The following is a 62,680-nucleotide window of genomic DNA, read 5'->3' as shown; positions in this document are numbered from 1 at the left end:
TTTTAAGGATGGTTTTGTCTTTGCAGACAAGATGAAACATTTCAGCTTACACAAACCCTGAACTTGAGCTCACGTTACATCTGTCTGCATGCTAGCTGATTTTCTAACTGATAATTTTGTACTTATAGGGCATATTAAGCCAACTTTTATAACCTAGTGGTCATCAGTAGTCATCAAAACCAGGAAAAAAACATAATTCGTATTCTTAGCTCTCCTATCCTTTTGAAACGACTTGTTCTGGAGACTAAGTTAAGCTAATTTGCACTCTTCCTCCTCCATCTCTTTATTCTGAGATCACTGGCAATGTGCAAGTTATCAGCTTACATTGCCTACAGTGGATGTGTCAATAAACTAAAATTCAGCTTCGTGTTCCTGGACACCCTCTGTAGACTTCCATGCCAGCATAAAGAAAATTAACAACTAGGTTTGTTAGGTATTCACAAAATATTATGGAATCCTGGTTCTTTTTTAACTGGGTCTATAAATAAAAAATAGTTGTCCAGAAATCTAAAGCTAGAGACAAGGTGATCAGAGAGATGTGATACAGTTCCAGGGCATACTCCGAGGAGAGGGGAAATGGTTCATTTTTCATCAGTTCAGATTCTAGGACCAGCTTCTATGTGAACACTGAGTTACTGCTGTTCAAGAACTGATCCTGCTGAGACCTTGCATCTACCTGCCACAATGTGGAACATCAATACTCTGATCGTGCACATTTCTCTGTTAGGTCTGGTATGTTGGTTGTGGAATTCCAGTTCTAAATGAGATAAAGGCTTATATTCATCTACCTATATTTTTGTTACATACATGATACACCCAGACTTGGAGATACTATGTAAATGTCATTTCCATGTGTCATGCCTCAGTATTTCTGCTTTTGCTGGAGTATGCTTGGGCTATACCTTTTTTCAGATGAGCAATGTAAACATGTACAGAACATCTGCTGTCAGCTGAAATATATTCTTCTGAGCTGCAAGCAACTTGTGAGCAAAACCTCAGCTTTGATTAGATGATAAATGTACCTGAGGCTTGCATGCTCAGCTTGTTCTATCTTTATGTGTGAAAACTGATGACAGATGGAAGACTAAAGGAGTAATACTAAAACAGTTTCACCTAGAAGCCCATTATTTTGGTTTGGAGAAGTGGGGAACTCTAAAGTCAGAGGAAAAAACAAACTGTGGGGAAGAAGAGGCATTCAGAGAGCTGTAGTGTCCAGGAAGAGGTTTTGGTTTGAGAGAGATTCTGATAGTCAAAGCTGGGGCAGAGTGCTAAAGCAAATGGCAGGGAAAGTTGCTAGTTAGGGAGATCTGATTTTGTCTAGCATTTTTATAACTATCTATCTCACTGGAATGTGGTGATGGTGGTTATCAAAACATTGTAAGAGGAATGGTGAGGAATAATGGTAAGGAAGACAGTTGATGTTTTGCCATGTTTGGCTTAAGCTCTAAGGAGATACCAGAACACAATCAGAAGTAGCTAATTTGTGAATCAAGCACCAGATGTGGCCAAACGTGACCATGGAGATTCAAGAAACTGAACAGAGCAAGAGAGGGGCTAGTTGCGTGTGGGGGGGGGGAGGGTAAGACAGGATAAGAATCTGTACTGAGAAAACACCTGTACAAAACAAACTGGTAATAGGAGTGGGTTGGAGGTAGGTCTATAGCAGAGACTTCAGCTGGTGTATCAGTTATGAACTGATGGTTGATGGCAAATGTGGAATAGGGCCTCTCAGACACGCCAGAAATGGAGGTAACGAAGGGGGCTTAGCACTCTGGAGAAAGTTGATGGGGAGGTCGGTGGAGGGAAGAAACTGAAGCTGACTGCAAACACACTTTTGGAATATGGGAACTGGTGCAATGACACAGGAGAGGCCAGCCCTGCTGCGCCAGCCCTGCCATTCTGGGAGAAAAGGGGGAGTAAGGGTAGGAGGAAAAGGGGCAGATAGCCACAGATGTGAATGGACAGAAATAGAAAACAAACTTCAACAGTGAGAGTATTCTTGGTAGTCTTGCCAAAAAAGGCAGTGGCTTTCCCAACTGATGTAGGAAAGATGGGAAGTCAGCTGAAACTGGTGTGAGTTAAACTGAAAATTAAGCATGTTGTTCCTGCAGGGATGCAGCACCCATCTTCTATTGTAGTGGTGCATGAAGTAAATCAACCTGCTTTCAGCTAAGCTGCTGAATGCAAGACTGTATTTTAAAAGCCTTGCTAATAAAAAGTATATTTAGTTTATATATTGTGTGCATCTCCTTCCTATGAGCAGTGTGAACAAAGATAATGCATGCTATAAAAAAAAGCAATCCTAACAAACCCTCAAACAGAAAAATGCAAGAAACAAGATCTGAATATAAGTTTCTGCTTGGATTTATTTTTAGATGAAGAGCAGCATTTTGTCAAAAAGGTGGGTGTGCTTGCAGATTGTGGTTTGAGGCAGATGAGAGAAACCTTAGATGTTGTGTCTGAGTTACTGAACTTTTTTTAACCTTCTAAAGAAAATCAACACCACACATTCTCTCAGAAAACTGGTGAACTGGATGTTGAAACCCTAGGGCACAAGCTCCACAGGATAAAAATGGAGCATGTAGCAATAGTTCTGAACTGCAGAATGCAAAGTTAATTGCCCCTGCTTATGCTCACAGCTTTTGCTTTACTTGTAAAACTGTCTTCATCTCAACCCATAAGTTTTCCCACTCTTACCCTTCCGATTCTCTCTTCCCCCATCCTGCTGGGGGGGGAAGCAAGTGAGTGGCTGCATGGGGCTTAGCTGCCTACTGGGGTTAGGCCACAACAGTACCTTTTATAAAATAAATGAAACATCGGGTCAAGTTAATGTCATAGTTCCAGGGGTAAGGGAAATACTGATGTAATTTATTGGATGTTCAGGCTCCCAAGACTTAGATCATGTAATCATGTCCTTTATCATCTACCTCAGAAACTTCAGTAACAGAAGGCCCAAACCAGTAAGCCAACAAGCATGTTTTCTCTAATGTCTGGAGCTGAAAATAATGACAAAGTTATGCTAAAATGGAAGAAAAGGTTCAGTATTACAAATAGGATTTGTTACATGAATTTGGAATTACAATTCAAGCCATGGTAAGGGGTAGAGGTTTAGATGTCTAAGCTTCTCTTAATGCAAGAGTAACTTCATGTTGAAATAGCAAAAGGCTCAGGTTCACTAATCTACAGGCTTCTCATCAACTAGACAACAGATGCAACTGAATGAGAAACCGAATTATCGCCTATTAGGCACCCTCAAGTTGGACCCAAAACAGGAACGTACACTGGGTGTCTATTTAGCCAAGTGCTGATCCTAACTTTTTTTTCTTAGCACTACTGTGGAAATCCCCTCAATGTCTTCATCTCTTGAGAGCACACAGCTGCCTGGTGAAAGACTGCAAAGAAATCTGAAGATGATGTTGGCAGTGTTGATACAGAGAAGACATCTCAAACAAGATCTATAAAGACATCTCCAAGTGTTTGTCTGGGTATTCCCCCAGTCACATGGTGGGCGAGTCCATCAGCTCTAGGACACTAAATAACAACAAAAAAAAAAGTATCAAAGCTGCCAAATTCAACTGTCTGAAGAACTGGATTTGAAGAGGCCTAAGTCATATAATGTGACTAGAAGAGTGGTCTCAGATGTGCCACCAGGGTTGCTTGAACCCTAGCAGACTGCAGTCTGAGCAGCAAAGGACTTTGCCTTTAACTTTCTTGTAGAAGGCTCCCCGTACATTATATCTTTTGAGGATTTATAAGATGAAATAACAAGTTCTGTTTTTTACAACTGTAAACACAACCTTTCTGAAGGATCTTGTCCACTGATACTCTGCTATCCAAGCTATTTGCTTGAATTTAGTAACAATCAAAAAGGTCATCCTCAACAGTCTACAAGAGCTGCCCCATTGGACCAGTGGGTCTTCAACAGGAAAACCTGGAGATTCTCAATTGTGACCATAGAAAAATTCACCTGAGGGTACAACAAACAGCAGTCAGTACATCTCCAGGAAATGTTTCAACTGCTGAAGAACAGTCTTTTTAAAGGTATTTAGTGGACAAGATCTGATGTACCCTGATGCAAGTTACAATACCAAAACACTCTCATGGCTATTGCTGAACTCGGAGACACTGGTCTTGCACTTCATGTATCACTCTGGACAGCCCTCACCAAGTGATCAAGATGCCAAAATAGACCAGAGGAAAGACTGGTTTTTGAAGACTAAGTATTTTCTGAGACCATGCAACCATGCTTACTTCAGCCTATCTGCTATCTTGATATACACAGATCTCAGGATGCTGTTCCTCAGATGTGATACACAGCAGAGTGGCTTGAAACAGCTTGCATGTTCTGAGCTCTCACCAGAGGAAGTAGCTTTCTTACTGAGTACTTGAATTCAGTTACATCAACCAAATTACTTCCTCACATAAGGAAGGAGATCCTACCATCCTGCCTCTTGAAACAGGATGCGATGGGGCTACCGTCCATCTTGATCTGTATGTGATGGCTTCATCCAGCTGAGCAGAAAATCTGGAAGGCTTTTCTCACTGTACTTCCAGGAAAATCCTTCAAATTCCAAATTCTCAGATGAGCTATCCTAACCCAAAAACAGGTAGCTCTTTCGTAGTTTTCACTGTCAATATAGATGATGGAATTCTTTTGAAGGGCAGATTTTTTACACAGTGATTGAAAAAAGTGAAGGCATGGATAATGGACATTATTTCCAATAGCAAGGGGATTATTTGGCTTCTCTGCCACTCCCTGATCTGGAGCTTTCAAGTTTGTTTTTTTTTTTTTCATTTTCTAGGGAAACTCCCCCCACCCCCCAAACAGTTTCTATTTTTAAGTCTTATTTTTGGGGTGTTCCCCTCCCCCCCCATTACTCCTGGAAACTATCAAATTCAGTCTTCTCCCCCTCTAACTTGAGTCTCATTACAAATAAAAACAGAATATGAGACATCATTATATCAGAATTTACAGTTCTGAGGAATGTGCAAGGTTATTTCTCATTTAATACTACAGGAAAGTACACAGACTCTCATGATCTGATGGTTCTCATCATGCAGCTTTTGGGCTTTCCGTATACATCTTTTGTTCTTAAAAAGCCATTTTCAAACACAGCGCTCTCCTATTTGCAAAGGAAAGGAAATATGCAGAAAAATAAATGGCACTTGCCTCTCTCTCCCTTCCCAAGAAACCAAAATTAAACTGCTTGTTGCTGCTGCAAAATTTTTTGGTATCTTTTTCTGAGTTTATAAGAGTGTTTCTAGTCTGTAGGCTGTTCAAACAAATATTGAAGATTTGAAGACATAATAGGGCAAAAACCACTGAATTTTACAATTTAAACATTTGTTTCAAATCTGCCATCACACAAAATTGGTGGCTGGCTACAAACAATTTGATGTCACCACCATCAAAAACAGGAAGAAGCTTGACCTTATCAGTATTAAATACTTTTTGTTTACTCAGATATAAGTAAGTTAGACCAAACTTTAAGTTTGTGAAGTCTTCAAAAACCTCCACTTCAAGACAAAATTGACACAATATAAAAATCTAATTAACAAATCTAATTAACAAAGCCTTTCTGAAAAGAAAAAAGCCTGATGCTAACTTCCTTTTTTTTTCCCCAAAACAGTACTGACAAGCAAACATTAGAAATAAACAGCCTAAAATGAAATCCTAAGTATCTATGGTATTTTACTGATCATTACTCTGAAGCAAATAATGAGGTCTTCAAAACGTGCAATCCAAAAGTACCAAGCAGTGAAAGAAACTTTTCTTTTTCTTTAATAAAAGCGAGACTTAAAAACAAGCCTTACAATAATAGATAGCTGAAATGGTCATACGTAGGTATAATTTGCACACTGTAACCAGCAAACCTAAGGAACAGAAAGCAGATTTTGCTAGAGAATCACTAAATTCAGATCAGTTTATCTTCTCCTTTTCACATTAGGATCATATCTGCAACAAAAAAGACAATTTGTCACAAATAAGTAAAACAATGATATTCAAAGTTAACAATGTGATGTAAATAGCTTTATGATTTATTAATAACAAGGAAGTGGTCAGTGTTCAGTCCTTTCCCTGATGGCACTTCTATAACTACAGTTGCTACAATTTGACTGAAGGATGCATAAGCTAGAACCTCTGCGTGAACTAGAGATAACCTTTACTTAAAATCTTCAAATCTGATGCATGATCAAGCTTCTCCAAGCCTTTAAATGTCCCAACATTAAGTTCCTCACTTAAAAAAAAGGGGGGGGGGCGGAAGGGGTACTGTATATTCACAGCAATGTACAACATTTGGTCACAACTGGATTTGGCTGGATCGATGGGCTGGGGCCCATCATAGGAGGTTCAACAAAGCTAAGTGCAAGGTCCTGCACTTGGGTCACAACAACCCCATGCAACGCTACAGGCTTGGGGAAGAGTGGCTGGAAAGCTGCCTGGCAGAGAAGGACCTGGGAGCGTTGGTTGACAGCCGCCTGAATATGAGCCGGCAGTGTGCCCAGGTGGCCAAGAAAGCCAATAACATCCTGGTTTGTATCAAAAACCATGTGGCCAGCAGGACTAGCGAAGTGCTTGTCCCCCTGTACTCGGCACTGGTGAGGCTGCACCTCGAATACTGTGTTCAGTTTTGGGCCCCTCCCTGCAAGAGAGACACTGAGGTGCTGGAGTGTGCCCAGAGAAGGGCAACGAAGCTGGTGAAGGGTCCAGAGCTTATGAGGAGCGGCTGAGGGAACTGGGGTTGTATAGACTGGAGAAAAGGAGGCTGAGGGGAGACCTTCTCGCTCTCCACAGCTACCTGAAAGGAGGTTGTAGAGAGGTGGGGGTCAGTCTCTTCTCCCAGGTAACAAGTGACAGGACAAGAGGAAATGGCCTCAAGTTGTGCCAGGGGAGGTTTAGACTGGATATTAGGAAATTTTACTTCACTGAAAGGGTTATGAAGCATTGGAACAGGCTGCTCAGTGAAGTGGTTGAGTAGCCATCCCTGGAGGTATTTAAAAGACATTTGGATGAGGTGCTTAGGGACATGGTATAGTGGTGGTCTTGGTAGTGTTAGGTTTATGGTTGGACTTGATGATCTTAAAGGTCTTTTCCAACCTATATGATTCTGTGATTCTATAACTCATTCAGACAAAACCCTTCTGCTGCTTCCTACTCCCACATAAAGCAGTTCCTTGCCTTACCTTCCCCTTTACATAGCTTCCGACTGATTTTTAGTAACTTATATCTACTTTCTGGATATACTAAATAGTTACCCAATTTACTGCAATATGCTTATAGTTTGCCTCTGCTTGACACTGCTATCATCCCTTGGCCTTCTCTTTCTCTCCATTTGTGCTTCATCTCCCAAAATCCTGTGTCACTTCTTTGAAATTCTGATGTGTTTTGTATTCATGCATGAATAACTTATGGGCACAACTGAATGATCAGGCAGTTTTACTTCCACTAATTCTGTTCTCATTCATCAAGACATTTTTTGCTTAGACAGGAAAATGTGACAACTTGTGAGCCAAATTACATCACCACATAACTAGAAAGGTATTAGAAGTCACTGCTGTTGCTAAACAATTCAGACTTCTGGCAAAAATGAAATGTGTACCCTTTGAAATAAATGCTTAATTAACAGCACAAGCTGTTCATGCAGCAAGATTTTCTGAATGGTTCTTACACATGTTGATAGATGGTATCATGTTTCTTTGATAGTGATTTGGACAAAAACATCCTTCTTTACCATACACATTTTTCTACCTAAATGCACAAATTTTAGTGTTAGTCAAACGCATGGCAGGTGAGAAGTCAAACAGTGGTTGCTTGTTTCTTCACATAAAAAACTAAGAAAATAATGAAATCTTTGCTAAACAAAATTATATTAAATCTCAAAGCATTTCTTTGAATTTATTGCTGTAGCATTGTAACACATCAGTTCTAACATTTAAATGTGTCCTGGACACCAAATCCTCTTTTGGGGGGTGGGGGAGGGAAAGGGCAGGGGGGGTGTGAAGATAAGCAGATAGGACAAGGGGATGATACATGATGGAAACCTGCCATCAGGACACCAACAGCTTCAACACTGTCTGTGACTGTCTGTGGAGATGCTGACACTGACAGTCATGAACATCTTTTTATGTAATCTCCCCCACCTCACCTCCAGCCATTTTCCATGTTAAATGAAGCCTGGATGATGTTTTCCAGACAGAAAGAAACCAAACCACATTATCAGAGAAAGGAAACTGTACAGTGCCTGTGGCCTGAAATGGAAATAGGACTACAGAGATTCCACTGCTGTGAGTGAATGCACAAAGAAACAAAAGACCTTGCTGGGAACAGGGAGTGAAGGATACAAAGGGCTATTACTGAACATAATCCATTTATCTGTAGTCTTAGCAGATAGTATGATATGCTTTCCCTTCCTCCTCTATCTCAGTATGTACTCAGCAGCAGTTGAGGGTACAGCTTTTCTTTCTAGCTCACCTTTATCTTGGAGCACTGCATGACTTTTTCTAATGGCATCTTCAAATGCAATTTTCATGGGAAATTGCAGCTGTTAACATTAGCATCATGCCAAGTAGTTTTACTCCGGATTAGGGACAAAATTAGAAGTAGGTTACAAACTTCTGAACATTAAATTGCGAGTTTTTAATATTTTTGACTGTGGAAACTTCTGTAAGTACAACCATCCTAAATAAACTGGAGTTGAGGTAAAAACTTTTCTAAGCATGAATGCATGCAAGTTATTGAAGTTTCCACTGCTGTGTTTTGAAAGGCTAAAATTAATCAAGGTATTTTGGACCAGTTAATATTCCAGCACAACAACCAAGCTGCACCATGTTTCTATAAATGTCTTCATAATTGACATATATTTAAAGGCTGTATTGCAGATGTAAAAACTGGATAAAATGGCAAATTTGGCTTAGAACATTTTTAATTAGAAAGTGGTTATAAATCATTAAATTAGGATTACAGTTGAAAGAAACTGGACAGGAAATCAACTGAATAGGATGATTCTCTCTTTCAAGAGAGATTAGGGAAAGTGGTAGACAACTGAAGAAAACTGGGTTATTGAAGAAAACTGCTGAAAAATACTGTATTTTAGAGGCAAACGTAATGAGTTATGGCAAACAGCCAAGGTGAACCTGGACCTACCAATGAAATCTCTCAAACTCCTGTGACATAAGCACTGATGAAGACAGAATTAATGACTCTACTACACTGTCAGGAGCATAGAATGATCGGTGTAAAAATGCCTCCTCTTCCCAGTCTGAAAACTGGAACAATGGTAAGGCATTCAGGGAGATTCTAACAAGTTAAAAAAGGTAGGAGCTCTTTCATTGTGAATGGGTTTGAAAGCAGCTTAAGGTGTCAAAGATAAGGGACAAAGAGGGGCCACACTGAAGGATTTACTTATTTTTTTTTAATTTTTGTTTTAAATTCTGGGAATTATTACTTCAAATATTAAAAAAAAAAAAAGGAAAGCAGTCCTGCCAATCACTTTTTCACAGAATTAGTATTCTGTTGCTTTAAGCTCCCTCAAGTGACTCAAGCTCAACAGGGTCTTCTTTCCAGCTGATTTCACCAAGCCCGTTCCCTTGGCTGTGGTTTCACTGGATAGCCAGAATGAAAAAGTGGCAGACCCCATCACTTTTTCTTGGGAGTTCAGATGACTGACTTAATTGTGAGATCAAAACACTTCATTAGGCTCTAGCAACCAGTAATGGCAGAAAGCCTCACCCCAGAATCTCTTCCAGCATTTGTGAACAATCAAGCTTGTGCATATGAGACAGGAAATAGCAACATTTTTGTTTGCGAATGTTCTTATTAAAAAATTGTACCAAGTCTGAATTAAATTGAAAGTTTAAGGCATAAAAAAAATTGAGAGAAGCTGATGAGTCATTTGGGGTATATTCCATACATAGGAATACATAGAATTTTCAAAAGAATAGTCAAAGTCATCTTTTACAAAATTGGGATTTGTCCAAAAAAAGATGTGATGCAAGTTACACACATTTTTTTAAGTACAAACATAAAACTCTTACCTAAAGAGATCATCAGCAAGTGATTCTTCTCTTGCATGTCGGTTCTGTTCCTGAGAAAATAAGTTTATTCAATATTTGATATTAAGGGTGAAGCTAATGAACAATACAGAAGAACAATATATCCCTGCACTAACACAGTTTTTCCTGAAGACATAAGTTTTCTTTAAGTACTCCACTCAGTGCATATTCACATTAGATAATATATTGCACTACTCAAGTTTGGCTACTGCTCCCAACTAATGCAATGGATTAGTTTGTGCAAGGTATCAATTTTGGTCAGGAATATGTTTTTCATTTTTTAAGCATCATTATAGAAACAGGGACATTTTAATCTGATTATTGGTGTATAAAAGGAATTTTAATTTGCATTATCTATACCCAGGGACAAAAAAAAAAAAGAGAGATAAAAAAATGTTGATGTAAGGATCTCAATCAGGCTGTGGAAACAGAATATGGCTCATCAGCAAGCATTTTTAAAGAAACTACTGGAAAGTGAAAGTGCTAGAGAACAGCTATGATAAAACAGTATTTTTCAGAACTTTTACATACAAAGGCGAAGATTTTTATAATAGAAAATATATTGAATTTATTCTTACTGTATCTCTTCAGTCTACTGCAACAGAACTTTACTCAGGTATTTTCTGTTCTGTTCAAGAGTAGAATATCAATTCTACTGTATAACAATTTGAACACAGATTACCATATAGAAGTTCTTCCTAGTTCTGTCACATTTTTCGAAGTCACAAGTGTCCATAATGCTTCTTTTGCTTATTAAAAATGATCATTCTCTTTTAGGTTACTGATTTAAACAAAATCAATTTTTCCAATTACATGAATGTTGCATGTAAAATAAATAATCAGCAAAAAAAATGAGCCTTACCACTGACCTCTGAATTCCAGTAACTTTACTAATGTGTATGTTCCTATGAGCATGTATGGATAGCTAATTGGCTGAGGTTTTATTTCAAAAATAAAATTCTGAAGTATTTCAGAAATGGCCACAAGTTGGTACGACCACTTACAGGAGTCAAGTTTTTGTTTGCTCATCTTTGAGAAAGAATTCCTTACCTCCATTTCTTGCCTTAACCAGTCTTCTAGCTCTGAATTCTTTTTAGCATGATGAGCAATCAAATCTGATCCTCCAATAATATACTGAAGTTGTCCTGCCCCTGGATAAGCTACCTGTCAGACAATAAATTCTTACAGTTACAATACAAGGCAAGCACACTGCAAATAAAAGGTCTGTCTTAACAAATTCAGAAAGTCTATTCAGATATCACAGAAGAAAGTCAGTCTTTGTTTGAATAACATTTATCAGAGATCATATTTAAAAGAGGTTGAAGTGAAATAAGCATTTATGGAAAGCTATTAACACCTTCCTTTTACCAAAGGAAACAAAAAAAAATAGCTGACAAGTTACATATGCTAAACAAATCTGATAGTACATTAAATGGAGTTTGAAAACATTATAAACTGATTTTTACTGATAGATTCTATTTTATCATCAGAATGCATAAGAATCTATTACAAAACAGTGGAAAAGAAAATACTATCAGAAATTTAAAATGTTATCTAAAAATGAGCGCATACTCCCAGAAAGCTGGAAGCTGCATTATGTGACTCACATTCTCTACGTAATATTTTACTGAAATGCATTCCTAGTAATCTTATACCATATTTTTATTTTTAATATAAGCTGAAGTGGTATTTTTACATTGAACACTAAGAATCTTCTTGAAATTATCTTCAGGACCCAAGCTAGCAATCATCTTACTTTTGTAAGATACTAGATTTAGTTCTATTTAGAAACCCAAGATTTATTAGATAAAATGCAATTCTGAATCAGCATATGCTGACTATTATGCATATGCGTAGGTCTCTGGAGAAGTCAAATTGCTAGCGTTTGGAGGTACAACCGGAAGTTATGGTAGGCATCACTGAACGACTTATTCCAATGAACAGCTTGGAATAGAGAGTACAAGTATCTAAATAATCTAGCATGAGGTAAGCCTTCATCAGCCTGGTACTTATTTAGTCAACTAGAAAAATATTTGTTAACAGTACAATATGGTATTTTTTTCTTTCTGTAGTTACTATCAATTTTAAAAAATCTTTCGTAGCATATTTCTACAATCTTAAGGCGATACATTTTAGTATTTTTAAACAGTGCCATCTTGCGACCATTTCAAATACACACTAACCTTTTTGAACATTTTGAAATTTTTCTTTCCCCGGTAGCTGGTATTTCCAGTAAACTGACTGTTCTGTCTTGAATGGCTGACAACCAATGATCTAAACTCAGTCAACAGAAGTCTGCTAGGAAGATTGCTGGAGTCATCTTGAAGTTTGTTGTGGTTCTTATGTGGGAAGTAAAAGGAAGGAGCACTTCAAGTGTATAAACAGACACACAGCATATTCTAACAGTATAAACTTTAGAGAGAGAACTATCATGTGCATAGCTGAGGCAAAAGTTAGGATTACAAAAAGGCGAGGGGAAGCAGCAGCAGGGCCAGAAGCCAAGAAGATGGACGTACTTCTCGGCCTCCTTATATACTACCAATACAGCTGGGAGCTCAGTAAATTTATTTCTCTCATATTTGCATCTGTTGAAAAGACAGGATCATTAAGAACTGCAGTAATAATAATGAAGTCAGTGTACCTCCTTTCACTAGGATTTTACTTCATGATAAAACTTCAAGTAAAAAAAAAAAATAATTTTTTTTTTTTTTCAATTTAGCTAGCATCTAAGAATTACTTCTCTCCTCCCCTCCACCTTGCCTCTTACCTGAACTAACTTAATCAAGTATGCTTACTAATGGAAATTCCAGCTAAATCCAAGGAAGACAAAGTTGAACATCTTCAGCTCAATTCTAGCCTACAGATTTAGCATTTAGGCCAACTTTAGGGCTGTAAGCTGGATCTGATCCCGGAAGCAACTTTTTCTTGGACATGAGAATGCTCATATGTCAGCAAGTTTGCATGCACACTTTGCTGCTTGGGGCTAGACCTATGTGGATTAAAAAGGAAGTCTGGGTGCACGACAAGTTCGCAAGTAACGTTAAACCATCTTCATAGACAGCTCCAGCCCAGATGCAGTACAGCATTCCCTCTTCTTGGACTGTTTTCTGTACATATGTGAAAAGGTTTTATCCTGCCCCTTGTTGACTGGCTACACTCTCCTTTATCTCTTCAGAATCTTTCCATTTCAGTTTCATTTAGCCTTGTCTCCTTTCCTCTGCCTCACTGCTATTCCCAGCAATTCTCCCCTCCTTCATCTCGCCTATAACGAAGTTAGCACCCTATTTACTGTTAATCAGTGTATGTTACGTCTATTTTCTCAATGGTCCATATCTTCCATTCTAGTTGTGATCTCCTTAGAGCAGACAAGGAGATTACGTTCTTGTCTGGTCTTTAAGCAGTAACCTAACAAAAATATCAGTACAAGTATTAACCACATTGAAGGGTTAGTACAATTACATTAGGTTTCTGTAGTTTACGTATCTTAAGTAGCCATCCAAATACCATTACAAAAGCATGCAGATGAACCACAGTTCCGTCTTTTCACAGTCAGTAAGTTGGACTGTACTATTCAAAATTATACGTGATTATTTTAAGGAGTACAATCTTCAGAACCTCCTTTACTCTGAGAAGCATTAAGAAAATGCATCAAAATTTCGCTTTTAAGAACATAGTATTTGTGGATCCTATTTCAAAGTTTGCTGTTCAAACTGACAATTAACCGGTTTCTTACCAAGACTGGCAACTCTTTCCTGATCTCACTTTTCATTTCTGAAGTTAGAAGTGATCCAGGTTCCTCTTCTTTCTATTTGATTAAAAATTATTTAAAATGTAACACTGAAATTAAATGCAAATTTAATTACATAAAATTGTTTTCTGCTCTTTACAGTGGAATAAGCATTTTCAAATCAATATAAGTATTTAGAAAAGGAACTGCACTGTACTTTTAAATTTATATGATTTTATGCGATCACACGATTATATGATCAGATCAGCTTTATGCACCCTATAGATTGAGTCAATTACATTCTCTGTCTTGCCAGATACACAAGGTGCATCTATACTTAAAGAAAATAGGTAATATAAATATGCCTGTGGAACTTTATCATGAATTCTCCTTCCCACTGTTTTCCTATATTTCCTATATTGGAAATATAATTTATGTGAATAAAATAGGTCATTATTAATTACACTATCAGAAGACTTTTTGTCAGCAAAAATCTTTAAATGCTTATCTGATAAAATAACAGTTTAATTTTTTATATAAGACTTTGTTTTCCTTTGTGATCCTGAGAAGTTAGACTAGCAAAACTTCCCAGGCCATAACAAAATTCGAAAGACTATTCCAAGCAGCCATTTTAGTCTCTCAGTATGGTTAGACCCGATAGACAGTACCTCCTCTCTGATAGCATGAAGAGCAAGAAACAAAGATTCTCTAAAATTGTAAGACTTGTCTTTTAAAACTTGCCTAACACACACAAAAAAAACCAATTACAACAAAGTTCAAAATTCGCATTTTGCCAGAAGCAAGCTCCAGTAAAGGATCAAGAGAAGAGTGTTCAGCTGGTCTGAGCTAAGGATGCACAGACAATTACCAACTCTCATCTGATCCAAGGTATCTTGCAAATTCCAGTTAGTCAATCATACATTCAAACTTTATTATTACAGCATTTAAACACTGCCCACACTGTATAAGAATTGACAGGACAGTAAGCTTTAACATATATATTTTTAAAATAAACAAAAATTAAACCTTTTCCTTCTCTCTTATTCCCCTCTGTATTGTTAATAGTCTACTTTGCTAGAGCTCTTGACATTGTTTTCCTCTACAAACTTGCTTTCGGTTTTTTTCAATGAAGTGTCTACTGTTAACTCAAAAATCCACTGTTTCCTTCATTTCTCATAGAAAATTGCCTTATTCTCAAAAACAGAGAAATAATCAAGAAAACTAATCACAAGCTATGGGGGTTTTGGTGGTTTTTTGAGTTTTTGTGTTTGTTTGTTTGTTTTGTTTTATGAGGACATTAGTGATTTGAATTGCCTCATACAAGAATTTTAATCATCTTTCACATGACATCTAGAGATTCTGACTTGAAAGACATTGGACACGACTGTGGTATTCAACAGAAACTAAAGGTTTCTTCAGAAAATGTATTACATACAGATAATATAACCGAGTATTATTTTAGTATAAATATCAACATTATAATTAACACAACAACATACAATATGAGAAGTTTTTCTTGGACCAGGGATATATTCTGCTGTTCTACCTACAGTACTTCAAGCAAGAAGAGAGGAAAACTTTCAGAATACAAGCAGCTTTCAATTCACAAAAAAACAATGTCCTGAAGAATGAAAAAACATTTAGGTAGGTGTAACACTGCAATGTTCACATGTAATAGATACATGTCAATTTTTAGTTTAGAATGATTTGAGAGGTTTAAGCAAACAACTTTACAAAGCCACTTTATGTATGCAGGCAGCCTCATCCTTAAAGAAGCAATCTGGATCCTTCTAATACAGTTGTAAATTTCAAGATTAGGCACATGAGAAGATATAACTTACCAATATTTGATTCTCCTCTCTCTGCTTTACATTTACTTCTTGAATCCAGCTTCCTTTGGCTTCCAAACATCTTTTTTTTTGTGTATTTCCTTGAGCTTCCTGGTTATGATCTGCCATTTGATCTTCGCAGTCTAGGTCTCTGCTTCCAAACACAATTTCTAGAGCCTCTGTATCTTCAGATAAATCATCTAACTCCTTTCTCTTCTTTGGTGCATGATTTTCACTAGAAGTAATTTTAGTGTCTGTTTTATCACTTGCTAGTTTGCCACTTTCCCTCATAAGCTTTACACCTGTGTCTTCCAATGCAAAATTTGGGTTTGGGTCCAGGATGTCCTTTTCCTTTTGATACTGTTCTGCTTCACTGTTCCACACTGATGAAGCTGTGGGTTCAGCGCCCTTGGAAACAGGTGATGACCTTTCCTCCAGTTTTGCTAGTTTGGGTACAGATGTTTCTTCTCCTTCTTCAGCTCTCTCCCTTTGCCAGAAAGTAATTACAAAAGAAATTACAAAAGCATTTTTTAATACGACTAGCTGCATCTGCAACATAACAGCTTCCTGGGGTTTTAGTGACTGCATTGTGAAACTGAATGTTAAGTACCCTTGAGAAGAGCTGGCCATTCTAGGAAACAGATCTAAAAATTACCTTTTTAAGTATGTTTTGAATTAAATGTACATCCCTTGAGTTAAAATTATTTTCCAGAAACAGCACCAACATAACAATAAGGGAAATAACGTCAAAAACATTTCAACATACCTTTTTCTAGCTACCTGGAAGTAATTCATAATTGAGTTAGACTGGGGACGTGAAGCGCACTCATTAGGTTTACCAGCTTCTGAAATTTTAGATGGTGAGACAGGATGACTTTTTTGACTAAACCCAGATGTTCTGTTCACTCTAGATATTGATGCTCCTGCATTTACATTGCCACTTGTGCTAGGGTTTTTCTTTACAGTGGTTATATCCTGGAAAGCCATTTTCCCTCTTTTGTCCATCTGGGGAGTATTCTCTATCTCCATACTACATTAGAGAGAAAAAATATTAAGTGAACACACAAGAAGTTACCACAGAGATACACTGTAGAATACCACTTTTAAAAAAAGCTGTATCTGTACTTTGAACATACTTATAAACAACCCAGGTGTGCTACAAACAAATTGTAAAATCCGCTATGACAAATATATTTTTATAACTGTGAAATGGCTTGAAAATTTTTAACAGTTAAGACAGTCAAATCAGATACGCAGTATCTACATTTGTATCTGAAACAGTCATAAGTCCTATGTGATGTTTTCTGTTATCTACCCCTCAAAAAGCAGAAATTACCTCACTGCAGACAAGTGACAGCAGTTTAGCCAAAGTGTCATTTCAAACACTGTGTATCTTTGTCCATGGCAATGATACAGTTCCTCTGCCACAAAAGATTGCTTTATTTACAATTATTAGCTTAGAAATTATGTTCATGAATACTTTACCATGTCTGCTCTTCTATTTCTGTATCAGCTACATATACTGTGCTGTTATCTGCAGCAGTTAGCATTATGGTTTCATCCATAGCCAAACTATGAGAAATGGCTTGCCCTACAACAGCTGATGCAGGAGTACTTTTAGTTACAGCTGCAAGATCAACACAAGAGAAGAATTAAAAGGTTAATATCAAATCTGTGTTTCTTTGCATGTGTTATCACACATCGGTAACTGACCAGGTGAGATTTTTGTAAAATGTCTTAATACAATTTTAATCAAAAAATTAAGCAGATTTATGAATTAAAAAGAGCTGAAAGAAACAGTTCTAAAAGACAATATTCTGGGATTCAGTTTTACTTAAATATTCCACTAAATTAAATAATGGAATTTTGCTTAAATAAAAATGAAGCATAATGGGAAATCATATATTAATATGGACATAATGTAACTAATAAATCATGCAATAGATATTTTATGCAACTGTCAGAGCACAAAATTCCTTACATTTACTGCTTTATGATGATCTCTAACATGTGATTATTATATTTGGGATTATTTCTATTCATACAGAACCAATATTTGCTATTAAAAAAAACAACAACTTAGAATAAATGTCTTCTACAGCCGATTTCTCATAATCCCTGTAGTGAGGGGACTGCCTTAGAACACTGCTTGCTGCTCTCTATTTAGTTAGTTACATTTTTTCTCTGTAAAACAGAAAGAAGAGCATATACAACATCTTTTATATTGTCTGCCCTTCACTTGTCCTTGTCTTCGTATACTGTCTTCTCCAAGTCAAAGGATACTAACATTTACTATTTTAACATGTCTCATCGTGCTTCTAGATAAGTTTTCTTTTTCAATTACTACTCATCTCTCAGCCCTTTACATTATTCCTGAATCTTGTTTAGATTGAGACTATGACGACAGTATTATCCTTTCAGATAACCCCTTCTTCATACAGTCATTCATTAATTTTTTCCTACCACTGTAACCTATAGGGACACCTAGGCCTCCTCCTGGAGCAACTACATGTTATATATATTTCTATTCATTGTTCTGAGCTAAGATCAGAGGAAGAAGTCTTGTTTACAATCCCTTTGATTTGCAACACATACATGGAAGTTTTTTATAACTCCCAAACAATAGCATTTGTTCCCTCTTAGCAAACTGTAAACATAGCTACCTTTGAAAGCCCGATATACAGTCCTTTTACGCAATTCAATCAGACAATTTAATTTTTATCCAATTGAATCATTTAGACTGGAAACAAGAATCAGCATTTCTGATTTATCCAGATGTCTGCAGGGTCAGTATCTTTAAATTTAATCTGAGAATCAATTTATTTTGTAAACGAACTGAATAGACAACAGATCACATACAAGTTATTCATACAAGTCATACCAGTCAACCAAAATATTTTTTCAGAGCTCTGCCAGTACTGCATGTGTATCTTACTTATTCAAAAATGTATTTTGAAGAGAGAAATGTTCCTATATGCAAAGACAAAGTTATGGGATTTTTGTTTGATTTTTAAAAAAATTGTAGGATTTGCTACTCAACACAACACTTTAGAACAGAATAGAACTTAGAACAGAACTTTAGAACAGAATAGAACCTAAAATTATGCACATAACTGACAATTTTATAGAAACAAAATTTAGACTAACAATTTTGGAAGAAGCATGAAAAGAGAATTAGACAAACAAAAACTCTTCCTGTCTCTCAAAGATATTTATTACTACTGTAGTAGCAAATACAAGTTAAGTTTCAAGTTGAGACTCGGAATGTTCACCCCCAAACTATTACTTTAGCAAATGTGGCAATCATGTCTCCTTGTTTTCACTTGTTACATCAAGATTCTCTTTGATTATGGATGGGGCATGGGGTGGTTGAATATCCCTAAAGCAAATTCCTTCTTATGCAAAAAAAAAAAAAAAGGGCAAGCCTTTACAAATTAATTCCGTTCTTATTCTCTCCATTTCTAACATTCACCTTTTACCTCCTTATTACCCCAGTCTCTTAATAAAGATAGAATAGCATGGAATTCAAACTACCATATACATATTAATTCAGTGGCCACGAAAAACGTGAACTTCAGAAGATTGGTTTAAAGTACCTTTCCTTTAAAGATCGATGTACTATGTGTCTGCTTTTTACACTAATTTTAGATCTGCTACTTTTTTATTTACATCTAAGAGTCACATAATTTTCATTGCAGTTTATTGCAAGACCATTAAAAAATAATTACCTCTTCAGACTTGTATACATTTTTCATACAGTGTCATTCTGCCTTAGTGGTCTTACAAAACAAAACACAAGAACATTAGCCATTGATGCTCCTGTACAAGAAGAAATACTGCCTCTTTAATGCTGTTAACTTATTACTACCCTTCTCCCAATTACCTTTGTTACCAGGCTGCTTTTGAGGGTTGCAGTATTTTTCTGTAGACACAAAGATAACTGCCAATCCAATTTCTGCCTCGGGAATAGCCCTGAGATCCTTGCTGTTAATATACAATAAAATAAAGACAGAAAAAGATGTTTCTCAATACAGATTCAAAGATGAATAGGCACATGGGCACAGATATGACAAAGTACAAAATGTTCCAGTCCTCCTTTCAAAAAACATCAGTCTACACTACAGTTTTTCACAACACGGTAAGTGAGCATAATTATCCATCATTATACCCATGTCCCATATGTATGAACTTCCATGTTTCCTGCTGCTGTAGCCACTGTCTATAGTCCCAGTCATCTGGCAAATGCACCTCTGCTTACCCGATTTCTGGGCATTTAACTAACTGTGCTCTACCTCTGATTGAAAAATGTGTGTGAATGGAAAAGTGACTTGAAAAATTTGAGCACTTCTTACAAGTCAGTTAGGCACACACACAACTCTTCTGTATTACAGCCATGAGAAGAGCTTGAGTACAGTTTTCTCTATTTAGCAGGAAAATTCAGAGGAACTAGGTTTAGGTATAAGGTTAAGGGTTGTGATTTTGTTTTCTTTCATTATTTTAATAAAATAGCACCATGAAAATCCTAACATCTATAAAAATATGCAGTCTGACCTCTCAAACCAAAAAATCCCACCATCAAAACAAAAACTGATTTTTATTAAACAGAAGCTGCTCTTCAGAGACATTGTATGCAAGTTAGATGGCAATGAACCACATGACCTTAAGGTGCCATCTCAACTGTTCTCCATTAAATACGTATATTTATTGAAAAATTATAATGATCTATTTTCCATTCTTAGAATATATTCATTTTTAACTTATTTTAAATAGTAGAAGAAAAACCACTTGCTGTCTGTAATTTCAAAGCAGCTTCATTACAATGCATTTTTGCAAATTGGATCCGGAGGCAGGAAGAAAAACCTCACCAAATCCTCACAGATCAGCCAAGTCCTTTCTTTCCCACTTCAATAAATTTTAGTTACTATGCTAAACACTTAAAGCAATGAAGAAAATACCTTCTTTATAAGCACCCTACTGCTTAAATATGTATGCAAAACCATGACTAATTCTCTGCAGAAATTCTGAAATTAGCATACCACTGTACAAGAGAACAACACTGCACCTTTGCAAGACAGTCAGAATGGAATCAGTCCAGTTTCTCACGGAGTCAGATCCTGGGATCTGAGCATTTGTCAACCCCACATCAACAACACATACTTCAGGAGAAAGCAGTAAAGATGTTTCTTTTCTTCCCTCCGTCATCAATTTTGCTTCCCCTCCTCCAAGAATAATTGCTGGACTCAGTTTCTTGTGCTAAAAAGAGAATGCAAATAATAATTTAAAAAATCTTAAAATACAGTCAGTTTAGAAGTATCAGCATAATGAACTATCAGCATAATGCTTATCACTGATGCACTAATACAGATGTCATGTATTCTGTTTCTCCCCCTATATTTCATCTTGCTTAGGCCATTGTATTGCATGAAGATAAATAAACAGAAATTGTTCTTTCCTGATGAATCCAGAATGAGTGTGAATTCACAGAGAGCAGAATCTGTGCTTAGCTACCCCTGCAACATTTTTGCAATGTAAAGCCTAATTACCTGCTTGGCAGTTAGAAATACAAAAGTTTTTCCACTGAATATTTTTTTCCTTTCATGACGCTCACATAAATCCAGTTTTCCAATGCCAATGGAAGGCTCATCAACTGGAGGATAGAAGCTGCAAAAACAGAAAATTAAAGTTACAAAATTCAGATTTGCCTATCAGTACTGACTCATAGTCCTTTCTGTTTTAGAGTAAAGCTCTGAAGTGAAAATACTGTATCGCTCTCTTAAAACTATATATATAAATTTTTTTTCAAGATATTGTTAAGAAGAAACAGAGCCTCTAATTTCTCAACCTCTAAGCTAAGATCAAGACTTTTTACTTCAGTAATTAAGAGCACAACACTTTTAGGAATGTACTCAACCTATCCACTTTAAGCATCTGCTGTACATGTATCTACATTCTCCACTAACAATACTGACAAATGAGCCTACAATCTCATTCTGCACTTACTCTAGCTAATAGTAAAACTCCACACCAAACTAACCACCTTGCTTCCTCTACCCCTCAGGTGGGGACAGCCACCCCTCCTTCTCTTCTATTGGATCAAGTAGTTGTGTACCACCACACTAGATGAGAGCAAATAAGTACACTTTTCTTGCCGGTGGGCTAGAGAACTGAACTGATTCACCCTGCAGATTCTCAATTGTTTTGTCCAATACAAGAAAAGGGACCAGGAGTTCAGCTGGTGAACAGATTAGGCAGAAGTGAAATTCTATCCTGAAGCTCTAATTTTTGTCACGGCCTCTGATGTCAGCTCTAGTTAATGAGAGCATGTCCACATCAAAAAAAGCCTCTAGAATTAAGACAAGCATCTAACTGATAATTTCAGGATAGTATTTACAGAATATTTAGCCACATATTAACTACTACAGCAGTTCTGACAGAGCAAGGTGAAGGCACACACTAGAAAGGAGGGAAACTATAGGTTGATTTCAACTGTGCTATACTTCATCTGTACCTAAACAGCAGTTTATGTATGTACTCTGGCTGAACACAGAACTATTTATCTTTATTTTGACTGCTGATTATACATCCTTCTCATACTACTATGCAGGAAAAAAAAGATGCTGAAACACACTCCCAAAATCTGGTTTAACAGCCCCATAAATTACATATATACACGGACATGTTTTTAATTGTTTTTTCCTCATTTATGCAAAGATTAGCAGATTCTAAGGAAGAAACACACTCCATGAAATGCTGAAATATTTAAGTTTCTGAAAAAAATGCTTTTATTACACAGGTAATTTCATTATCTGTAAACATACAAACATTCTTCAGACACTGTGAATATTCACATACTTACAGCTGAACACAAAAATAAGCATGTACATTTTCTACTGCATCCAAATATGTAATTCAATTATGACAGGCTAAAATGTACTATATACATTTATGTACTATATACATTACTGTAACTATATCACAGTTAATTTTAAATAATCTTTGTTCTTTTGTGTTCTTCACAATCAGTTCCTGAAGCTTTATGTACACAATGGAAGTTAACCAGCATAAAACCATCAGGTTTCAAAAAATGAGTATTTGGTAAGTTTCAGCAACCTGTTTGAATCTGTTTACAAAAATACTGTTCCATTGAGGTTGAAATAGGTATGATAAATTCTACTAATTTTAAGAAATAGGGCAACTCAGATTTTAGTTACCAAGCCAGAAGACTTCTGATACCGAGCCCCACAGAGACAGTTATTAACTTAAGATAAATACAGGGGACAAAGTTATTTTTAAAAACCAAAGGATGAGTAAAAAGGGAGAAACATCAGTTTCCATTACTTCAGAACTGGACTATAGTTTCTCGAGAAACACAATTCAAACCTCTTGTTTTTTAATTTCAGCAGGAACCTTCAACTGATCATTTCCTCCTCAAAGAAACCTTTGATTTTCCTTTGAAACTCCTATCCAATCCTGATGTTGCTCAAAGGCAACATAGTCTTCTTCTGTCTTGAGATTCTGAAGCGCTCTTTGTACTCTCTCCTCATAGGCTTTGAACAGTAACACCATTATCCAGAGAAGACCCCCTACAGTCTTGAATCTTTCAATAAATAGATTTTTATTCTTGATGAGTTTCTGTTAAAGGCTCAGTTACTTTCCCACTTTTTCAAAGCCCTGCACTATTTACACTGGACCACTGTAATAAAACATGTTATTTCATATAGGGCTGCACTTATGCAGCTATTAGGGAAATCTTCAGTTATTTTTCTTCCTTCCATAGGTTATCAGAGAGTATCAGAGGATTGGGGCAATACACTTCACCATAAAAAGCCTCAAGTAAGAAGCCACATTCATGACGTGAACTGCAGGTTTGTAATTCTATGACATCTTAGTATAAACAAAAAGAAGTTTTAATTTTTTTGAACTTTAAGATTTTATTTCCCTAAGATTTTTTTTTTTAATCAGATCTACAGTAGTAATCAAGATTTAATTAACAGTGTCACCCTGTATTACCACATCAATATGCCTTTCTTATTTCATATCCAAACTTATTTCATATCCAAGTTGTTTAGTGTCCTGCAGAGGTACCAGCTCAGGTCAGCTCTAGCTACAGTGCACAATGTAGATTCCCTGTGAAAGTTAAAACATTTTTTGGAAACTGAATGCAAACAGTTGCTAAGTGAATTTTCAATATCTTCCCACAAGCTTCATCTTAAAAATATCACCTATTTAAGATATTGTAATTATTTTAAATATAGATCTGTGTATTACACCACTGTCTCATTTAGCTTGATGCAGAACTCTCTCTGTGAAAGCTAAATAATGGATATACTGCTAGTGTCAATCACATTTAGTGAACTCAATTCCTCTGAGGGTCTGAAAAGTTAACAAAAATGTTAAAAAAAGGAAAACATATCCATCTGATTCTACTTTAGGGAGCACTGAACAGCTCAATTACATTGCCACTTCTCTATTAAAGGAATGGCTATCATACACCTCGGTTTCAAGAGCCCAAACCACTGTCAGCTTGTTAGTGTAAGAGACAGTAACAGCAGCCTTACAGCTAGGTAACATTAGACCAAGCAAATTTCAGATTGCGCAACCAACTACTAGCTTTTGATGGCTTGTACTACCTGTACTAAAAAAAAAAAAATCTGCCAGAAAACCTTATGTCCAATATTTCAGAGAGGACTCTAAACAGTTTGTTTAGTTTTCTCACGTCCTTACAAAACAATGTAGAACCGTAAGTAGAAGGAAAAGTTATAATTCATGAAGTTTCCCCTTTTCCTTTGAGACTGAAGACCAAATGAGCTTTAAACTGCTCACAGATGGCTAATTTGACATATTACATAAACCCCTGCAAACGTAAAACAGCATCCAGAAACTAAAGAGTATTTGCTACCAATTGCTCCAGATTAGCACCCGTATTGTTCTAACAAGGTACTGCCACATTCTGTGAAACATATTTTAACACATAGCAAGTGCAGCTTATTGTGAGTCCTCTGCAGCTTTGCTTCCATTACCATATGTGCACCACTGAAGTTTGTTTAGCTGCCCTTTTTCCCCCCCTGTTCTTCAAACTGTTCTACCACTGGCTATCAGACCCACTAAAAGAAAATAAATTAAATTGCTATGTCCTAACACATAATGTATGAATGTATATCCATACATATGTAAAAGCAACAAAGTGACTTCTCTTCTTCACCACTTATTTCCCCTCAATTCAAATGTCTGGTGTCCAGCATCCACCTGGTTAAAACAATACATCCAGAAAAATCATAATGCCTTGAATGCATTTAAAGTAATTTCACAATTTTTTCTCCCTGTTAACCGACATTAAATGTTCAACATGTTATTTTTCAAATGCCAAGTATTCTTACAATTTCCATTCATTATGTATTTCATTTCACAGTATCTTCCAAAGCATACAAAGAGTAGAAGCGATAAGAAAACAAATGCCCATGCAGTTTACCTTCTAAAAATACACAATGGAAATTTCTCACCTGCATAAATCATGTGTTCATAAAAAAACCCAAACAATACACAACTGTCTCCCTTTTCAAGGTAAGAATAGTAGCAACACAGGCTCAGATTAAATTCTCTCATACAGTAACAGGATTATTTTACACTTTCCTACATGGAGAAAATAACTGAAAGGGCTATTCTACAGTACTTATTTATTCCAAAGTAAGAATTTCCTTTTCATGTTAATTTAACCATGAAAACAATGAGTATTTTATTCTCATATAGTGAAGACCAACACACATTAGTCTCACTTCATCTCTTAACAGATAATTAAAACTCCCTGCTATTTCAGGGAATTCAATGGTCAGGCTAACTCTGTTTTGACCAAAGTTTACAGTAAACTCAGTAACTAACTGCATACTGGGAAAATATGTCTACAAAATGAAATATGTTTGATATAATTTATTTTATAAAAAATATAATTTTATTTTAATTTATCAACTCCCAAAAGAGTTTAAATGTCACTTCAAACATATCAACAAAACAAGTTCCTACTTAGAGCTAGTAACATCTCTAAGCATATAGTCAACTTCAAGAGCTCATTTTATAACTCTAGGGATGAGAGCAAGAAAATTGCCTGAATATTAAAGTGTGTCATATTAAGCATTCTTCCACAAATAAAGTTACTGTAATTCACATATTCTGATCAAATATATCAGATAAATGTGTGGTTATTTGATAATCTAACTTCCATAAATTTAATTGTGACATTGAAAACATGATACTTACCTTTCATGATTTGGCAACTGTTGCCTGGACTGAATAGCTTTGATTAATTCAACAAAAAACTCTGGTTTTATAATTGGTCGACCACAAATCAAAGCACATATAGTCTGAAAAGACAGAAAATATGTATTTACTGTATGGAAAAAGTTGAGCTAGAATATGGTTCAACTGACATTAGCTTTTTAAGAGCTTAGATGTGGAAGAAGTCACACAAACAAATAGAACAATACTGAATTTTGCTACTGAAAAACAGGATAGTTTTGCTTCTAACAGCCTAGCTTTTAATTGCTGTCTTGACCAAAGTTATGAAAATGTACAAGGCAACTGATATATACAACTGATCAGTAACAGTCTTCAAAACTGGCTTTTTTCATTTTCTTTCGCTCCAACTCCCATCAACATACATCTCTTTCTACACTTGGAAAAAGGAAGAGTTGACTTCATTGCTTTCTAGAGCAAAATCTTGAGCAGGTCTAGAATTTAATTTGCATTTGTGGGAAAACTGCAAAGAAACGCCATCAATATGCAAAAGCTCAACATACCTTAACAGTAACTTTTACTGATACCATTACAAGGTGAGTACACTCTTTTGTCCATTCATTCACTACAAGGCCTCCAAGCTGCTGGATGGCTTGATTTAAAGCAGTTTTCTGAGCAACATCTAAACATGAGGAGCAGACAACCAAAGGTTCATACTCTACTCTGAAAAGAACAAGTAAAAGACAATTGCTTTAGTTATTTCACCCAATCATTATGATGAACAGAGGTGACTTAACTATCTTGTTTGTGCCTCGGGGAAATGGGGGGGGACGACACGACGAGACCCATAACTCTTACTCAAAGACTGTGCTTTAAAATTTCCTGAAGGAAATAAATACTGATTTTTATTCAGAAAAATTAACAACATATTGACTTGATGTCTGAAATATTTCTAAGACTTTTGGGTCTTTCACAGACATCCCATAGAATTAGTGCTTCAACAATACTGCAAGGTCAGGGAATATCAGAAGAAACTGAGCGTGTGCTTCCAAAGGCAAAAGTATGCTCAATAGAACAGTCCACAAACAGATTAATATTTAAAAAATATAAGTGTCGTAGAATGCAAGCTCAAGTAAATTTTTTTCCTAACACTGCCATTACCCTTGACCATAAGCCTATTTATATTTGTAGATCTCCCATATGGAATTACAGTGTATCAAATTCCATTATTTGATTTGGTTTAGTCTACGAAGCAGAAAGAAATTTAAATAATCTTCCTGGTACAACAGTCATGATGTATCTGGTCTCACGGCATGATTTCTGTACAACATTTCAGGTATGTTCATCTAAAACATCAAAAATAATTTAATGTAGTAAGTGGAAGAGAATGCCATTTTTTCTATCAAATAACACCAGCAGCAGTGACAAAACAGAGTCAAATTTTAAGGAACAAAGCCAACTTCTAGTTGCTTTAATGTTGATTTGAATGGTCATTAGAATTTGTTCTATTTACCTGCCACTTTACTTCAAGGAGTGCTTCATATATTCAAACAGATAGCACTGGCATGTTAAATTTGAAAAATTAGCAAGTTGGGTTCACTAAAGAGAATGCAGGCATACAGCACAGCAACAAGCATTCAATGGCTAGTGCTGCATAAAGCATCCTCCAGGTACCTCAGTTCTTTTCTTGTTACATGATCAAAGGCTAACAAGGGCTCAGACAAGCTCTCTCCCTACCCGAAACCTTCCTCCCTTCTTTAGAACCATTTATGTTCTAGGATTTTGTTCTTTGCCTAAGATAGCCTGAAAACACTGCACATGATACAACATCTTCTAAAATGCCAATGCTTTACTATGAACGATTTTAATCTCTTAGTGTCAAAATAAATTATATTATAAAAATATGTAATGGAAAACTATTGCAGAACCAGGTATGGAACACAGGCAAAACATTACTCACCTCCTTTGCTTCCTAAAAACTCATCATTGCTGTATCGCTTGCCAAGTTGTATGATGTGCAAAAATACTCTTTTCAAAACCCGCAGTTTTCTACTTGATATTTCATAATCAAAGCACTTACCTAAACTTGCTCTGAAAGACTCCGAAGTTGATTCTGTCACCAGACTGCAAAGACACTGAAGTGCCATCAAGTTTTGATCCATTAACAAAGGTACCATATTTAGATGTATCTGTTACTGTTAATACAGGGACTGAGAGAGACTGGCTCTGAAAATAAACATAAATAAGCCATTATAGTTTATCAGAATTAGACAGTTTTATCAGAAACAGGTTACTACTGTTATGGATCAAAGCAGTAGATAAATAAGAAAAAGCCCACAAAATACCATCCCAAATAAAGACTTTGGACAATGAGGCTGGCTACATGTAATTACTCATCTTCTGGTTTTCACTGTGAAGGAATGAGAGAAAACATACATATTTTTAGCTTCAGAACTTTTGTGCTTCTTACATTCAGTCTTTCTGGAGGCTGTGCAAGGCAATCATTCACTGGCCCAAAGCCTCTGCTATTGTGATTTAGCAAGGCTCCAAGATTTCTTATTGATGGTTTCACCTACCATTCAGCCCCAGCATAGGTGCCCAAGTCACTTTCCCTTGCTTCCTTCCACAAGAACTGCTAGTCTTCCACAAGCTGTAGGGCATGGTGACACCAGCGTGTCTTGAGAAGAGGTTAGACACTGTCATATTTCCCAAATGGTTCACAAGCCAATGAGAACAGTCAGCCTGTTTTTATGAAATTTTGCCACGTAGTTATACACTATTTGCAGTATTAAAAGGGCAAATAAATTTTATGTATTTCATTTCAAACTCCATATACAGTTACAGAAATGAAATTCTTGCTGACTGGCTTCAAAATGTCCGTAAACATTGCAACACATAAGCGACAGTAAATTGCTGCTTGCTAATTCTCCTTTGGACATTTTTATTTTCAGTCCCCTAAGCAAATACAGAATTAATGACGTGGAATGAAACACAAACTAAGCCTTCAGTAAGACAACTGAAATACTTTCCAGAACCAAGACCTAAAACTTGTCTATGTAATGAAATTTAATTGCGTAATTTTGCTGCTGTGATTATTTTAATACAAATTCCTAGTGAATCTTCACTCTGGGATAAAAGGAATGCTCAAATGGGAGCTTGGACCAGTAGAATTATGCCACTAAATTTCTCAGCACAGGCAAGCAACCCAGAGAAAAAAAATAAGTCAAGATGAAGAAAAGACAGGTGATCAATGGTTCTACTCCAGGCATAAAACACCAGTGAGAGCGAAATGAGAGTATGTATGGTCATGTTAATCATCCACATGGCGTATTGATAACGTAGTAAAATGCTGGCTACTTACAGGGGTTGTTTCAGGATGACTTATTGTCAGAACTGCATGACTTCGACTGATGGACTGATCATCCTGAATTAAAATTGCGCAGTTTTTGCGTCCAACAACATATTCTGTACCACTTAAAAGCCGATAGAGCTCTCCTGAAAATAAACAAGACACAGAAAAATAGCAATTTACCAAAAACTCCAAAACACTCAAAGCACTTAGGAAACATTCAGAAGTTTGTGGTGTATCTGAAACTCAACTTTGTCATGCATCATTTACTACACTGACTAGAATTATGCACTTAGTTTATAGACAAAATCTCTTTGTTCCCCTTTTCCTTGCTTTGCCCATTATAAAAGGATACATTTTATGATAAACAAAGCAGTTACAAAAGTGGCAGCACACTTTTTTCAAGGACAATATATTTTTACTAATACTTTGCTTCTTAACTTTTCTCTTGTATTACTTCTTGAAGATTGTTACATATAGAAGGAAAAAAAAAAGATTACTATGTAAGATAGCTTTTCCAAAACACAAGCTTTAAGAGTACACAATTTTTTGAGGTACATAATTTATTTACATAACTTATGAAGACGTTCAGAGGAAAACGTCCTCCTAATGAATATGGGAAGATCTACAATGTAAATCAAACTGGTACTTAGTAAGTTCAGTCTCTGACCTATGCTTCAGCTCATTCTTGGTATCTGTCATCTAGACCACACAGTGAATGGCTTGACTACATCCAAAAGGTGCGTGTTACCTACTGGTCAACAAAACTAGAAATGTTTCTTGATGAAAATGCATGAATAATTACAGATTAAATTCTAGTTATCAACCCTGGGCAAATACTGCGCAGAAACGATCATCTTGAATACGACGACAATATCAGTGTTTTGGCTCTTGCTCAAGAGTTTTCCAGGCAGTAAGAGATAACTCAGTTCACTTCAACAGGATTAGGTACTGTCACCACCAGGAGATAAACCAAACATCCAAAATTAATTCCCAATGAATCAGGAAATAAAGAGCAGCTGCAGTTGTGATAGCACTGCTCGTTATACACAAGAGAAAACATTTAAGTCAAGAAGAAATTTGTATGTTATATGATACCTATTATCAAAGTTATCAATGTATCAAAGCTTCTGTAGATAAGGAAACTAATGAAGAAAGGTACAATGGCAATTCATTTTCAAAACTCTGCATCCAAGAAACAACGGGATGTCTTAAATTCAACACTTGGTCCTTGAAACATCAACATAATATTTAGACACGTTTGCTGAAAGGAGAGACTCCTGAGGTTAACTTCTGCATCTGGGCTCAATTCTTCAGGTATTTTTAAGCAGCACTCTGCGACCTGCTTCACTGGCTGCGACAGCACCTGAAGACGTCCAGATGTATAAAACAGCAAAGCAAAAAGCCCTATTAAATTTAACAGGGGCTGTGGTCTGCAGTGCTCGAGGAAAAACGGAGGCTCAGCCGTGGACGAGCGCCCAGACGGACGAGGACTTCTGTCACCGCTTGTCCACTCCGGAGCAACGCAGCTTTGCCCGGGAACGCAAAGCCCACCTGGAGACCCCAGCGGAAGCCGAAACGCCGGCTGCTGGCGCCGGCACACCTCGGCATCCGAAGGTAACGGCCGGCCCGGCACGTTCCGGCCTCACTGGCCGCAGGCGGTCCCGGGCTGCCGCGTGAGGCGAGCCCGAGGCCCGGCCCCCGCGCCGGGGGCTCCGCGCAGGCGCAGGCTGGGGCAGGGCCGGGGCCCGCGGTGGCCGGGCCCAGCCCATCCGAGCGGCGGCCGGGTCTGGCGCTCCCTCACCTTTTTCTGCGGCGGGCACCAGCTTCCACATCCTGGAGGGCGGCGAGGGCCGCCTCAGCGCAGGGGGCCGGCTCTGCCCAGCGCCCCCCGGCGAGCTAGGCGCAAGGCTGGGAAGGGAAGAGAAACCCCCCTCGCTCGCTCGCTGCTGCCGCCGGGGCCGCCGCGTCCCCGCGAGACCCGGGCCGAGGCTGCGGCCGCGCCGTGGGGTGGGAGGGGAGGGCCGGGCCCGCTACCGGGGGCGGGAAGCCAGTGCAGCTGGTGCGCAGCGCGCAAGCGCGGCTGGGAGGGGCGTGCCCACGCGCGTGCCCGGCCTCGGAGCGGTGCCTGGTCTCCCATCCGCCCTGCTTGCCGCCTCCCCCGCTCCCCTGCCCTCCGCCCGGGGCCCTGTTTCAGCCCCCCGGGAGCCGCCGGTCCCCCCTGCCCCGTGGCAGCTTTGGCCGGGACTGACAGCCCCGGGCTGAACTGAGGCGGGGCTCCTGGGCCGAGGGGTAGGGTGCAGGTGGGGGCCCCAGGTGAGGCTGGGCACCGCCGGCAAGGCCTGAGGAGCCCCCCACCTCGGCAGTTGTGTCCCTCTGTCCCGCCCTTCGTAGTGCGCTAATATCCCTAACAAAATCCATTGCATGCGGAACAGGAAATACTACAGAGGTTCATCTCTTTAACTGAAAGCAACTTTTGGATAAAAAGAAGAAATAAACTTACTAGAATTTTAAGTAAAAGAAAAAAATGCTTGGAAGTTTGAAGGCCATTTGGCAGGTTACCAAAGACTTGCTACTCTGTTATGCTGAATTTTCTGGAAAGGAACAGCAGAGGACAGGTATGGAGAAGCCATACGTGCATGACTCCAGTCACACACGGTTGAGGTATGGCTCAAAATACCCATTTCTCTTTGTGCTATGCAGCTCACAAGGAGCAGGGTGTCAAATTCCTTATGTCCATAATCGTATCGGCCAGCAGCTGGGGGGCAAATTTATTCCTGCTGGGCAATTGGCTTGCTTCTCAGGTAATGAATATTGGTAATTATTTGCCCTTTATCTTTGCAAAACAGCAAAAGCTTTTGGAGTTACATCCATAGTTCGTTAAGAAGTTTTAGCATCAGAAAACCTGTGGAGTTCAAAAGGAGTGGGGGAAACTCAGGACATTTTTCTAATAGGAGAAGATTAATTTAAAACATACAGAAATGTAAATGTGAGCTGTCAGTCAAAAATGTTTCTGTAGAATCCTAATCTGTTTAATCTCCATGTGTTATGACTTTAAATATCCTTCGTCCTTAAATGTTCACTTAGATACCTTTTTATATTTTCCCTCCTGCACTTCTAAGATAAATGATCCCAATGTCCTTAATCTCTTTTCTTGGAAGTTTTTATCTTCTTTGCTTGTTTTTTTAGTCCCTCATAATTTCGCAATTTCAGTTCTGAGCTAGGCTGACCAGAAATACAGAGCATATCCTAAATGAGACTATTTCTCAGCTTTATATAACTGTACTTAAATATTCTGTGTATTGTTGTCATTACTCTATGTCTTATTTATCTTATTGGCTTGACTTTTGTGATCACATCTCACGACAAATCATCATCATAAGAAACTGTATGAATCCTGTAAACCCCATTATAATGTTTATACTTTCAATTTCCCTGGATTTATCAAATTTTATTTTATTTTATGGTACCTTGTTTTCCTATTCATTTACCTTCTAGACTTCTTGAGTTCTTGCTGTCTCTCTGATCCTGATTGACCTAACTGCCCAATTTTTGTTGGTTTTCTACTTGTTCCTTTTTCAGTTCATAAATAAATGATTCAGCAGAGTCCCAAACTCAGAGACTATCAGAGCAGAAAGAGGCATTTCAGATATTCATATGGACTACAGGCTTAACTTGCATATAACTGGTGAAATAGTACCACAGTTGAATAACCCCTGCAAAACAATATCTAAACAGAATACTGAAGTTATCTATCATTAAACTTTTGCCCTTAACAGAGATGTAGGTCTGCGTTATGTCCATGTTGATATTTTATCCCTGACCTAGAATTTTTTTTTTCTTAGTAGCCTTTTGTGTCAAAAGTCTCTTGGACTATTTTTAGACTTTATCATCAGGTGCTATGCATTTCTTTCGACAAGGTAGTTTGAATGGCAGAAACAGCATAGGCATGCAAGTTTACAATGAGGACTCAGGTTTCTGCTGACCTCTATGTTAGGCCACTTGGCCAAACCCTTGAAAGTCTAAATTATGCCTGCCAGCTCTTATATACTCACTACCTCTTAGACATTTCTATAAGAGATTATTGAGACATAAAAATCTTAACAGAAGACTAGTGCTAGTTAGACGCTTTCAGATCATAAGACCTTTTCTAGGTGTTACAGTTTTTAATTACTTTTTCCCCTACAGATATTAGATTTACAGTCTTGTACTTTCTCATGTTACCCTACAAGATTTTTTAAAAAACATGTATTTTCTACACTGTAAACCTCCTGACTTACTTTAAATCAGACATTGGATGCTTTAATATTTCAGTTAAGCTATTCTTAAACTCTTCCTTAAACTTAAGGAAGTTAAGTTCCTTAAACTTAAGTTCCTTAAACTCTTCTTTAAACTTGTAAATAAGCATCACCCAAACTGAAGTAGGACTTTATAAAGTGGAGTAATAGCCTATTAGGCCAATTTATTTTCCTTGTAAAATGCAGGCAGTCTGTCTTCAATTGTATTTTTAGATCGTGAGACATCAAAGTGTTATTGCAGTTTTTTAAATTTGTCTGCTTAGTCTTGGAGTTAGTCTTGGAAACCACTTTCTTCTTATTACCAAAACATAACAGGTCTGGTATAGGAATTGCACCTCATCAATGAATGTTGCTGAAAAACATTTTCTGAAATTTAGTTTGGTCATATCTTCTTGTTCACTTTTATCACGACAATACAGTGATTCTTTCAGAGGTAGCTGTTTGGCACATTTGTTATCTTCCAACGCATAAAAGGCTTGCTTTTGTAGTTTGTTTCCTCTTACTTGTTAGCTTCATTCCAGTGCAGCTTTCTAAATTCTGTAGTATTTGTTCATTTTAAAACATCTCTTGAACTATATTCAAGAGATACTCCTGTTCTCCAACTTTTCCTTTTTTTGTTCAGTGAATACAAATCTCTTGAGACTCAGTGTGTTTTTAATTAACTGATTTGAATGAAATATTACTATCCAAACCTTACAGTGACTCTTTAACACCTTCCAGATATTTGGCATATGGCTTTAATGATACCGTGCCAACTACTGTTTAGTGGTGTGGCACTATTGCTTCAGTGGCTGCTGGATGGTATGCAGGACCAATAATTATCTTACATGTTCTAGAACTTACTGTATCAACAAACAAGAGCATCAACAATATTTTTCTCTAAAATTTGAACATTGAGCTCTGACCATTTTTATACAGGATGCTGATGACTAAGCCTTAGGATTTTAATTTTTGTGCCCCTGAACTCCCATAGCAGTGTGTATTCAGTTTGCCCTAAATTCTTAATTCAAAAATTGATAGTATAGGCCTACTGATAGGTTTGTTGTCTTTCATGCTGAGTTTTGTAACTGCGTAGATTCATCGGTGTGGTAACTTCTCCTCAGAATTTGCAGTTTTCTTGAACCCATAGGTTCTTATAGCTACCGTGCTACCCCCCACCCCCTTACCCTGCCATTCCTTATGGTCAGATATTACTCCGCAGGCTTCTCCGCCTTATTACCCAGGCTGTGCAAAAGGGTGGGTATCAGTCAGTCATTACCTTTCCAATCAGCCAGTCTATGTGCTCAACACAGATAAATCAAATGTCTTTTTATCTCCACATATAATCCCCTGTAGATTAACATGGTTTAATGTTCACAGACTGCTCAGGCCTTTGTTGAACTCCATTGACAGTGCTGAATTTGAAATGAGGAACCTTGGTCTTTCTGGTAAACCTCCTTTCACAGCAGTCACCGAGGTGAAAGGTGGGGTGCGTGCAGTGGAGCCAGTGCGGAGCCTCTGTGCTGCTGCTGTCCGTCCGGGGTGCTGTTGTGACTGCGCTCAGCACACTACTGCCCCAAATCAGGCTGTGAGGTACCCACCCCATTTGAGAATCCCAATTAGGAGACCGCTGTGCCACCACTTTTCTCATACTTCTTAAATAAACAACCCCTCTTCCCCCAAAAACACATGCCAAGCACTGGCAAGACTGCTTGACAGGAGCCATGCTAAGGGTACAGAGGGCACATTCCCACAGATCCCACAGGGAAAAAAAAACCACGTTATTTAGTGTCCTTCAATAGTTATTTTGTGTCCACAATTCCTGGTTTTAGATCCCACAGGGAAAAAAAAAAAGTTATTTAGTGTCTTCAAACAGCATTGAATAAATCATTTGCAATAAAAAAAACCCAACCCCGTGATGCATGTAAGCTGAACGGAACACAATCTGTCTCCCGCAGGTGGAACTCGCGGCTCCGGGGGGGTGGCAGGGGCCGGGCGAGGCGCCTCTGGGGCGGGGGCGGCCGGCGGGGCCGAGCCCCTGAGGCTGGCGGGCCCCGAGTTTGTGCTGCAGCGGCGGCCTCGCTGGTTTCCCGACTGCAGTCGCTCAGGCAGGAGAGGCGGCAGCGCACCGCCACCGACAGCGCACCCCTGCCCGCCCGAGGACCGGGCGGAGGCCCAGCGGCCGGACCGCCTCCCACCCCCGGGTGGGCGCTGGCCCCGCCACGAAGCAGGCGCACAGCCCGGCGCTCAGGCACCCCCGACCTCCCGGTAGGGAATGATGGCGGCGGTGGTGTGGCTGCGACGGCGTCGCGTCTGTAGCGCTACCGCGGCTTGCTTCTCTGGCAGCGGGCGGGTAAGACGCTCCCTGCTCTGGTGGGGCCCAGGGCAGTCGGCCGGCGCCTCGGGGGGGCTCCGCGACCTCCTCCCCCGCTCCCCCGGGGCTGCCCGGGCGCCCTTGTCCCGTCAGAGGACACGGCGAGTTTCCGCGGACGGCGCTGCCCGCCGACCCGGAGCTTTCGCAGAGGTGCGGCCCCCGGACAGGGCCCCCTGCCCCATCGCAGGGCAGTTAGCGTTTCTTTCCCGTTTCGGTACAGACTGTGGAGGCATCGGTATCGCCCTTTGATCCCGTAGCAAAGTTACGCAGTGCGATTTAGGTGAAGCGGTTTGAATGTTGCCGTCCGAGCCGAGCAGTGGCATGGCTGATTTGTGCGAGTGTTGCTGGCGGCCATTTCTCGTGAGCTCTGCCCAGGCGCAGTGCTCTTACCAGTGGCTGCTTGTGTGCTTCCAAGAGGGCTTTCTGCAGTAGTTTCATGATTCACTTCCACCGCCTGGGTGAGGGTTGTTTTTTGGTTTGTTGATGTTTTGGTTTGGGTTTTTTTTTTTTTTAATGCTGTTTCCTGGCTTCTTTATATCTCTCTTTACACCTGGGGTTTAATTTAAAACCTTGACTTTAAATGGTGGAATGATTAAATTGAGTGAATCCTGTCACAGAAGCCCCTTGTGCAAGCGAGTAATGAGACGATAGCAGTCTCATGGGAAGGTTGCTGAGTGATACCAACTTCACTGGCCGCTTGCATTCCAGTACTTCATTAGTCTTAGTGCAGTCTTCCTCCCTGCCCGTGCTGTGGCCTGCTCCCTCATCTTCCTCCCCCGAGCAGGAGGAAAGCTGCTTGCCCGGTTTCTCTAGTGGTGAGCAAGAGGAGCGGGCTGTGTCCGTCGCTAGCAGAGCACCTGATCAGGGAGGCTCAGTACGGCGTGGGGGTTTCCTCCGGTTGTCTCCTTATACTGGAGGGAGTACAAATGCCGTCTTGATTTGCAGTCTCTGCCATGAGCTGAAGTTCTCCTCTCTCTCTGCATGCCTGAAAAGAGATGCGATGAGTAGGGGACTACTAAGAAAGACCCGAAAGAATTTTCACACTCCGCTTTCCTGGAGGCTTAATAGTATTCTGGTACTCCGTGAAAATATGCAAATTTTATTTTCATTGAGAGAATTAAAAAAAAAATCGTTAGTATTTTACAGACATTTGGTGGCAGATGTGATTTGTAGAATTTTGTTATTTCAGAAAAATGTTGTGACCTTCTTTGGATTTTCCATGTGGTCTGCTTGTGTTCCTTAGAACCACCTTTGGTTTATTTTTTCCTTTGTGAGAAGCTGTTGCACCTAGCTGAAGAGTCCAAGTTCCAGAAAGAATCCCTAAAGTACACATTTAATATAAGTGCTGTAGGGCTTGCTGCACTGCTTTACTTTTGTGATAACTCTATCTTTAGTTTGAGCTTTACTTTAATTTTGTTCTACATAGTGTCCACAACTCTTCTTCACTCTTAGTTTTTGTTTCATCATTTCTTTGGAACATGAGCTCCATTAAATTGGCAGCGTAGTTCTGTGTTTATTCTGTCCTTTTTCACCTGTGTTACTCAGGCAAATGTATTATCACACAGAAAGATTCACATGCACACTTTCTCGGGCCAACTTTAAGGTCTGTGAAACCCCCGTCTGTGTGCATTATAGATGTGGCATGTACAGATTATTCAGCTACCACTAAAAATGTTGTCTCTTAATTTTAGTGTTGAAAATATGAGTTAGTCAATAGAACAATAAGTGGTAATATTTTTACTATTTTAAAATAACCTTTCCACTTTGTGTCAACCTATTGAACAATTGCATGTTTTTATTAACAACACCATAAAAGAGTAACCATTCAGTTGTCTTTCCTAAAATTATGCTAGAATTTTTTCTATTCAAATAAACACATTAAACACTCAAGTACAAATTAGTATTAGAGAAAATAAATATAACTTATATTCTAATTTTTTGCACATCAAAAATAAAAATAGTCCATTTTTGTCATACTTGGAAGTATTTGCAGCTTCGGGTTAAGGTACCTTCTGTATTCTAAATCATTTGGGAATTTCTGAATTATTACTGTAATGCTGCTGTCCCAAAGCATTTAATTCAGTATTTAGTTTAGGGCTTGAGTTTAGTGTTTTAGGATGCTAGAAATATCCTCTTGGCTATTTTTGCTACGACTGTCTGGGTAACATCACAAATTTCTCATTGCATTAATGGTCTGTTTTCTTATTAACATGTATCACTAGATGTAATACTGAATTTTCTTCTCTTTTCATGTATGTTTTTAAACACGTACCAACCATGTGTCTTTTTGTAAGGACCAGTTCATCGAGGGCTAATTTGCTGTAAATGGTATTTTTGCTGGGACAGAGTATAATGCTGGTAACCAAACCTTGCACAATCTTGTCTGGGAGATGGCATTGTTTTGCTTAGCAGCTCTAGTAATGACTGGGACAGGTTTCATGGAGTGTGATTCTGCCCCATTCTCCAGTAAAGAAGAATGTTTCATCGACTACAGTAGTAAAGGGTCAAAGCCTTGAAGCTACTACTGAAGCTTTTGAGTTTGTAAATATATACACACGTAATCTCAAAATCACATATGGCTAAACTCCTTATGCATAAAGTACAATACATATATGAACCTGAAACGGAAATCCTGCTGGGAGTCTATAATGGGTTGGTAATGGTTTTCTACACACTTTCGTAAAAGTGACAGACATAAGAATAACTAACTTTCAAAATAACAAAAATCATTATTAAAATATTTTTTTCAATAGTTCACTAGTTGGAATGGAACATCTAAAAATAGCTCGGGTTCTTTCCTAGTCTAGTATTAGCATTTATGTGAAGGTCCGTGTGTTTTAATATAATACAATCTAATCATTCTTGCATTCAGTTTATAGTAAGGCAGTTATGGTTGTTACTTCCACTGTCATAAGAAAATCTAATCTTGCGTAAGTCCTGTACACTGAAATGAGAAAAACTAACTTTCGTCTTTTTTTCTTTCAGTTTTTCAGTCGTGGGCCAAATGTGCTACATCAAGACAGCAATGTGCCACAAGCTGCATTCTTTTCACCTCTTCAAAAAGTGATGTTGCCACCAAATACCTTTCAAGGGAAAGTGGCCTTTATAACTGGTGGAGGTACTGGGATTGGCAAAGGGATGACAACAACTTTGTCCAGTTTAGGTGCCAAGTGTGTTATAGCAAGCCGGTAAATATTAATGAAGATGTTTTAGAGCTTTCATTTAGGACTGAATGCTGAATGGATCTGTTTTCTGCTTCGTAATGGATCTTGCTTTCTTCTTCATAAACTGGATAAATTTATTCTATTTACTCTGTTTCAGTACACTTTTAAATTATAATGTCATATTGTAAATACCAGAAATTTGCAGATCCATCTATAAATGTCTAATGGTGTAACCAGCAGTAGGAAGAAGTAAACTAAACGCATTTCCATGAAATGCAGCAGCAAAATAAACAACCCAGAATTAGACATAAATTCAACTAAAGCCTAAAAGAGAACAAAAAATTGAAATGGCCATTATTTAACATTTTGACTATATTATTGGAGGTGTTCCTGATACAGATTTGAATTGCAATAAAGAATTAAAGCCATTCTTCTTAATTCTTATGACTTTCAAAACAGCCCTGATTTTCCTTAATGAAGATGATCTTTCTACAGTTCTCTTAAGTAGTGCTACAGTAAAGACTAGAAAAACAATCTCATTTTTAATCAAAATAAACAAGTGTTGTGACAATCATCCAAACAGTGGTTTAGATATTTAGTTTTAAATCTGAATGTGCAAGTCCCTTCTAAAATCCTAGTAGAGTAGTAGCTAAACCTGTTTGTTATGATTACGTACTCACAATGAAAATATTTTTTCTAGCTTATCACGTTTGATTAGCTTAAGATAGTTTCTTACTGTAATCACTTCTGAGTTGCTTTGAAGTAGCACTAACCAGAAATTACTTAGACTTAAAGTTTTCTTTCAGAAAGTTAGTGACTTTTATCTTAAAGCTCAATTTTCATGAAAATCAGCAACATGCGCATGCACACACACATATTTTAAGTCTTAGCTCATATTTGCTCAGAAAAAATAATCAGATTTTATTAATCTGAATTGTAATTGCATTTAATTGAAATTTAGTGATGTGTACTTATTTCTAGGAAGCTTGATGTTTTGAAAGGAGCGGCAGAAGAAATTTCTTCTAAAACAGGGAACAAGGTAAATTTTTACAGAATTGTGAATGTGTTAGTTATACTTTAAATGGCTGTAGGATTTTTATGCATTTATGTGCTTCTGTGGGCTTGTTTAATTTATGAGTGATATAGTTTTGAAGTCTTACAGCTGCCTTTCCATTATTATATAGGTTCATGCCATCCAGTGTGATGTGAGAGATCCAGTTTCAGTTAAGAATGCTGTTGCCGAAACAATCCAAGTGGCAGGACATCCTAATGTAAGTGTTCTAGTGAAAGGAAAGAACTTCAGTCTTCATTAACTCTGCATAGTAGGTATGAAGAAAATGACTGATAGGAAGTTAATGGAATCTAAAGAGACACCAGACAAAAAGTGGCAGTACTTCAAGATAAAGCTAACATTCACAGTCAGACTGGTTATTTCTGTGGTTCTTAAAATACTTAGTGACCAAATAGACAGAACGTTGTTGTCCTTACTCTAAGGACTAATATTTTCTTTGTAAACGGCAGGACAATTATGATGGGATTCTTTGAATTAATTAAGTGAACAGAATATTGCCCTTAAATCCTCCTGAAAAGTGACTTACCTGTGTTGGTACCGAATTACACCTGTTGCTTATTAACAGACTGTCTCACAAATTAGAAATGGAAGTAATCATAAATGTCTTCTTTGGTCCTTGCTTAGCTTATTAAAATACACAAAGAAGGTTCTAACTTGAAAACTAAGTTCTCATAAAATCAAGAAAAAAATCTGCAGTCAAGCTAAGCACCTGTTTTTTAATAGTTTGGCACAAAACACAGAGCTCTTTACATCAGACTGTTGCTTTGAGAAGGGTGGTCTGGTGGAGTCTGAACAATGATAGGCGCCAAATTCTGATTTGATGGTGAGAGAAACAGTTCAGATTCTGCTAGCTGGTAGAAAGTGTGAGGAGGATGTTAACATCGATGTAAAGGATAGTCAATGAGATTTAAAACTGTTTACTGTAGATTTAAAACTGTCATATGTATATTGTAGACACTTTGCATTCGCCAATAGCTTCCTATAGACATGGAAGAGAACCTACTGAATTCTAAATGTGGTAAGAAGTGGAGAAACTTTCTCACAGCTGGATGCTACAACAGTGCTATAAAATAAGGCAATTCACTGTCCTGATTTGTAGACAAGATACTCTGGATATTATTTTGACTACTAGTTACTGCACTTTTTGGCCAAAGCACATCACGATCTCCAGGTTTTAAGTGTGTGCAGAGAGGGAGGAGACTTCTTCCTCTATATTACATTTTTAGTACCCCAGTAATTTTCTGAATAAATAATTCCCATGACTTATTCTTTACAAGCATTTCCTTTCTCTTTAATATTTCATATATTCTGTGTTTATAGAGACTGCGGAGTAAACTGAATATTCAGTTCTTTTTGTCTAGTTTTTCTCTTAGTGACAGACATGACGTATATTTATGAATACTGGAAGCCTGGGTATCACTGCCACTGTGCATGTGAGGTGAGATCTCAAAGATAGAAGTTAATGGCAGTATCATATTCCTTCTAGCTTTGTTTTGCTCATTCCATCCCCAAGACTGTTACTCCCAGTTAGAAAGCAATCATTCTTTTGTCATATGGATTGTTTTTGCAGTCATGTATCTACATACTTCAAAGATCATATCATGCAGTCCTTAGTTTACTAGTTTTATTAGTCAGTGATTCAAGTAACCTCCTCAGTATCTTGAGGCATTTGGGTTTTATTTTTTTACTTCAAACTGTAGGGAGGCCTTTAAATTGTATTTTCCATCTACATGTATAATTTATGGCTGTTGTATTATATTTGTTTTATATTCATGCAATATGTGCTGTGCTCTGTTTTGTTACTCAAAATTCTGATGTCTTAATTTAGCCCAGAAGTTCTTCAGGACAAAGACTTTGTTTTATGTGCAAATCTACATGAATCTAAGTGCCATTCCAAAAGTAATACACCATTTTATTGCTTCAGCACATTGTATTATTATTAAATACACAAGATCTGGCCACATAAGTTTTGGTTTAAAAACTGGTAATGTGATTCTTAGTCCCCTTAAAAAAATATATCTAACTTGCTAGCTTGAAGGGCTAAGCAGATGATATATCGAAAGTATCCTCTGCCTAATTATTGTTTGTAGAAAGGCAACAAGTGACGGATATAAGTGTGTTCGAAAAAAGTTTTGTAGTAGTTGCTTGCAGTTCACTAAATCATAATATTCTCTTTGTCATGACTGATTAGACTTCCTGTTATGCAACAGTCAGCTAATCCAGACTTCAGTCATCAGGTTACCTGAACTTCTTTTGCTTTTATTCCCATGCATCCATTATGTTAAATATGATATGTGACCTTGGAACTTGGTGGGGACAAACTTTTCTGTTAGGATGCACTTGAGACACTATGGAAAATAGTGACTTAAGTCACCCTCTACACTTACAGTTCCTCAGTACTAGACTAGTAACTACAGCAGTTTGGAAATACAGCTCATTTTCTGTTACTGATACATATCTATGCTGCAGATGTTAAAATTTCTGATGGATTATTTTCTCCCCCCCCCGATGAGGTTACTGTTACTTTTCTACCTGGAAACACTAAGAAGTTCCTTCTAAATTCTTTGCTTTTCTCTCAGGAAGAGTTATTTTTAGTTAACTCTTAGGTTTTCCTTCATATGTTTCAGGTTGTGATAAACAATGCAGCTGGAAACTTTATTTCCCCTTCTGAACGACTTTCTGCTAATGCATGGAAGACGATAACTGATATTGTGCTTAATGGTACTGCTTTTGTAACTCTGGAAATCGGAAAGGAGCTCATTAAAGTACAAAAAGGTATCCTAACCTTAAGGTAAATGGTAACTAAGCATTGTGACATAATATTTTTACTTGCTTTCCTTCCCTTACTACTATTATAGCCAGTTTTGAGAGTTTGAAAAGAAACACAATTTTTAACATTCTACATCTTTTTTAGAAGGAAACTTCATTTTGAGTAAAGCTGTACTTAAATATCACACGGTAGAACTGGCTAGCAATTACTCCATTGTAGTATCTGCCATTCAAGTTGGACCCAGAGGCTATGAGGTTGAATATAAAAATCTGATTGCAGAGTTTGTACTAGTTGTAAAATGTTTTTAAAATTTAAAAAATAAGGCTTTGTTTAAAACATATGCTGTTATTTCTTTTGAGTCTTCTATACCTGTGTTGGTTTCATTGAGCAACTGAACATGTGGCATTTATTTAAATGAACAGGAAGGCAGGATATCACTTTGAATTTTCCTCCTACACTTAATAAATAAAATTCACAGCTGTGGTATTTGCCTAATAGCACTAGAGAATATTACCTTTGAGATAATTTGAAAAAGAAATTAAAAATTGAAATCAGTATTAGGTTTTATTTTCCCAGGTATAATTCTTAGTTCTAGACTACCTAGGAGTTTAATCCAATATTTTGGCTTTACCTTAAAAATGTGATAGTTCTTTGATATACTATTTAGCCAAAGATTTACTTAACCGGATTATTGTCTTTAAGGGAAAGATACTGTATGCCCTTCTATGTTATATCATAGATTATATACAAAGAACTGCTTTCATTTTCCATTGTCTTCTAGTTGTGAATTGAAAAACATTGAGCTTATTTTTTGATCAGAATGATATAATCTCAACTAGCATTTAAAAGCAGTGAGTTATATGATGGTTTTCCATGTGCCCTCACTTCTGAATCCTGTTTTCTAGGTCCTTTTGTATTTGCACAGTATTTCTCTAACTCCTGAATTAGTTGAATTTCTTCAAAACTCCTCTCCAAAAAGTACTTGGTGGGTTTATACTATTTAATGATAACGATATGAACTTAATGTTGTTTCAGTAAGTCCGTAACAGTTTTGGTCAGTTGACAAGGTATTTCCCACATATATTTTAGCAGCACATTAAAAAATCATTTCCACCATTCTAGTGCTAATATCCCCACGTTAAAAACCTGTCCCCAACTCTTACTATATCATTATAGCAAACTATTGTAATAGTTTGCTTTATGGCCTTCCAGTTGCATGCAGTGTCTCCCTATAGTAATGTGAAATACTGCTTTAAAAATGCGCTTGTCTCTGCTGCTGTTGAGTGAAAAACAACTTTCCCTACTTCCACCTTCGCATTTGGCAAAATCCAGAAGTCATTCACCTTCATGTTGTCTCTCTTCCTTTCACTTCTAAGCTTCCAAAACAGGTGAATTTCTTTTGCTATTACTTGCATGCCTTCTTTCTAGGGTATTCCGTCTGTATGTAAGCCTTCTTATTTAAGGCTTTCTTTAAGACATGTTTTTGCAAGTAAATCAAGTGTACCTGTTTGTCCTCTCATTCTCCACCTTCATTTTCTTTTTACTTCCTTGGTTTTTTAAGTTTGAGCAGAGACCTTAGTTTCTGAAGTGATGGAGATGCTACCCAATGCAAATATTTTAGAACAGTCTGTGAGGATGCTATACATCTGACAGTTACTAGAACACTGGCACATCATTTAGGTCTGCAGCACGACCTACATTAAACCTAATTTAGTAAATAATAAAAGTGTTCTGCTTTTAGACTCTTAAGTTTCTACTGGTATTTAAAAGGGATTTGTAATCTGCTAGTGCGTTATTTATGCACTAAAATTTCAGAAAATGAGAGGAGTTAATTGGTTAGATATTGTCCATTTTATGAATATGGGCTTTAGAAATAAAAATTGTGCATGAACTGAAGTGTACTTTAAACGTCAGAGCTGTAAATTTATCAGTCATTCTTGATTCTGTGTTAGGTTCATCCAACATACCGCTATTTAACCTGTATTTTAAAAATTCTATGGTTTAATTCTGCAAAACATGTAATTAACAATCAACTCTAGATAACTTCAAAGTTGTTATGTGGTTTTTGCCTCTTGATTTTTATTTTTGAAGTCTCTCACTGTAGACTGCTCTTTTATAAATAGGGTCCATGGTTTCTGGATATCTGCTAGCATTTCTGTCATTGCTTGTTTATGGTTCTCTTTAGTTTCTCTTGTGTAACATTACTGTAATTTTTTAACTGAGTCTCTACTTCATCGTGACGTACATTCTATCAGTAACGTATATTGTTTTAGAAATATCCCTTGGGTAGCTATTATAATTAAATTATTTTTAAAATACAGTAAGTAGAACAGTTATTTTAGTTACTGTGGCGTAAGTAGTGAACTGTTGTTCCTTGTCCTCCATTTCCCAGTTACAGTAAGTTCATGCTAGTCATTGATCAGACAATGAGAATTTGCAGGCTTCTGTAAAAGAAAGATTAAATAAACAGTTGCAGTTCTGTTATTTTCCATAATGTTTTTGCTAAATCTGTTGTAAAATATAACATACAAAAGAAGGTGGTCTTTTTATAATACAGTTCGTTGTGATAATAATGGGGAAAAAGTTATGCAGGTTACCTTTGTCATCAGGCTGAAAATTTCTTAAAAACACTCTTTTTTTTTTTTTTTCTGCATGAACTTTAACTCAAGCCCCGAACTGTGTCATTTTAAGATTATGCCAAACCTAATTGTTAATGCTGATTCCCCCCCCCCCCCCGCCCCCCAGACAGAAATTGATGAAATTAGGGCAAATTACCTGGTTAGTGACTACTAGGTTAGGGCAGCTTCTAAAAAGACACTGTAAGATCTTAGGCCTTCACTCCCATTAGACTGATTGGCACATGTAAATTCATTATCAGTAGAAGTCTGAGGGTTTAGACCTTTGGAGCCTAATCGATAGCTATTTACACTTACGTGGAACAACCCTTAACATTCATGGAAAAGAGGCAACTGAAATAAAAAGGCTTGAAAGCAAAGCTTCCAAGATTGGATTTTTAAAATGTCTTTTTACAATCCAGAGTAAAATGGCATCCCTAACACTTGAGATGCAAACTCCTGTACCACTGAGGTTGCTTTTTACCTTAAGTTCAGAGTTTGATCTTCATGCATTTTTTTGTTTGGTTGGTGTGAGAGGTTTTTTTAAATGTTTTTGCAACTTCCAGGAGCAGCATTCCTAGCAATTACAACAATTTATGCAGAGAGTGGTTCAGGATTTGTGTTGCCGAGCGCCTCTGCCAAAGCTGGTGTAGAAGCAATGAGCAAGTGAGTAATACAGCAAATGTGTTTTCTACTTTTCACATCCTTGAGATAGGGTAATTGGTCTATGAAAATGGAGCTAGTTGGTATAGTCCTGCTGTTCCATTGTATCATAAGAGAACCTTCCAGCCTCCAGTATCCTAGAAAGAAATAGTATGCTGACAGCTTCTTACAGAAGGAAGTATTAACTGCTATTATTGTGATGATTTTTATCACAAGGACGAGTGGATGATTTTTATCACAAGGATGAGATAAGGACAAGTGGAACTACTTCTTTTGGCAATAGCAAGTTCTAAAGTTTCAATTACAGAGTTTTGATAATCAGATTCTCTTGCATTCTCATAGGGGAACCAGCACTTAAAGACAGTTATTAGGGGAACTGTTCGAAGTGCTTTCCACTTTCTCTTGTCTCAGGAAAAGATGTGCTTTTATTTGTGTGGAGTATACTGTTGCTATACTATCTAGTTTCATAAAGAAATGTGTTTTCTATCACTATTTTAAATTAAGGTCTGTGGTTATACTTAATTCAGAACAGTATCGTGTGATGTATCCATGTTACTCAGCAAACAAAAGGATTTCTATCATTATTAACGGTAGGGCAGTCCTTCATAGTAAATAGATCCTCCTCTGCACTTCAGCAGAAGGAATTGAATAGTTTGGCAGCCTTTTAGTAACTGGAATTCTTTATCCAGGAAAAAATGAGGGAATGAGTGATGGTCTTGATTTCTGTTCTGTAGAGCTGTAACTAAAGTGTGTACTTTTCAGAGACCTTATGACCCAGCTAATTCATTGACCATAGTAGATGATCTGTCTGAAGTACTGCTTTTGCTGAGAAAATGTTGTCATAAAGCAAAATTATTCCACTGGTCCCATTTTAGAATGTAACCTATGTTTTGTGTTATTTCAAAACATCTAATGTGAGAACTATGTCGAAAATGTTAGAAATGTATACTTGTGGGATAGTCTAAATTACCAGAGAAAGATGGTAGCCTAACAGTTGTTTGTCAAGCAGTTTAGGTGCCAAAATAATCTGTATGATTTGCAGGGGAGAAAGAATTGCTCCTTAATGTTGCTTTATCTATGATGCATCTATTAAATCAATATTCCTCTGTTTGTGAATCAATATTCCTCTGCTGGTTTTTTTTCTTCTCTGAAATGTTTTTGTTAAGAACAAAAAAAACCCTTAAGTAAAAATTCCTGTTTCAGGAAAATTCTAGTATTTACACATTTGATTAAATTTTAAATATTTTTTTTTGCTGAATAGCATTATTAAAATATTGTGCTTAAAATACTGATGCATTCCATTAATGAATTTTTAGGTCTCTTGCAGCTGAATGGGGTAAATATGGCATGAGATTCAACGTGATTCAACCAGGTCCAATAAAAACAAAGGTACATAGCATGAAGTGAAACACAGCCTTGAATATGCTTTATAGTACGGACTTAACTTTAAGGTAGTCTAACCTTTTCTGTAACCGTTAAATTCAAGTATGATTTCCTTGCTGACCAAGACTGTGCTGGAATATTGAACACACTATCTCTCAATAATTCTTTTGTAAAATAGAGTTTCTTGAACTTCTGAAACCTGCCACTGCCCCTTCTACTACACTGTTATAAATGAAACTTTTTAGTGTTTCAAAGAAATGGTATATCAAAATGTTTAATGTTGATTCTTATCAACTCTACGTACCTAGTTTGTCAAGTGAAGTGAATTCTTACACTTGGTGGAGTAAAAGTGCCTATTACTGCCTGAACTCCTAATTTTTAAATGAAACGTCTCATCAATTCCAAAAATTCAGAATCTCTTTTTAGATATTTGAGAACAGTATCTCACTAGTTTTGTTGAAAATCACAAAACTGGAAAGTTAAAAACTAAGTCAGCAAGGAAATGTGAAGCTTTGATATGAGTGAAAAGGAGGTAATCCAGACCACCTGGAACAGGAAGAAAAAAGAAAGCAGTCCTGCAGGAGGAGAGATGAGGATCCGTTTCACACTGAGTCAAAATATTACAATTATAAGCAGTAACAGATAATAATGGTGTTACTACTACCTGTAAAATGTTTCACAGTTGGGTTTGCTGTTGTTTTGAGGGTAGGGGTGCAGAGTTGCTTCTTTTTTTCTTTTTTTTTTCCCCCTTTTTTCCTCCTGTCAGTATTAGATGCTACACTGGACAACTCAGTTTTACCTTTTTTGACTGTAAAGAAAGATAAGTGGCAGTATCAGCAGGGCTATAATAATGTTGAAACAACATTACAGGATCAGACCAAGAGTCCTCCAGGGCTTATATCTGGTGGATTTTTAAGCAAGAGTAGAAGAAAAACATTTAATGATATTTCTTCTTTATGTCTGCAGCCTCTGGCAGTCTGTGGCCCAGGGAATTTGATACAGTTGGTGTCTCTTCATATTGTAATCATCTTGATGGAATTTTTTTTCTTGTTGAATTAGTTTGTCCTGTTCCTTTTTGAATCCATGTAAACTTTTGTCATCCACTATATCATGTGGCAAGATCACTTTGATTTATAGGTTCTCATAATTTTTGGCAAGTTAACTGCTTTAAATGTCAATATTGCTACCTCCTGTTAATGTTTCTGATTTAAACTAATAGCATATATCCCACTTGAGACACTGTGTGTTCTTAATAAAGTACTACATCTGTCATACTGATTCCAAGTTGAAATTTCCCTGAAAGCATAAAAAGGCAGACCAGCTTTACTTAAAACAGCGTATTGCAAAATCTGCCTTAAGGTCTACATCCACATCTTTAAAAAACACTGTTGTACGTCATGATGGGGAAAGGAAAAAGCGTACAAGCACAATACAGTTAAGCTTATAAACTGGCATTTAAAAACATGGCAATAGAAGACTTAAATGGCATGAGTACAGCCATGATAACCTAAGTTACAGTGTGCTTTAACTCTCATAATTTCGGTAATTTAACATAAATGTTACTAATACATTTCTGATTTTGCCTGAGGAGGTTGTTTCCTTGTGGAGAATCCAGGCAGAACAAAAAACCTCTTCTGTTTCCCATGCCATTCTAAGCTATTCAAATACTAAAACTTCCAGTGACTTAGTTGAGTTCTAGCCATTGGTGCAATTTAACTGAACTTTATTTTTTTTTTCTTTCCAGGTTTACTTACTCTGTCATGTATAATTTTTCTGTCGCTTTCCTGCTCCTCTTCTCTCCTTGTTCCTCACCCCTGTCCATGCAGCAATTTTGAGTCTTGCTTATTTCCTCAAATGTTTATCCAGGGTGTTTGAGAAACAAAGATTATTAACCCCTTTTGCTTTTCATAGGTAGACGGTGGGTGACTATCCCAGACATGGTAAATTCCAGTTTATCACCCTCAGTAGATGCATATCAGTGCAACAGGGATAAATTGTCTTTTCTGTTCCCTACTTTTTCATCGTACTGACAAAGATGGTGTAAACAGTTCACTCACAAATGTTGACTTCCATATTGTTTATGCAGAGTCAAATCTCTGTTGGATTTTAATTTCTGATACCGTTACAACTTTTTTTTCCCCCCAAATGTTTCTCTTAATTCTCAGGGTGCTTTTAGTCGCCTTGACCCAACAGGTACATTTGAGAAGAAAATTATTGAGAGGATTCCTTGTGGCCGTCTGGGAACCACAGAAGAAATTGCAAATCTTGCTGCCTATTTCTGTAGCGACTATGCAAGCTGGGTTAATGGAGCAGTAAGTTTTCGTTGATCTTGTTTATACAATTAACCTGATGATGGTCTAAGTTTTGCTGATATTTTTTAAAGCCCTGGTTTCAGAAATGAAACAAAACCTGTTACTTTGAAATTCTTTACATTTTAATTGTAATGCGTGGTAGTTAGTACCTTTAAAAAGAACTTCTAAAAATTATTTAATTACATTATTTTGAACATGGGCTTTTCTGATCCAAATCAATAAAAATTACTTTCACAGTTCATAACAAGGGAATGCTACAGAAAACCCACTATTATTAAATATACTGCTTATGCTTTTTCTAGGTTATCAGAATGGATGGTGGAGAATATGTTTCTATGGCAGGAGAATTCAATGATCTGAAGAAGGTATTAAATTCCTTGCTTGCTATTTTACATTCAAACAAATACTTAGATGTGTAATTATTATATGGAATTCGAATTAACTCTCTTTTCTTTTATTAGGTTACCAAAGAGCAGTGGGATATTATGGAAGCGATGATTAGAAAAACAAAAGGCTCTTAAAGTATGTAACTGTATGGTGGAGATTTTTGGAAATGAACCACTACTTTTTCATAAATATTAGAAATAACCAGTTGAGAAATAGCGTTCAGAATCTTTTGCATGCTGATTTCAATACAATGTTTTGAAATTGTCATATTTTGAATATAGCATGTATCTTTTTCCCATCTACAATCTAACCTGTTGCCAATAGTGAACAACAGTTGTTCACTGAAATTTTATTGTTCTTTAGATGATGTTTTATATAGCCATGCTGTGGTCTACAATTAGCTTCTTTTTTTTAATATTTCAGAGGATTTTTTTTGTTTCTCAGATATATGTCTCTTAATATTGTAATTCCAATAGCATTTCAGGACTATTGTAACGGAATATAATTGTTAATCTGAGGAAAAACTAAGAAATTAAGTCCTAATCTTCACACTTCAGTAATAAGTCCTAAACTTGCGAATAACAAAGTTTCAAGTTATCAGCAGGACTACATACACTGAGATAGGATGTAACTCCTGCGGTTACTTACAAAATCTTGAAATACATAACCATCTTGGTCTCATCTTTTGCTGACATTTTCAGTCTCTTAATTATCTTATGCTGAACTTTAAAAATGGCATTTAAGGACTAGCAGTGCCTTTCTAAGGAGCTCGCTCTTTGTTATGATTAAGTTAATGTTCTTGAAAATGAGAAACTAAAAATCATTTGCTAGTAATATGTGTGTGACTAGTGGAGTCGTTCCATAAAAAATGGTTTACTTAAGACTAGTAAAGGACATGAGTAAATTGGGACTGAAAGCATTGAAACCTCATTGGTTGAGATTTACAGAAATCTGTAGGTCTCATTTGCATTCAGAGTGGTGCTAAAGAAGCTTTAAGATGGCATTACCTCTGAATCTAGTCAGTTTATCCATCCCAAATAAGCAGGTGATTAAAAAAAACCCAAAACAAACAAGCAAAACCAAACAAACAATGTTTATTGCTATCCCTGTTCTAGTGTTGTAACATTTTCCAGATTAGGGGGTTGCCAGTTGTTTGTCCCTCCTGCTTCAAACAATGGATGGAATTCTTCAAAGAAATTAACAGGCTGTATTGTGTTTGCGTGGCAAGGTTTTGGTAGCAGGGGGGCTACAGGGGTGGCTCCTGTGAGAAGCTGCTAGAAGCTTCCCCTATGTCCAACAAAGCCAATGCCAGCCAGCTCCAAGATGGACCTGCTGCTGGCCAAGGCCAAGCCCATCAGTGATGGTGGTAGCACCTCTGTGATAACATATTTAAGAAGGGGGGAAAAAAACCCTGTGCAACTGCAGCCGGAGAGAGGAGTGAGAATATGTGAGAGAAACAGCTCTGCAGACACCAAGGTCAGTGAAGAAGGAGAGGGACGAGGTGCTCCAGGCACCGGAGCAGAGATTCCCCTGCAGCCCGTGGTGAAGACCATGGTGAGGCAGGCTGTCCCCCTGCAGCCCATGGGGGTTAATGGTGGAGCAGATATCCACCTGCAGCCCATGAAGGACCCCATGCCAGAGCAAGTGGATGTGCCCAAAGGCGGCTGTGACCCCGTGGGAAGCCCATGCTGGAGCAGGCTCCTGGCAGGACCTGTGGACCCACGGAGAGAGGAGCCCACGCTGGAGCAGGTTTGCTGGCAGGACTTGTGACCCCGTGGGGGACCCATGCTGAGGTAGTGCACCCTGTGGAAGGGAGCCGTGCTGGAGCAGTTTGTGAAGAACTGTAGCCCATGGGAAGTACTCACGTTGGAGAAGTTCGTGGAGGACTGTCTGCCATGGGAGGGACCCACGCTGGAGCAGGGGAAGAGTGTGAGGAGGAAGGAGCAGCAGAGACAACGTGTGATGAACTGACCGCAACCCCCATTCCCCATCCCCTGCACTGCTGGGGTTGGGGAGGTAGAGAAAATCAGGAGTAAAGTTAAGCCCGGGAAGAAGGGAGGGGTGGGGGCAAGGTGTTTCCGTTTTTATTTCTCATTATCCTACTCTGATTTGATTTGTAATAAATTAAATTAATTTTCCACGAGTCAAGTCTGTTTTGCCCGTTACCGTAATTGCTGAGTGATCTCTCCCTGTCCTTATCTCGACCCACGAGCCTTTCGTTATATTTTCTCTCCCCTGTCCAGCTAAGGAGGGGGAGTGATAGAGCAGCTTTGGTGGGCACCTGGTGTCCAGCCAGGGTCAACCCATCACACAGGCTCTGACCTTTAGAGCCTGAAATCCATGCCTTTTTTTTCAATTGTTTAACCCAAGCTCCAGTCTGTCCACGCATACAAGCATGAACATAGCTGTATGTGCTTTGAAATTGATAACAGTGCCTTAAGAGTCAGGAATATAGAAGCAATTCAAGATGTCTTCCTTCAAGTGCTGACAGTGGTCTTGTCACATTACCCACACTTCAGGCCATACTTACATATGCCAGCATCTGACTTTGAAATCATTTGATTGCCTTAATACAAAGCTGAGGCAAGCTAATACATGTTCTGCTGAGAGGGTGGACTATATTAGTGCAGGTTTCCACATGCCAGCTTCCTCCTGAGAGTGATGGTCCTACGGGGAATTGAATAGCATCCGTGCCACTGATAATAAAGCAAATGTGTTTTATCATAGCAGCCTTCGAGGTGTCTCTTGAACGTAATGTAAAGCTTTTTTTATAGCATCTTGGTCTTTGGTAGGTCTACTGTCAAGATCAAATTCTGGCATGATACCCATGTCTTTTCCCCAAAAAGTGATTTAATTGACAAGTTAATCCCATATATACTGTTCTTTGCTCATCCTTTGCATATACTTACATTTTCTCTTTGTATGGGACACAGTTGCATATAAGGCTTTGACACTTGGAAAAAAGTGTTTCAGAAAAAAATTTCAAAGGTATGTTTGTGAGCTGTGGTATGATCAAGTATTTCTCTACAGTATTTGGTAGGGTATCCTCTGGAGATGGGCTATCAATAAAAATTAGTTCCTACTTGTCTCTTGCATCCATGGGTGTGTACGGCTTTCACTATAGGAAAGTTTGTCATGTGGTTGAAGTACTGGACTGAGATCGAAGATAACCATGTTCAGTCTCCAGCATTGTCACAGGCTTTGTAGGACCTTAAGTTATTTCTGTTGAGTCTGAACAGCAGGGCAGGTACGCTTTGCAGCATTCCCTCAGGAACTGGTCATCTGAAGCAGGGGGACTGGCACATCCCTTTAAGTTCACAAAACATATGTCCTGGGTGGGGCACAGGTGGAAAAGATCAAGAAAAGAGGCAGATTCCCAGTCTCACCATTAAGTTAGGATCAAGCCTATACTTGGCTTTGGGGGCTAGGAAGCACTGCTGGCTGCCACATACTTTTAATCCATCTCTCTTCCCTGCATATAAATTAATAGTAACAATACTGTTTTTTTTTAATCTTGTGTACTTTTAAAAATAATCCTATGTACTATTTGATGTGTTTTCTAGATATAGAAAGCAGAGGCATTTTTTTTGGTGGGGATAAGATGAGATGGAAAAGGAAGGACAGAGGAGAAAAGGGGGATAAGCCTAGCCCTGCTACAATTATTTTTTTTCCAAATATTTCAGCAATAGGTACCGGGGTGCTTAGATGTAATGCCTACTGACGTAGCAAATGCCAGAAATCCATTACGTGGCTTTAAACACACAGACCCACTAGTTGGCTCAACCACCGCTATAATATTGCTTTGCCTGCGTATGTCATTTGTTTAGAAAGTAAACATTCAGAGCTCAGTTCAGAAATGTCTCTCTTCCACAGCAAAAGGCAGTAGGTTCCTATGCAAAAGTACTTCTTGCAAAAGTACTTGCAAAAGAATTTCAGGTGCTTTCGCAGTTTAAAATGAATACTGCTTCTTGACCTAAAATTTAAAAATGAAAACATCTTTGTCTTTCGTTCAGTGCTTTACTCATCAGAGAGATTCAGCCCAACTTTGCTTTTAGGAGAAACTCCCTTTAATTCACAATGAACCTTTCAGGGACTGAAGCTCTTTTCTGAACCATCAGAGTTACTGCAACGTGTCCTTTAAGGGTGGGGTTTTTTGCTTTATTTTATAATTATGCTTTATTAAGGTCAGAATATTGAAGGGAGGCCTCTTAAAGCCTGTCTTGTAAATAGATACTGGGTATTTATTCAATAACAGAACATTTATCACTTGCAGAAACAGGTATTGCTTCTGAAGTATCTTCTTCTACCTGTTTACTGTCCATAGCTAAATGAATTATTAATTGTAAAGTGACAACAAAACATTTTTAAAGCATATATTATTCAGTGATAGAACCAGAAAGCACATCTATAATGAGAATAGAGTATATTTTATCTTACCTATACCAATGGCATCCATTTCAAACTGCAAGTTAGTTGCTTTTAGATTCTGAACGTTCTGTCTTGACAAGATGTATACAGTGTTTTGATGCAGGTTTTAGAAATGGCATATAATGTTTTAAAGAGTTATGTGTTACTGGATAGTTTATAAAATTTTTCCTAATATATAGACTTAGTTAAAGTCTTAGAAACTATAGAAATATATAGACTTATATAGAGAAACTATAGAAAATATATAGACTTAGAAAAAACTTTAATCTAGCTGCCCACTTCTGCAGGAGAATGGAATAGTCTGGCTTGGATTAATTTCCTTCATTAAAAGAGTTGTTAGACTTGTTAGGGACAGGAGAGGAACATTACTATGAAGAGATTAATCTCCAACATCTCAAGTTTATGTTTTACCTAAATAAAATTTAATTGTTTGTTACTCAAGTAGCAACACGTGACATCTGAACTCAGGAAAAGGAGAAGAGAAAGTAGCTTTATAGTGACTACCTAACTGAGGCGGCGTCTGGCTTGGCTTGGCTTGGAAATTCCAAAAGAACCTGTTCCTAAATGCCCACAAGGATGAGACTGTCCTGAAAGAGGCATAAAACATCCCTAAATCCCAAGAGGTGCCCAATCCATAAACATGCTCTGCAGTTTTATATTGCGCAGACCATCACTGCTGTATATCACAGACTGACATAAAACATAGTCATTACTTGATTCAAACATAGCAAAAATGGTAGGAAATAGTATCCCCATTCTACACCCTGTCTTATGCTAACGTATTGGTCCTGGGACTGTTACATTCCTGACCCTACCTCAGCTTGCCAGTGAGCCACAAGGTAAAGGGGAGTATGAAAAAGTATTGCTTTGCGGCATAATAATTTTATGGAGATGAAGTTGGAGGGACAAGAAAGTGGAGGGATGAGTCAGAAAAAAGGCGATGGTATACATTGGAGCTCACAAAAGGAGTCAGTAGGGTTGCGGAGGCAGTTTAATTTTCATCGATCACAAGGAAAAATTTCCTGGAATCCAAATACCTTTTTTTAAAATAACTTTTGCATGACCTGTCAGTCAATGGTGTTAACACTTCCGTGAAATCAGCTGACAGACACTCACAAACGAGGATTCATTGGTCTGTTTTCAACTGAAAAGTATATCTTGTCTGCTTGATTAAATCTTGAAATTACCCTTTTTATTTCAGTTGATGATTTACTGTCTTTGAACATGTCTGTTACAATTACTTAGATTAATTCTGTGCTGTAAAAGTGGTATTGTATTACAGTAGAGACTTATAAACAAGTTATGAAAATCATTTGAGGTTGCAAATGAAAGGTTAATTGTGTAACCTCTTCGCTATGATACTAGAACTGGTGTCAATCATTGGTTCTCCTGTTTCTGGGAATGCCCTCCTCTTGAATATTTCATTACTGTTGAGAATATTGCTATTATTTACCAATTCAAGAACCTGCTTTACAAGCACAAAACGACACTATTTGAGGGAACTATAAGTTCCTACCTGTCTGTACAGGCTTCCAAGTTCATTGGCACATGAACTGCTTATTTATCGTTCCTTTTTTGCACATGCCAATAACATGTAAGTTAAGACACTGAAGAGCAAGGAAATTTATAACTTTATCTAACTCCATGGAGCTTCTTGTGTTGGAGCTGCGAAACATGTAACCCCACTTTAACTGAGGTAAAAGCCCCAATCTTTCATGTGATAATTTAATATGTAGTAAAATAAAATTATCTTTGGGATTTTGGTGCACTGGCCTGCTTTTAATTAGTGCAGAACAACTTCAGTTGATTTCAGAGGGATTTGGAGCTGCTCAGCACTTCAGAAAATCAGGCCACATGTATTTGGGTCCCTAAATATGGATTCTGAGCCCCCTCATAGTCAGAGCAAGTAGGTGTGGATTTCGGTATGCCTCCACAATAAGTGATTATAACCATGATTATGATGAGGGCTTAGTATAAATGCACAAGATGCCAAATGGAAATTAATCAGAAAAAGCCAATGTTGTCTAACGAAGCAAAGACTTAATCCTAGTTTAAGTGGAGTTTAGCAGCAGCATGTGCATATTTTGTGAGACGAGGTTCATTTTATGTAAAAGCGCTGCCAGGTCTCAGCATCCGGATCTGTATTTGACATTTGCACATGGAATATGCTGTCTAGAAATTTCTTAAGCTTGCTGGGGTAATCTTTTCAAAGATAAATAACTAAGTTGTCAACAGGGGGGATTAGACCGGTGCTATGATACCATGCATGAAGTGTTTGGGATAGAACAGTGCAGCAGTGAACGAAAGCCACACGGCTTGCTTCAAGGCCCGTGTTCAATCCTGATTAAATCATCGGTGAAAATTAGCATGATCTTCTCCATAATGGGCAGTGGTTTGTATCACAGCTGCCAGCTGGACAGTGTTAGTGACTTCGGATCAGGTGAGGCCCCTGAGGAGCAGGATGGACTGTGTTGTGGGCACAGCTGGAAGCAGGCACTCACTATGCCTGACTTGATACTGGTAAGGTTTACGTCTGTCAGCAAATACTGCATTTATAACGCCAGAGGTTTTTGAAGGGCTGAATAGTTACTGGATTTTTTTTTTTCTTTGAGCATTAGTAAAAGTTTGGTGCTTTGTCCTTTAAAATGAATACAAAATCAACTTCTTACTTGATTAGAATAGGAAACATTGTGTTAAGTTTTAATCTGTACACATTTACACTAGAATGGGCTAAAATTTTGCACAGCATACTTGTTTGCAATTTGTAGGACTGTGACTGTTTATTAGCTTGAGTGCTTATTAGTTTGAGTATTTATTTAAATAAAATATATATATTTAGACAGTAAAATGGTTAACAACTTCAGTAAAGTAGATCCCATGTAGCTACCTGTCAGCCAGTTTCTCTGTTTAGCAGGAATATGGCATACCTGCACTGCCTCATGTAATTAATTTTTGTGCATGCTACTATTTTACTTTCAGTCTTTCTTTTGGTCACCAAATGTCTACCAGAAGAAAGAAGCTTGCAGTCTTCCCTATCATCACCTCTCTTATTTTTCCAAGCCTCGTTCTGCCCCAGCCCTGACATTTTTAAGAGCTCTGCCCAGGATTGTTTTAGAGATTTTAAAACCTGGAGATTTTACAGCAGTTTTGACTTACCCATATTTGCTACACTTTGCTTTGCACTGACATAGTAGACACCTTTGCTACAACTGGGCTTTTAAATTGCTGTCTTTTAATGCAAGTTTTATTTATGAGAAATAACTGCAGGAAACATTCTGCCTGTGGGTGATTGAGACCTGCTTTCTGTGTCGTGATCCGCAGCAGAGCCAGCTGGTGAGCAGCAGCAGTAGTAGAAGGGTGGCTTAGAACAGACCTGTGACAGGTAACTTCACTCATGTTTGGGAAGACAGATTCCAATTTCTGGGATGACTGTTTGTCAAAACACTTTAAACACTTTACTTCCACTGTAATGATTTTGGCAAACAGTCTTATCATATTTTTACATGCAAGTTTTTGTGTTTTTTCTTTACCTTTACACTTTTAAAAAGTTAAAATAAGGCAAAATCCAGGGTTTCAAGTGCACAGTATGAACAATAGAAATCATTTATTGTACTGATAGGCAGATTCACTGTTCCTTCACTTAACATACACAATTGTATTTCACATTGCGTAGAGAAACGAGGAGAACAAGCCGGTGAGAAGTTAAATCACTGTGCGTGGAGTGGCAGTAAAGCGGTGAGAATAAGCTAGCTTAATCTTACTTTAATTTTTTTGTGGCTTTTTTCAGCAAGGCCCCATCCTGCACCACCTACTCCTTAACTTTCCAAGGCTCAGACTGGAGAGAGCCCAAGGCCATTAGACCGTTCCTGAAATGGTATTTAGTTGCCTGAGTTCACCTGATGCATTCAAGGATTCATTTCAGTGGGAGATCAGTGACTGTAATCTTGAAGGATCTGAGCCTCATTGTTTGAGACACATTTCAAATAAAATGCATTTGCTTCTGCTTGTTAAATAAGACACAGAGATGCATCTGAGAAGTTGTACATAGCTAACCTGCTAACCTGGAATTGCTTCTGAAACAGTTTGTACATAGGTTTATTGGCTTTAAGATAGCCCAATTTCTTTCCTACACCAGTACATACTGGGAGCAACGGCCTGGACATTTATGGAGCTGTCTGGCATAAAACCCGTGTAAAGTAAAAAGGGAGCCAGGCCAAAAAAATAAAGATGGAAGAAGACAAGGCTGTTTTCATATTATAGTTCCCATTTAGAAAATACCTCTCTAGCATAATAAAAAGCAGAGCTCACCATGTAAACTAAATCACTAAATTGGTATAAAATCTGTACTAGATCTTTTGCTTCTTTTAGTGTTAAATTTTAATACTATTATTCTAGATTCGTAATTCAGTGTAAGATCCAAGGAGGCACTTTTTTTTAAATAGTTGTTTTGTCCTTGACATGGTAGAGAAAAAAGAATCCAGGAGATAGATAAACTAGACACCAACAATCTTAGGATATTAAATTTAATTATAGATTACACAGAATATGATGTAAAAACAGCAATTTACTAGAATAATTATAACCCGCAATATGTGAAAATAGTTTAGAAAATGGATTGTCATATTCTCTGACACAGCAATAGTCATGAAAGGTACACTTATAATATCATATGTTAATCTGTGTATTAACTATACTACCTGTCATTTAGCCAGGATTCCAAGACAGATTAAAGGCATTTATTTCTGAAGTGCCTATGTTTAAATTCAGTAAAGTTAAACAGCTAGATTGAAAACACCATATTTTTGTCAGCTACTGCGTGGAGATCTATCCCGGATAAATGCTTTGTCTATATGCTATGAGTTTGTAATGAGAAGAGTAATTGAAAAACTTCAGAGAGCACAGACCTCTAAGCGGGTGGTTTGATAACTGAAAATATTTCTTAGTGCCTTGGTAAATTTTGGAAATCAGACATGCCAATGTCTCTTTCCTATTTCAAATGTAAATCATATGTCATCTGAATTCATGTTTTGCATTAAAAAACATTTAGTTGTGATTGGGAAAGAGATCTGTAGACCTTTTTGTTATGTAGATCAACAAGGAGAAATGTTGCAAGTGTCAAAGGATATGATGACCACAGCAATGTCAGCAGGTTTAATTTTTTTCCAGCCGTGTTTGTGAAAGCAAAAAAAAAAAAAAAAACAAACCAAACCCAAAACCAACCCTGACATATTTTAGTTTCTTTTTGAATATACAGACTGGCCCAAACATAGACATTCTCTTTATCAATCTTATTGTTACAAAAACTGTACATTACAAACAGTATAGAAACAAACTGAAAGGAATGTGCCACACATCCTGGCTAATTTTCTATATGCAGTTTAAAAATACAGCCTACTCCCTTATAGTGCACAGTTATTGTGTAGATAGAGTACATCACTAGTTAAGTGGACATGATAGAAGAGTTCTAGTTTTCCTCAGCACAGAGAATAAGAGCCAGCTCTGCTCGGTAAAGCTTTCCTCCATCAGACAAGGCCATGATGCTTTTCTTGTATGTCGCAAGGTTGTTAATGTCTAATTCCTATTTAAAGAACAGATAATACTTTATAATCCTGTTCAGTTACCAGCGTGAACAAGTTTGCTTCCAATGGCAGAAATGAGAGAAAAAAGAGGGTATTCTCAGCCTGTCCAACAGTAACACATTGCAAATGTTGTTTATGTATTTGTATGTTATCCATATTATAGCCATATGTTAGATTGCTGATAGCTAATGTCTCAGAAGCAAGCTTTTGACAGTGTCGCTGTGTAATCACAACTCCCCTAGTTCAGGATTTACACTGCTGTGACTTCTGCCAAGATTTTTAGTTGTACTTTGACTTCAGGAATTATGACTTAGAAGCTCTGTATTTATCTTAATTGGGTGGATTAAAGTGTCCTTAAAATACAAATTAAATCTGATCTCTAAGAGGAAAAAAGCTGTCTAGGGTTACCTTTTTGTTCTTTTCGCAGAGATCCTTCAGTAGTGCATCAAGTTCATTTTCATCTATATAGCCATTGCCATCCTGAAAAATAACATTAAAGATAATTTTAAACATTTATTTTTCATTTCAGAGGTTATGTCTAGTTTTCCACAAATTCAGAAAATAAGTGCCATCAAATTACACAATTAATAAAAAGGATTTTTGAAGACTTACTTGATCATACATCTCAAAGGCTTTATTGAATTCTTTTGCACACATTTTGACACCCTAAATGCCAAAAGGAAAAAAAATCCATTAATGACACCAGTTATGTGTGATGGTAACAGGTTACCTTAAGAATGTGAATATTCATACCTGAAATTTAATGAGAAAATTTTCCTGTACAGGGAGTAGTCTTTGGAGAGAAAAACAAAGGTCAAAATATTTAACTGTTTCCATAAGAGCGATTGGTACATGATATTTGTTGTGAAAAGAGACAGAAGACATACCTGGCCAGTTCAGTAAGCTCCAACTTTCCATCATTGTTTGCATCAAACATCCTGAGCTGAAAGAATATGTAATTTTACATTACTAATCAAAATTAATCAGCATAATGAAGAAAACACTTCTCTGGAAAACTTAAATTCAATGAAATTTAGCCATTATTTCATGCTGAAATGATGGCCCCAGGTTTTAATCTGTCACATTTGCTGTGTAATACATTTATTTAAAGTACTGAAGAAGTAATTTATAGTAATTAATTCTACTGCAAAAGCTTGATAAGGAACCAGATGAACAATTCCAATTAACCTACTGTAAGGTAGGCCTTAACCTGCGCACAGTGATGAACGTCCCATATGATAAATGTGTATGTAATTATTTATAAATGAGAGGAGTGTTGACATGATAACATTTTACTTTTGACTTCATGTCATGATCTGATAATAGCATCATGATTCTCTATTCATAACAGTGAAACAACAGTCAGGTAATCCAAGGCATTCAATTCCTTAGACAGAAAATAATAGACATTTCATTAAATTGGCTGCTAGGTCTAAATATTTAAGTAAAGATCACGTTCTGTTTCTGTGATATATTTCAAGAAAAGAGTGAGCAGATGCTGTAGTTGATCACATTTTGTTGATGGTATGAAAATGGGAAATTAAATGTCTCCAAATAATTACAATTAAATTATAGAAATAAATATATTAATGTAATTCGACAAAATATGTTAATACTATTTATAATAATTTTTAACCATCCTATTGTATTAAAGTGTTTTCCTTTGAGCCCTTGAAAGCGTGAGCTCCTGCTGCTTGAATGGCACAGTTTATATTCGTTATTAGAAGCAGATGGAGATATTACACCTGCGCGGGACTTCCTCTCCCAGTTTTTATGTCTGTATAGTTCCATTTTTCTACTTGCAATTATTATTTTGCCTTTGCCGTACAAAAGAGTCACAAAAGCAGCAAATTGTACAAAACACTGTTAGACATTGTACTGAAAACACCACCACCCACACTGCATCCCATCACTTTCAATCAGTAATTTTAGATGTAATTTTTAAATACGAGGAAAAGCAGCATCCTGTACTGTGATAAGTGTATATCCCTTTAAAGATAGAATTAATGCCATGAAAAAAGACCCAATTTCACTTGGTTAATACACAGTAAATGGCAAAGGAGACCAGAAAAGAAACCAATTCTATAAACATTTATTTCTACATAACACCCTGGTTCCTTTTAACACTTCCTTTCCTTGTATAAAAGCATCTGCCTTGCATGCATTTCCCATGGAAGGAGATTTGCTTTTGGGGAGGTAAGCAGTGGCAGCTGTGAAGTCAACGTATTTTGTATTTTGGTGGGTTGTTAGTGGCTGGCTGTGCCTGCCTGCAGCTGCTCAGGACCATATGTTTTCTACTAGTCTTTTCTAGTTTCTGAGGAGATTATGGGAGAGCTGGCCTTATAATTTCTTTCTTATTGCTATTAATTCTTTGTCATTGTGTCTCTCTGCAGAGGCCAGAACTTAGAGCACACTTTAAGACGAAGGTCAAAAAGCTTCCTGAATGAAAAGGATATGTGTTATCTTCACCA

General features: G+C 37.5%; 3 protein-coding genes across 4 annotated transcripts in view; 1 reads left to right on the top strand and 2 right to left on the bottom strand.

Annotated features, from left to right (window-relative positions):
- Positions 1 to 5,759: 5,759 nt before the first annotated feature.
- Positions 5,760 to 31,223, bottom strand: NBN (nibrin). The gene is made up of 16 exons (XM_072852243.1): positions 30,990 to 31,223; positions 29,198 to 29,331; positions 27,917 to 28,062; positions 26,400 to 26,559; positions 25,861 to 25,964; positions 21,153 to 21,270; positions 20,672 to 20,862; positions 19,493 to 19,593; positions 17,095 to 17,236; positions 16,376 to 16,639; positions 15,622 to 16,096; positions 13,787 to 13,858; positions 12,237 to 12,392; positions 11,104 to 11,217; positions 10,036 to 10,085; positions 5,760 to 5,956 (listed from the first exon to the last, which is right to left on the bottom strand). Exons 1-16 carry the CDS (start codon positions 31,018 to 31,020, stop codon positions 5,926 to 5,928), a joined length of 2,289 nt encoding a protein of 762 aa, XP_072708344.1. The 5' UTR covers positions 31,021 to 31,223; the 3' UTR covers positions 5,760 to 5,925.
- Positions 31,224 to 35,607: 4,384 nt separating this feature from the next.
- Positions 35,608 to 52,333, top strand: DECR1 (2,4-dienoyl-CoA reductase 1). Its single transcript, XM_072852242.1, has 10 exons — positions 35,608 to 35,815; positions 38,822 to 39,024; positions 39,982 to 40,039; positions 40,185 to 40,271; positions 42,700 to 42,847; positions 46,024 to 46,123; positions 47,437 to 47,509; positions 49,669 to 49,815; positions 50,118 to 50,180; positions 50,277 to 52,333. The coding sequence occupies exons 1-10, from the start codon at positions 35,738 to 35,740 to the stop codon at positions 50,334 to 50,336; spliced, it is 1,017 nt and encodes a 338-aa protein (XP_072708343.1). The 5' UTR covers positions 35,608 to 35,737; the 3' UTR covers positions 50,337 to 52,333.
- Positions 52,334 to 60,094: 7,761 nt separating this feature from the next.
- Positions 60,095 to 62,680, bottom strand: part of CALB1 (calbindin 1) — a 16,829-nt gene continuing 14,243 nt past the window's right edge. For both annotated transcript variants that reach the window (XM_072851206.1, XM_072851207.1), the window contains 5 exons: positions 61,097 to 61,152; positions 60,963 to 61,002; positions 60,822 to 60,875; positions 60,618 to 60,689; positions 60,095 to 60,208 (listed from right to left, as the gene is read on the bottom strand). In XM_072851206.1, the coding sequence (XP_072707307.1) occupies positions 60,095 to 60,208; positions 60,618 to 60,689; positions 60,822 to 60,875; positions 60,963 to 61,002; positions 61,097 to 61,152 (336 nt within the window). The remainder of the gene's footprint in view (positions 60,209 to 60,617; positions 60,690 to 60,821; positions 60,876 to 60,962; positions 61,003 to 61,096; positions 61,153 to 62,680) is intronic.

This window comes from Ciconia boyciana, chromosome 2 (genome assembly GCF_034638445.1).
Source record: "Ciconia boyciana chromosome 2, ASM3463844v1, whole genome shotgun sequence".
Classification (NCBI taxonomy): domain Eukaryota; kingdom Metazoa; phylum Chordata; class Aves; order Ciconiiformes; family Ciconiidae; genus Ciconia; species Ciconia boyciana.
This window is presented reverse-complemented; position numbering and strand designations above follow the sequence as displayed.

Excerpts from the sequence above, each read along its gene's own strand:
- NBN (XM_072852243.1), bottom strand. The coding sequence starts at position 31,020 with ATGTGGAAGCTGGTGCCCGCCGCAGAAAAAG. Across the intron at positions 28,063-29,197 it reads GTCATCCTGAAACAACCCCT|AGCCAGTCTCTCTCAGTCCC; the intron begins GTAAGTAGCCAG and ends GTTTATTTTCAG. Across the intron at positions 26,560-27,916 it reads GTCTTTCAGAGCAAGTTTAG|AGTAGAGTATGAACCTTTGG; the intron begins GTAAGTGCTTTG and ends TGTTCTTTTCAG.
- DECR1 (XM_072852242.1), top strand. The coding sequence starts at position 35,738 with ATGATGGCGGCGGTGGTGTGGCTGCGACGGCGTCGCGTCTGTAGCGCT. Across the intron at positions 46,124-47,436 it reads GGTGTAGAAGCAATGAGCAA|GTCTCTTGCAGCTGAATGGG; the intron begins GTGAGTAATACA and ends ATGAATTTTTAG. Across the intron at positions 50,181-50,276 it reads AATTCAATGATCTGAAGAAG|GTTACCAAAGAGCAGTGGGA; the intron begins GTATTAAATTCC and ends TTCTTTTATTAG.